Source organism: Gobio gobio (assembly GCF_949357685.1).
Source record: "Gobio gobio genome assembly, chromosome: 21".
Taxonomy (NCBI): Eukaryota; Metazoa; Chordata; class Actinopteri; order Cypriniformes; family Gobionidae; genus Gobio; species Gobio gobio.
This window is the reverse complement of record NC_137117.1, coordinates 12,676,106-12,748,194: the sequence shown is the minus strand read 5'-3', so window position 1 is coordinate 12,748,194 and position 72,089 is coordinate 12,676,106. Positions and strand designations below refer to the sequence as shown.

Sequence of the window (72,089 nt, the reverse complement as noted above, 5' to 3'; positions counted from 1 at the left end):
TCAGCGCTCATTAACCCCGGCGAGAGCAGCCTTTCCTCGGCCAGTCCTTCTGACGTTTGCCGCTGGCTCGGATGTCTCTGTAGTGGTTAAACATGAGATAGAATTCGTCTTGTGTAGATCTAACGGCCGATCTTTGGTGTCATGAATCTATCATTTGTTGTCAGCCAAATCGTTTTGACTGAGGGCAAAGAGAAGTTTCATAACTTTATTTTTTAGGATATTTAAATATACATGCAGTGAAGATAATGTAGGAGTTGCCTGGACCACATTTGTGTGGCTATTAATGTTTAATATATATATTTTTTATGAAAATGTTAAGAGGCAGAGTGGTGTTTTATGACATATTTCTCCTGGAGCGCCTTGAACGCTTGTCTATTTCGCTTCAAACACTCGATTTATACGCGTCCAATTCGCTGTGGACACGCGAATTGATTCAAAAGCGTCCAACTAGACGCGTGTTCAAGCGTCCAACTAGACGCGGTAGACAGGATTTTGATGCTCTATTCGCGTTCGGTGTGAATGCAGCATAAAGGTACAGTTATACGTTTTGTTCCCCAAGGAAAAAAATTGTACCTCCACTGAACCTTGCATTCTGATAGTGTATGGTCCTAACCTTACCAGTGCCCCAATTCGTCCACACGATATACTGTTTCACAATTGAGTTTTTTCCATTTTTTTTCCTTTATTCGCTTGTTAACCCTCCTGTGCAGCCCCATCATTAGAAGCACTTGTGTCACCTAATTTGATCCACACTGACGTGGATGTCAGCCCTGGAAGTGAGGGGAGGAAGGGTATAGGTAGTTACTGGGCACAGGGTTACTGGCACAGGGCTTTGTGAGTGTTTAGCTCTAACACAGAATGATGGAGTTCAGCGGATTAGAGCTCTCTAGAATACTAGCAGAGCTGATTACCTGGCCCGCCCGTCAGCCAAGATGTCATAATACACGACTCCACCCCCTAAGAAACCAAACCCATCCCGTGCTAATGAGACATAAGAAACCTTGAGTCAGACTAACCTAACTTAACCTTACTGTGGGCTGCACGATTCGGGGGAAAAACGAATGAAAATTTAAATTTGTGATTTAAAAACCCAGGTTTGCTGTGCTTGTTTGTAGGGCTGTGATTATATATCAATACAATATAATGATAGGCTATAATAATAGCAATAATGATAAATATTATTAGTATTACTGAATAAAAATATTAAACTAAATAAGAAATATTACTATTGTAATATTTTGCTGCAAAACAAACCAAAAATATTTAAGTGTTTTTTGTATTTAAGAAAAAAATAAATACTTAATTATTGTTCCAACCAATTTGGTCATATACAGTATCAATAAGATTAATAATAATAGGTTGATGTTTTAACACCATGCCAGCTTCATTGGAAATTTAAAAAAAAACTTAAAAAATGCACATAAAAAACATATATAAAGTTTTATTCAATAATTTCCAAACAGAACCCAAATCAAATATTACTATTGTACTCAAATAAAAATGAGTATTAAAAAAATAACATTAATAATAATTTTATTTTACATAACAACTGTAAACATACAATTCTAATATTTAATATTTTAATAATTTATATTTAATTTTAATTAATTTATATTGAATATGTTCTACTATTTAATTTCTATACGTTAAACCACGTTTGCCCCAAAATTATATAATTTAATAAAAATGTATTATAATTATTACTAAATACAAATATTTAACAAAATAATAAATTACTATTGTACTTTTTCACTGTAAAAACGAGTATAATAATAATAATTTTTATTTTGCAGAAAAACTTTTAGACTTTATAAGTTTACAAAATTTACTTTCATCTTCTCTTTTAAATTCAGGAACAGTTTAAACGCACGCACGCGCGCGGACACACACACACACACACACACACATGTTTGTTTTTGTGAAATGTGAGGACATTCCATAGGCGTAATGGTTTTTATACTGTACAAACCGTATTTTCTATCCCCTTACACTGCCCCTGCCCCTAAACCTAACCCTCACAGGAGACTGTGCAGTTCACTTTCTGTGAAAAAAAACTTGTTCTGTATGATTTATAAGCATTTTGAAAAGTGAGGACATGGGGAACGTCCTCATATTTCACCCTCTTTTTGTAATACCTGTCATACCCATGTCATTATACACATTTATGTCCTGATATTTCACAAAAACATGCCCACACACACACACACACACACACACACACACACGCACACACACACAGTGGAAATATTAAGTCCCAGCACAAATCCTTGCAGCTTGCAGGTGGAAGTGTCAGAATTGTTCAATAAGCCTTTGAGGATACAGACTTGATCCCTAAAGACACTAAAGAGCAGAGGAGGATTGTGGGAGTTTTAAGGGCGTTTTAAATGAGGGGCCGCTGGTGTGGAAGTAAGAAAGGGCACCATACCAGTTTCCACCAGTCTGCCACCAGACACCTTGTGTCGTGCTTCCATGTGGCAAACTCTATAAAAAGAGAAATACATCAACATTACTTGGCAGCCAGTTTGTGTGTGTAAACCCTGCAAAACAACAAAAGCTTAAACCAACTTAGGGCATTTTTATTTTTTGGTTGAAACTACTTTGGTTTTTGATGGTTTGTTCAGTTGTTAGCAAGCCAAACCTGCTGAACACCTGGTCTTTTCTGCCTGTGTGTGTGAGCATTGTATAGTTCACTCTCTCATGGTACAATCATCTGAGGTCAATGCACCTTTGTTTTTGCTGAGCTGTAACCATACACAGAAGAGAAACTCACAGACTTTTCCGAAAAAGACCCTCCAGCCATGACAGTCCTCAAGGCTCAAGGAGCAGGAAACCTTCCCAACAAAAATATCACTCTCTGGGCGAAGGATGCTGGCAGGTCTGCTTGGCTCCAGTTTAACCCTGCAAGTCCGCTTGCCGTTGGAGTCCGTTATGGGAAAAAGGACACGCCATCTGAGCACTGGAGAGAAAGGCGCCAGAAGCCTGTTTCTTCCAGAGATTTTACACACAATGCAGATTTAATTTTACTGTTTGATCTGGCTCGACAAAACTCAGTTTGAGAGCGTCTACCACATACACACAACATTGAGTCCAGAACACAACAATAAATGTGTTACAAGCAGCCATAAACTACTGTTTATGAGGTGGCCTTTACATAAAGTTCTTTTCGGTTCTCTTTTTACCAAGACCACCATTAGAGTAGGTACTTTTTTTGTTTTCTTCAGTGTCTAGATAAAAAAGAATGAAGCGTCAACATAACTGATGGCAAAAAGGCTCTGCTTCCAGTATGTGTAGTCCAAAATTTCATTTTAAAAATCTGGATGAAGTGAGATTTAGAGAAGGCAAGATTATCAGTGAATGTCCAGCTAACAGGGAACGTTTTCAAAACGTTGCCTTACGTTCTGGCAAGGTTCTCTCAAAGGTATGAACAAAACGTTCATCCAGTAACGTTAAAAGAATGTTCGTTCAAAGTTATTTCGTCTGTAGGGGAGAGTGGGGGTAAGATGACCCACCCCTTTTATCTCGGCAACCGTACACTTTTATTGTCACATGACCATATATTTGGGAACCACCCTTCATTTCTGCCAGACTGTGAAAAGGAGAAACACATGGGAGGAGTGGAAAGCACCCATTTACTTAAAAAAAAAAAAAAAAACGTTTTTGGCTTGTCAAAGTAAAATTTTAGCACAGATGTAATGGCTGTTCCATCAGAGCAAATTTGTCCAGGTCTAAAGATATTTATGCAATGTATAAAACCATGCAAAATTTGCATTAAATATTAGCCTGAATGGGTAAACTAGTTTTGTCCAAAATGGCAGCTATGGGGCAAAGTGAGCTAAATGCTGTGGGGTAAATTGAGCCAGCATTTTAACGTACCCCACCATAAGGCACTGTAGTTAAGTTAAATCTCTGAAGTATAAACTGGTAATTGGTACACAACTGGTTGTCATTTAAAAAAAAAATTATAATAATTTGATCGGAACAATGTACATGTACACCAAATCCTTCCCTGATAAGAACCAGTAGGTGGAAAGATATATCATATATATCTTTCCACCTCTAGTCCCTAATGGCCTAACATGTTTGACATTGCAGAAAAACTACCATGTCAAGAACCTTTTGACTAAAATGTTTATTAGTGACATTTATTAATTCATTCTAATTGTGTGTATTTAATTTTACTCAACAAACCTTCTGTTTAGTCTGTTTTTGGGAAGGTTACATCGTTGGTGTTCAACATATTCTTTCAGAAATGCAAACGATTAAAGATATTGAAATTTCAATTTCATCTGCTTGGTTTTATGTTATTTTAAGTTAGAAAATAAATGCAACGATTTGTAAAAGGAAATTGGATTATTACATTTGTTTTTAAAAGAGGTCAATTATCTTTAAATTTTCACATGGGTTTGATTCAGATGGTCAGTTTACACCTGATGGTGCAACTTACCCCTAACGTGAGGTAAATTGAGCCAGAGGAACACTTTTTTTTAAATAAGAAGCCATATTTTTAGAACCCTTTTTTATAGCTGTACTCTGGTCATTTAAGATGTTAGGAAATATCCTGAAATTATGTTTCATTATACTTCTGCCTAATTTTCTTGAGGACCACATGTCTCATCTTACCCCATCTCCCCCTATGTAATTTATTTTGACTCCACTAAAGCATAACAATGTCATAGCATGTTTGCAGATACTTGCTCTTGAAAGATGGGTACTCAGTTTATTCGGACCAGCTCCCCAGAATCACAACCTGTAAGTATGAGTAATTATGGATGTATGTATTTTCTACCGGGTGTTCAAAATATGTAGTCTTGTGTTTTATATTGTGTACGTTTTCAGCTAACCGGCTAACTCATTATTACTGTCTCACTGAAATACTTCTGCTGATCAGCTGAGGGCCAGTATTACCTAAAACTGAGTCTATTAATGCATATTGTCTGTCGTTCTTTCTTACTACTTTGAGTAAATATAACGGATGGAGCAAAATTTGTTTTACAAATGTTTATGTTATTTCAGTCATTCGCGTTAGTGCTCGGCTAATGTATGCGCTGTTATTGATACAGCTCCCACATGTGTGCCGCAATAAATTAAGAAATATACACACACGTTTGTTGATGGACATACTCTTGTTAATGCTGATGGTGAGGAGTTACAGCTGCAACATCTCATAATGTACGCCAAACTGAGTAGCATATCTCTGAGAAAAGTCCTGCTCAAGTCATCCTTCCGATGGAGGTTGAGGTTGAATAACCAGTTCTTCCAATGTTTTACCATCGGCCTTGCACTCGGATTGATATGGTAAAATCGAAGCCATCGTTACTGTCTTTAAAGTGTATAAAGTTCACTTCCAACAAGCGCTGTATGTGATGGACCAATCACGACAGACTGGGCCGCCTGGCCAATCAGAGCAGAGTAGGCTCACGGAAAGGAGGGATTTAGAGAGACTGAGGGTGTACTCACACTAGGCATTCTGAACCATGCCCGGGTGCATTTGACCCCCAAAGTCTGGTTAAGTTGAATAGTGTTCGGTGTGAGTGCTCCGTACTGTGCCGTTTAGTCGGCCCTGGCCCGCTTGGAAGAGGTGGGCCAGAGCGCGGTTTGGTTGGGCTCGGGCACGGTACGCATCAGGGGCGATTCTAGGATTTTCATTTTAGGGGGCTCAGCCCCCAGTGAGGGTATGAAAAAAATGGTAACACTTTAGTTTAGGGTCCAGTTCTCACTATTAACTAATAACTAATTAGTATGCACATTAGGATATTGGCTGTTTATTATTACTTATAAATCAAATATTAATGCCTTATTCTGCATGACCATATTGTACATCCCTTAATCATACAATGTAGGCAGGTTTATAATCACTGAAGTCACAAATGTGAGGTAGTTAGGGGGGTTCGGGGGCTTGCTCCCCCGAGAACATTTAGATTTCCATGGTCTACATATATGTGCATTTTAAGATATTCTGATCGCCAAAAAATTAAATAACATGTCAGTGGGCGGATATCACTGATAAAGTTTTTCCATTTTTAGTCAGTGAAGACAGTAAACATATATTTAACTGATATGTATATGTTTTAAATTAATTTACAATATGCACACATTCTTTACTTTTAATCTTATGCCTAATCTGATGAAAACTGCTTTGTTAATATTTTTGTTTGTTAATTACATTATGAATCACATCATAGGCCTATTTTCAATTTAAAATGGCGAAATTAGACAAAAGTGTATTAATTTGCCTGAATATTTTTGTCATTTGTTTAACATTTTTGACTTAAAGAAGCAGCTGTCAAATATGAAACGTTTAGTTTAGCTACTTGCATATAGCACTTGACGTCGAGTCGTGCTGCTAAAATTCGCCCTCAGCAGCTTCTGTGCATTTTTTTGGGGCATCAAAACGTCCAGCGGTGGGACTGATCACACATTTTTTAGGGGGGCAAGGCAGAAGTTTAGGGAGGGCTGAAGCCACCCTAAAAAGGGCCTAGTGACGCCCAGCAGCCGGAGCACGGAACAGCTGTACGCTACTGTCATCATTAACCCCTAGGAGTCTAAGCTGTTTTGGGGCCCTTTAGAAGTTTTGACATGCTCTTACATTTGTGTGAAAAACGGTCTTTTTGTATTTAATATTCACAGATGCTAACAGAATAAACTGACCTTATTCCTCAACATCTCAAAACGATGTAGCTGAAGTAACGTTACAGCACTTCACTAGATGTGTTTGTATGAGTTGATGTGTGGGGGCGTTGATGCAGGGATTGTCAGTATTTGAATCTCAATAGAACGCGCAATCCGTGGGCGTGGGCGCATTAGCGGATAATGAAGTGGCTCGCGGGTGACTGACATCTATCGCTTTTCAACCAGATTACATAAACACAGAGTATTTGTTTTCGATTTGGCTTAGATTGTTTAAAACCTGACATTTCAGCGTTTCTTTAGACATATGTCTCATGTTTGTGAGACAAGTGTTCACTAAGCTAGAGTTCCTTTTCTGAAGACTATCTGAAGACTATATGAGAGGCTGCAGATCACGCATCATGTTTGTTTTCTTTATTTTACAAAAAGCAAAACATTTTGTTTTTATTGTGACTATACACAAGAAAATAGAATCTTAACAGATTATAATGATGTAGAACACTTGCCTGAATGATAAAAAACGACTGATCTGGGCACTGATAAGAAAAAAAGAGAGCCGATCGCGACTCGAGGGGGTTAAGACAGCAAACACCAAACTATTATTACTTGGATACACTTTTCAATTAATTCAAGTATATTTAAGTTTATAACGGTCCTGGTTCTCACCTTATTGATGAACATGAATTGTAGTTTGCGTGCAAGTAAAGCTCAATGGGACAATCGCACTCGAGCACGGTACAAGGCAACCCTAGTGTGAGTACACCCTGATTCATCCATCGAGTCGTGTGAGAATCATTGAACTCTGTGGTGATTTAGTATTTAGTATTTCCATTTTATTGTCTCCCTTAGGAGAAATTTATCTTAGGCAATCAAGAGAGCAGATAAAGCATACAAACAACAATCAGAAAAACATTAGTTAGAAATACACATGTACACAACACTAAATATTACACTAAAACATTTCATGGTGCCCGTTGCATTACCTACCCCAATTCAATGCAATTTTGATTTGCTTTTTATTTTTATTTTAGATTTGCAATGTACATTATGAGAAAATTCATTTTTTTGACCGTTGATGCATTAGGAAACCTCCAAAACAAAATCAGGGAAACCTCTAAAATAGCATAATAGGGACACTTTAAAAACAATGTGACAGCTACGTGATGTTTTTGTGATGCTGTACAGTTCTGCATTACACTAAACACTTTCATATGCATGTGACATTTTTCTCACCCCAGAGGAACAACTGACCAGGCGCATTATGCATTACGCTTTCACAGCCGATAGACCAAACACCTCTTGACAGCTTATTTTGACAGAAGCAGATTCACAGAAGGATCAGAGGTATGATTTACTGGCCGGAGGGGTCGCATCAGGTTGTTCCATAACACCGCGAGTCCCACTCTCCCTCAGGACGCATTAGACTGATTAGCCTGACGTTTGATAAACTGGGCCACGATCGAAAGATAACTCAATACGCGCCGGATGGGGCTGTTTATTCCATGCTGGATCACTTTACACGATACAAAAAGGTCAACACGCCTCCTCTAGATTATGCAGCCTCGCCTGTCCACACGGCAACGACCTTTACAGCCAGGTCTTACTTTCATGAATACAATGATTCGTTTCTGAGAATGCGTTGCGAAGGCGAGGGCGAAGGTGCGCTGTCTGCCAGACAACATGTGACCGCCACAGACTGGAATACAACATATTCAGATCACTGGAATAGACACTCTTCATTAGCCTAAGAAGGACTGTATTGACATGAATTAAATCAATTATTACTTTCTAGGTTATTTAATTTGAGTTATTTAGTTTATTTGCTAGTATTATTTGTATACTGCATTTGTTTTACTTCATTCTTTTCCATTTCTAATTACTGTACTTGTTTGCTGCATTTGGAATATTACTTATTTTAATACATTTATCATAACTTTCAATGACTTAATTATTACTTACTTCACTTTGTATTATTTAGTTTGTTTGCTAATATTATACTGCATTTTTACTGCTGTTATTTTGCATTTTACTTCATTTTCTCGTTTTAGTTTTCTCCATTTACACCATTTGTTATTTCACTTTTTAAAATGTATTTTTTTTTTAAATTTTTTATTACATTTTTACTTCATTTCTTTTTTTTCTGTTCCATTTCTCGTGCTATTTTTTATTTTTAATATATGTTTTAATAGTACAAGTTTGTTTTGCTGCATTTAGATTTATTGCTTAATCTATTTATGATTATTTTTAATGATAACTTGGTTATTTTGTATTATTTTGTTTATTTGCTATTATTATTATTATTTTTTTGCTGCATTTGGAATATTACTTATTTTAATACATTTATGATTACTTTCAATGACTAAATGATTACTTCACTTTGTATTTTGTTTGTTTGCTAATTTTACTTGTTTACTGCATTTTTACTGTTGTTATTTTGCATTTTAGCTTTTTACATTTGTTATTTCTGTTTCATTTTTTCATGCTAAAATAGTTTTTAATAAATTATTTAATAGTACTTGACTGCTGCATTCTGACTTATGTTTTATTTTTTTTATCAATTTTGTATATTTTGTATTTTTGTAAAAATTTTATAATATATATATATATATATATATATAATAACATTGGTTATTTTAATATATTCCTGGTCTTTTAATGATTCAATGATTATTTTCTTAGTGTATTAGGTTATTTTATTTAGTATTATTTTGTTTGTTTGCTAATATTACTAGCTTTCCATGCATTTGTACTGTTGTTATACTTTACATTTTACTGTTTTTTCAAATTTTACACCAGCTATTGAATTTTGATTTTATTGATTTATTTTTTCAATACATTTAATTTGTAATATTACTGTACTTGTTTGCTGCATTCGGAGTATTGCTCAATTTTATGTTATTTTCATTTCTCATTGTATGCAGTTAAGCTGTATAGGCTTTGGCAATACAAATGCTATTTTCTTTGTCATGCTAATAAAGCAACTGCAACTCAGTTTACAGAGATAAAGAAAGAAGGGAGGGGGGAGAGAGAGAGAGAGTGGATAGAATGTCTCTCGTCCACATCGGCGGGTTTCAGCCTGTGTCTGAGGGTGTGTCCTTTTCTGAGTTCATTTAAGGACTCGAGCAGTTTTGCTGCATGTGTGCACCCTTATTCTGACCCATGTTCAGCGCATTCACTCCCTTACACACACTAATTGTGCTTTTACAACCGCTAAAAACCTCTGGAAAACAAGAGCCCTCAATCCAGCTGAAATAACAATGAGCTGTAAGCCGCAATGTCTTTGTCCAATCAGATTGGGATGCATTCATTCACACTAACATTCACCAACTTTAAGTCTACCACACAGCTTCTACTTGACGGATTTTTAGTCTAAAAGCTGACAGACGTGTTTGTTTCGCCTTCTTTCTCACAGACACACACAGGTTAAACAGAGCATGTGTGATACAAGTGATACATGTTGTCCCGTGTGAGCATCTCTCAGCGTGCCGTGCTTTCCTAACAGTGTGAGAGTGAGACGGATTCACATCTTGACTGAGTTAAGCATCACATGCACACATGGCTTCTTCACAACACACACACTCAATCCAAACCTCATGATTTACACAAACATACAGCTGGGATATTACTGTTATGCAGCACATACACTCAAAAAAATAGCTTGTTGGTCTAACTTAATACAATTATGACACCTATTTCTACACAGTTGACCTGATTTGAACTTAAACTGGGTTAATTACACTGATGAGTACAATTCATCCAAAGTGAATGAGATCACACCGGTTTCATAAGACACATTCTGTGAATGTTTCCTGAAAATAATTCACTCTTGTTGAGCGAACCAGTGCTGTTGCTGTTCAAACTGGTGTCCTTGTGCAGAGTTTCGTGAGTTTACATTTTGATAGCATGTTGTTAGCATGAATTAGCATGTTAACATTTTGGTCTCATGAATTAGCATGTTGCTAGCATGTGACCACCTCAATGTAGGTCTATAATAATAATTAACAATTAATTTGTTACATTTATATAGCGCTTTTCTAGGCACTCAAAGCGCTTTACAGAAGGGGGAATCTCTTCAACCACCATCAATGTGCAGCATCCACCTGGATGATGCGACGGCAGCCATTTTGCGCCAGAACGACCACCAAACACCAGCTGATTGGTGGAGAGGAGACAGAGTGATGAAGCCAATTGTATATATATATATAATATATATATATATATATATATATATATATATATATATATATATATATATATATATATATATATATATATATATATATATATATATATATATATATATATATATATGGGGATGATTAGGAGGCCATGATGGACAGGGGCCGATGGGCAAATTTTGGCCAGGATGCCGGGGTTACACCCCTAATCTTTATCGAAGGACATCCTGGGATTTTTAATGACCACAGAGAGTCATTGTAAGTCTATGGGCTTTTTATGATTTTAAATAAATTTTTAGGAAAACCATGCATACATCGTGTCAGTTTGAAAAGATATAGACACCCGAGTCTGAAGGTCTGAGCCGAGTTTGGTGGTTGTAGCTTTATAGGAGGAGATACTGTTCAGATTTTGTCTCAGAAGAGGAAGAAGCTTAAATAGTAGATCAGTGTGTTGGCCAACATAATAAATGCTGTTCTTCTCTCTATCCATCAAAGAATCCTGAAAAAATATATATTACGGATTCTACAAAAATATGAAGCAGCCCAACTGTGACATTGTTAATAATCAGAAATGTTTCTTGAGCAGCAAATCATCATATTAGAATGATTTCTGAAGGATCACGTGACACTGGAGACTGGAGTAATGATGTTGAAAAGCATCACTATCTACATGCATATATAAAGATAATATTCTAGATAAACTATAGCCTATATTTTTTGGGTGACTAAGAGCAGATCCAGTGTCTGTGACTGTTTACTCGCTCACTCTGCATTTCTTTCCTTCCCTCGTGCCATCCAGGGGTTCTTTCCGTTTCCATGTGTCAGACCAGCAGCCCTTGAGCGTCTGGGACGAGGACACAAACAGAGCAGCTTCTACTTAATGGAGCGCACATACTAAACAAATCAACATTGCTTTCAGGAGACTCATCATCACCTCTGCACTGTATATTCAAAACAGCCCTTCTCTCTTTTTATCTCACACACACACACATGAGCTGAAATGTGAGAATCCTTCGGTTTGTTTGGATGATCTCAGTTGAGCTTTATAAAGTGGAGAGTGGAAAGCCCTCAGCGACACAAAATGAAATCAGTTTGTGAATGAGAACCAGACAGCAGACGAGCGGACCTCAACTCACATTTAGGAAAGACTCTGGTCCACATCTGGATGAAGTTACAAAATATGAACTTTTCGCATGTAATAGTGACTCCAAAATAACCCGCAGGTGTGTTTTTTGTGTATTCAGGTCATTCCGAGGAAATTAGCTTTCCATGACTTATTAATTATATTGAACTTAGTTAAATGATTTGCTTGACTTAACTTTTATGAGTAAAATGCTACATATTTATTCAAATATACAAAACATGGTCAAAAGTTTGGATTTAAAAAAAAAATTTTTTTTGAAAGAAGTCTCCTGATAAAAATACAGTAAAAGTAGTAAAATATTATTATAATTTTTTTAAAAGTTTTGTATTTGAATATATAGTCAAATGTAATTTATTACTGTCATCAAAGCTGAATTTTCAGCATTCTTCCTCCAGTCTTCAGTGTCACATGATCCTTCAGAAATCATTCTAATATGCTGATTTAATGCTCGAGAAACTTTGAAAACAGTTGTGCTGCTTAATTGAAATGTAGCTTTGCATGCAACAGGATTGACACAAAACATCCCTGTGCTGTTTGTGTCCTTCCATTACATAAACACATGTGCAGCCTTTATTCGTGAATTTATGATTCAGAATGCATTTATGTCCCAATGTAAGCGAGCAACAACAGTTGGAGATGACTCAGAAAGCACAGATGCTGAATTTATCTCCTGGAAATGCTCGAGCAAATCTCAACAGAGACATTAAGTGAGAAACAGCTTCATTGACTTTTACTACAATAACAAGTGAATAAATCCGAGAAAGAAAGAAAGAAAGAAAGAAAGAAAGAAAGAAAGAAAGAAAGAAAGAAAGAAAGAAAGAAAGAAAGAAAGAAAGAAAGAAAGAACGAACATTGGAATGTGCAAGATGTAAAAAGAAAGAAATTATGGAAGGAAGTGAAGCAGTACACTATACACTAAGATATTTTTGAAAAAAAGTTTCTCGTTCTCACCATGGCTGCATTTATTTGATCAAAAATACACTGTAAAAAATGATTTTGATTTTAACGGTAAAAGACTGTAAAACTGCTACGGTGAAAAAAACATAAAAAGGAAGAAGCAAGTTTCCGTAAAATATACTGTGAATAACTGTAATAGATCTAACCTTACATCTAAAGTAATTTTACAGTAAAATAATGTTAAATTTACCATTTTTGGAAGTGAAAAAGAACAAGTCCTTGTGTAATTTACAGTGAAAACCCGTAAATTGAGATTCCCAGAATTCCCTGCGTGACACTTCACATTTGATGTAGTTTTTTCTAATCAGTTATGTACATTAGGGTTTTAGGTTACATCTAATGGTTTGTGGACAATACTAATATTGTCCTCCTAAAAGCTTTGATTCATCATGTGACTCTCATCACCACTGTGATTGGTGGTTGTCAGTATAAATCAAAGGTACATAACAGATATTAGTATTTCAATAGATTGGTAATTTAGCATAATTTCAGTTAATGAAATAAAAAATGTGTTGCTGTAAATTTAACTTAAATCTGTAAAACCTAAAATGTTGCTACCGTATTTTTTCCGGCAAATTTCTGCCAGTTTTTAAAATTATACGATTTTGAACTGTAACATATTTGCACACTTCAGACACTTCTAACATATTTTTTATGGTAAAGTTCTGGCAACCACAGCTGCCAGTTTTTTACTGTAAATTTTACTGGGATTTTTTAAGTAAAAACAGTAGTAGTGTGAAATATTATTAGAGTTTTAAATAACCATTTCTATATGATTATATTTTTAAAATGTAATTTATTCCTGTGATCAAAGCTGAGTTTTCAGCATCATTACTCCAGTCTTCAGTGTCACATGACCCTTCTGAAATCATTCTAATATGATGATTTGATGCTCAAGAAACATTTATGATTATTATTAATGTTCAAAACAGTTGTTTTGATGAGTAGAAATGTCAAAGAAATTAACCACATTTTTTTGGAAATAGAAATCTTTTAGTGTTGGGGTACAAGTAGGGCTGCAAAGGGGCTAAACATTTTCGGTTTCCGATGATTTCCAAAAAAATCCTCGAAAGTTTCCAAAAATTCTGGAAAGTTTCTGGAAACTAGCCTATACAAGTAATGCAAGATATGTAATCAGATTACTTTTTTCAAGTAACTGGTAAAGTAACAAGATACTTTGTTTTCCCATCTATTGACTGACAGCTCTCCTGTCCGCATTTTGAGAGAAACCGTGAGTAAGTGCAGAGGCGTTGTGTGTGAACATGATGGTTATTGTAGATCTAGACTTAATGTGCAATTATTAATCTCACTTGCAAAAAATGCAAAGTCAGAATATTGCGCCAACCTGCAATAATTAAATATGTTAAATAACAGGAATATACTTTATGTATTTAATCTCACTTTATTAAACAATGTCTTTGCTGCTGACCTTCGATGATCCCCTTCAACCATACTAATAAGCAAAAAAAGATTTTTAGCATTAAACATCATATTTGTGCTTCATTTTTGTTTTGTTTTTTATTGCTGAAGCATCCGAAATCAAATACTTCCCTACTATATAGTAGGCGAAAAAAGTCTGAATTCACAGTACTCATAAAAGAGTCGGAAAAAAAGTACCCGGATGACCTACTACTTCCCGGAGATTCTGAAGTGTGCATACGATGGACACTTTACTATCCCATGAGGCCACGGGAGAGGATTTGTGAGCGGCGGTGAAGTGACGCAATTGACGCTGGTAAGTCACATGATCATGACGAATATGTCCAGATTACATTCATACTACACACACTCATAGTATATAAAACATACTTTTTTAGCGGTTGTGAAGTAATTACTATACCTACAACCTAAAATTGGTACCTACTCATGATATTATGTGATTTCGGAGCCAGAGGGCCCTATAATACACCGGCACAATGCGACACCAGGCGCGACGCAAGTGTTTTCTGCTAGTTTCAGCCTGACACAGTTCTCATTTTCACGTACAGCACCACGTTGTTTAAATAGCAAATGCACTCACGGCCATCTGTTCGCCCATGGGCTGCTGGTCTGAAAACCAGGTGTGTTCAGGAGCATTGTTGGTGTGTTTTTTATTTTGAGGAACTGAAAACGACTGCGCCATTGACCAACAAAAACCTGGTCTAAAGTCAATAGCGCAGATTTTTGTGTGTTATTTAAAGGGCGCGTTAGTAATTTGTGTCTCTAGGGGGATTCACAATACGTGTACACTCTGCTTATTACACACACAGACGCCCAGCAGCACACAAACATTTTAAATATGAAAAATAAAGGATTCCTCTCTGGAGAAGCGTTCAGTCTTTCCGCTCGCAAATTCCGCCATGTAAAAGCGAATCCCCCATGGCACAAACGCAACTGGCTTTTAAAGGGAATGGGAGATGAGATTCTGATTGGTTTATTGCACATTACACCCAAAACACACCCATGACTCATTAAGAGACGAGGTACAACCCTTTTTGGACCATGCGTCTGGCGCGCCGATCGTTTTTTCCGTTGTTAAACTAGCAAAAGTGGACTCAGACACGCATATCCTCAGATCGTTAAAATAGGGCCTAGAGTGTTAAACTTTCTTCTATTCTTCTGTGATTCAGAATGGCAGCACAGCTGAAAGGATTGTTTGAGCTGCGCCCTCTCCTGTTCAGGCGTGAATTTGCATTTCCTTCAACCCAGAGCCCAGCCCAGCCCAGGTGAGAAAAAGTAATATAAAGTATTTTACTTTCCATGAGTTACTTTTTAGGGAGTGACACAATATTGTAACACATTACTTTTAAAAGTAACTTTTTTACTTAAATTTACTGCATCCTTGCTGAATAAAAGTATTCATTCCTTTCAAAAAAGACCCCAAACTTTTGAACTATTGCAACTGCAAAAAAGAAAAGAGGAAGTGAGTGAGGAAGAATTGTATTGTGGAAGAAAGGTCAAATCTACTATGCAGGAAAGAAAGCAACCCTGTAGAGTGTGTTGTCCAGTACAGTGTTGTGATGCTGTTGTTCGGTTGTCAGTGTGACACACAGGTGAGGTGATGTGTTAGATTACTTTGAACTCCTTCATCACCTCCTGCTGTTCCTCTGAAACACTGCACATCTGCTCCTGCTGCGAGTGATCATGGACAAACCGCTGTTAACAGAACACCTGTGAGCCACAGACAAACACAGAGGTGAGCCGTCATGCAATTAGCCCTGAACGTCTACACACACACACACACACACACACACGTGGATGTCATTCCACACGACTTTATTACAGATGAACATTAACACACACAAACTTACATTACATCAAATTTCCACAATGTTCCAATGAAACATCCTCTTTCTTGACCCATTATTTGAAATAAAATGGGGTTATAAATATAAAACAACTTTCTAGACTCCCCTAGCTGAAGTGAACAACATGATGAGGTCAGGTGACAACAAACATGACCCTGCTGAAAAAAATACTAAGAACAGCCTAAGCTGGTTGGCTGTTCTTAGCTGGTTTAAGCTGGTCTCAGTGGCCAAAACCCCTCTAAAACCAGCTATGACCAGGCTGGAAGACCAGCTAAGACCATACTAATTCACATATTATTTTAAAAATACATTATTGCCTCAGCTCTTTCTCATTTGAAGTCTTTGTACAGTAATGATACCCTACATAAGTTTGTGTAAAAACACTTTTTAGATTACCATGTGGTTACAGCTTATATATTTTTGATATCATTATGATCAGACAATTTATTTTTCATTTATTTTTATGCAGATCTGTTTTATTTCTATTTATTAAACAAGAATAAGAAAACAGAAAAAAAAATGTTTTATAGGGTTTGCTGCCACCTTGTGTTTACATTGTGTCCTCACATTTGGGATAGAAATATTTTCAGCAACAGGTTATGGATTTAGGGATTTCATTGAGAAGGTCTGTCAGTGGAAAAATTGCATTATATTATACACTATAGCATTAATAAACTTCACAGCATGCCAATGTATAATGTAGCATACACAATACGATATAGAACTAAATTAGAATAATAATATAATATCATTCAAATTATTAAATCAACGAAATAAATGATTTATAAAAATTGAATACAAAATAGCCTACTAAATCATCGTTAAAATACGTAACAGTAGGCATAACATTAGTAAACATCACTGCATGCCAATATAATGTAGAACTAGAATTATAACTATTAGATATTATTCAAATTAGACAAATTGTGTATAATGATCAAACCTGGATGTAGGGCTATTTTATTCAAACTTGGCAGTAATTTACACTATAAGGACGTTTTAAAAAAAAAACTATATTTGAAATATTTCAGTTGGGTCCCAAATAGATCATATTTATGTCAAGACAATGGCTGCTGATGCATCGATTAACACCCCCCAGATAAGACAAAGCTTTAACGCCTAAACAAAGGAGTTATCCGAGCGCACCGGTATGAGCCCCACATGGCGCGACTGCGCATGCTCAGTGCCGGACAGTCCGGTGTCCAGTCAGTGTCTGCTTACACTGATCAGATGCGTTTGCCTCATATGCTCCGGTCCCGTTAGTTACATTCTGTTTGCCTTCGCGTTATTATTGCCAAATCTGCGGGGTTGATGTGTTTAAACGCACACCGTAGATTTAAATCCAGACATTTATTCACTCTCATATTCCACCTGGGCGGCACTGCACCTGATGTCGGCATAGGCACGCGCTCGCAAGGTAAGACTGTGTGTGTGTCAAGTGCGTCTAGGTGCATTTTCTGCATCACCATTTGTTTGCAAACTAGATCTACGTAGGTTACTCTTGGATATTTGCATGCAGTTAAATTTGCATGCGTTTACTGCAAAATGTCGGATCCAGTTAAATCGCTTTAATGGAGATTAGAACCATTCAGTGGTTCGTTCAGTGGCCTTTAAGCTTAATATCATGGACGAACATTTGAAAGTTCCACAAATAGCTTTTTTATTTTGTAGTTCTTGTGAAAACCATAATGCATCGAAGCTTTAAAGAACCCATGAATCACTGAGGAACCTAATGAAACATGAAGAACTTCTTTTCCCTAGCCATTTCTGACTTTCATTGGTGTAACCTAGTGCACTCAGGGTAAGAATGATTCACAAGTAATGTTATAAATTGACAAATAAATCTGACTTTAAGGTATGTTTAGGTTATTTGACAATACAGGGTGAATCTAAGATACTGCTAAATACATTATTCTGTGCATGTTATTCTGCTCACGTTTGTTTCATATCATATAATATGCTCACTTTGTTTGCTCATATCAGTCATAATTATCAGACTGTTGGCTACAGTGGACTGCTGCAACTTATGGTTTCCTTCGTTTCTGGAAAAGTTCTTGCCTTCAAAGCATCTGGTGCTGATAACCTTCATGGTGATCATCCCTTTGAGTGCTGCGGCCTCAGATGTGGGTCGATGGGCATTTGTACTTACACTTTAAGCTCGTAGATCCAAAGGAATTAAAGCCTGACAAATGCCGGTGAAACATGCTGACACACGAGCACGGAGGCTTTTGTCTTCAACAGGGACGTACGGGAACTTTGCACTGCCCGGTGACGTGTTTATTTGAACAGAGCTTCATCTCTTCCGTTTTATAGTGCAAAATCATCATTGCCAAGTGGCCTCAAAACATATTTGGAGACTTAATCCACACTTAAAGGGATAGTTCGCCAAAAAATGAATATTCTGTCTAGTCACTCGCATGTCGTTCCAAACCTGTAAGACTTTCGTTCGTCTTTGGAACACAAATTAAGATATTTTTAATGAAATTGAGAGATTTCTGTCCCTCCGTTGACAGCTACACAACTACCACTTTGACGCTTCAAAAACTTCCTAAAGAGTTTCTGAAACTAATCCATATGAATTGAGTGATTTAGTCCAAATTTTCTGAAGAGACATGATCATTTATATTTATATGATGAACAGATTGAATTTAGGCTTTTATTCACACATTGATGAACGACCATAAACAGAAGCTGAACCGAACCTGCTTGACGCGCAAGAACAAACCTCTTGCAGAAGCTCAAATGTGCTGCGTATGCATAACACACAAGAATTAACCTCACTGGTTCTTGTGGAAGCTCAAACATGCTGCGTCACACGATCATTTTTATTATAACCTTTATTTTACCACGAAAAGAAGCACATTGAGATTAAGAATCTCTTTTACAAGAGCGTCCTGGCCAAGACTGACAGCAACACTGTTCACATGGATTTAACAGAAAACATCCATCCATACATCCATGCATATTTACACACAAAAGTTACATCAAACTTTGTCAAAACAGCCTACAGCCCGATGTTTCTGTCTTCAAATCATTTAAAATCCCTTTAAAAATGTCCAATGAAACCAGCTCCCTAAGTTTCAATTTAAATGGCAAATTAATCCAAGCAAAGGGAGCAGCAAATTTAAATGCCTTTTTCCCTAATTCAGTACGCACCACTGGAACCGACAATATGAAGAATCCCTGGGGCCAAACACTATAAATGAGGAGAATGAATCTCATTGGTTTTTGTGGAAGCTCAAATGTGTTGGGTAAAACAAGAATGAACCTCATTGGTTCTTGCGGAAGCTCAAAGGTGATGCGTAACACAAGAGAATTAACTTAATTGGTTCTTGCAAAAGCTCAAACGTGCTGCGTAACACAAGAATGAACCTCATTGGTTTCTGCTGAAGCTCAAACATGATGCGTAACACGAGAATGAACCTCATTGGTTCTTGCAGAAGCTCAAAAGTGCTGCGTAACACTAGAATGAACCTCATTGGTTCTTTCAGAAGCTCAAACGTGCTGCGTAACACGAGAATGAACCTCATTGGTTCTTGCTGAAGCTGAAACATGATGCGTAACACTAGAATGAACCTCATTGGTTCTTGCAGAAGCTCAAACGTGCTGCGTAACACGAGAATGAACCTCATTGGTTCTTGCTGAAGCTGAAACATGATGCGTAACACTAGAATGAACCTCATTGGTTCTTGCAGAAGCTCAAACGTGATGCATAACACAACAATGAGCCTCATTGGTTCTTGCTGAAGCTCAAACATGATGCGTAACACAAGAATGAGCCTCATTGGTTCTTGCGGAAGCTCAAACGTGATGCGTAACACGAGAATGAACCTCATTGGTTCTTGCTGAAGCTCAAACGTGATGCGTAACACGAGAATGAACCTCATTGGTTCCTGCTGAAGCTCAAACGTGAAGCTTAACACGAGAATGAACCTCATTGGTTCTTGTAGAAGCTCAAACATGCTGCGTAACACGAGAATGAACCTCATTGGTTCTTGCGGAAGCTCAAACGTGCTGCGTAACACGAGAATGAACCTCATTGGTTCTTGCGGAAGCTCAAAGGTGATGCGTAACACGAGAATGAACCTCATTGATTCTTGCGGAAGCTCAAACGTGCTGCGTAACACGAGAATGAACCTCATTGGTTCTTGCAGAAGCTCAAACATGCTGCGTAACACGAGAATGAACCTCATTGGTTCTTGCGGAAGCTCAAACGTGCTGCGTAACACGAGAATGAACCTCATTGGTTCTTGCGGAAGCTCAAAGGTGATGCGTAACACGAGAATGAACCTCATTGGTTCTTGCGGAAGCTCAAACGTGCTGCGTAACACAAGAACTAACCTCATTGGTTCTTGCTGAACGTGCTGAGTAACACAAGAATGAACCTCATTGGTTCTTGCTGAAGCTCAAACGTGATGCGTAACACGAGAATGAGCCTCATTGGTTCTTGTGGAAGCTCAAATGTGATGCATAATATACGAGAATGAACCTCATTGTTTCCTGCTGAAGCTCAAACGTGATGCGTAAATCAAAAATGAGCCTCATTGGTTCTTGCTGAAGCTCAAAGGTGATGCGTAACACAAGATAATTAACTTAATTGGTTCTTGCAAAAGCTCAAGTGTGATGCGTAACACGAGAATGAGCCTCATTGGTTCTTGTGGAAGCTCAAATGTGATGCATAATATACGAGAATGAACCTCATTGTTTCCTGCTGAAGCTCAAACGTGATGCGTAAATCAAAAATGAGCCTCATTGGTTCTTGCTGAAGCTCAAAGGTGATGCGTAACACAAGATAATTAACTTAATTGGTTCTTGCAAAAGCTCAAGTGTGATGCGTAACACAAGAATGAGCCTCATTGGTTCTTGTGGAAGCTCAAATGTGATGCATAATATGCGAGAATGAACCTCATTGGTTCTTGCTGAAGCTCAAACGTGATGCGTAACACGAGAATGAACCTCATTGGTTCTTGCGGAAGCTCAAAGGTGATGCGTAACACGATAATGAACCTCATTGGTTCTAGCTGAAGCTCAAACGTGCTGCGTAACAAGAATGAACCTCATTGGTTCTTGCTGAAGCTCAAACGTGCTGCGTAACAAGAATGAACCTCATTGGTTCTTGCTGAAGCTCAAACGTTCTGCGTAACACAAGAATGAACCTCATTGGTTCTTGCTGAAGCTCAAACGTGCTGCGTAACACAAGAATGAACCTCATTGGTTCTTGCTGAAGCTCAAACGTGCTGCGTAACACAAGAATGAACCTCATTGGTTCTTGCTGAAGCTCAAACGTGCTGCGTAACACAAGAATGAGCCTCATTGGTTCTTGTGGAAGCTCAAATGTGATGCATAATATTCAAGAATGAACCTCATTGTTTCCTGCTGAAGCTCAAACGTGATGCGTAAATCAAAAATGAGCCTCATTGGTTCTTGCTGAAGCTCAAAGGTGATGCGTAACACAAGATAATTAACTTAATTGGTTCTTGCAAAAGCTCAAGTGTGATGCGTAACACGAGAATGAGCCTCATTGGTTCTTGTGGAAGGAAGCTCAAATGTGATGCATAATATGCGAGAATGAACCTCATTGGTTCCCGCTGAAGCTCAAACGTGATGCTTAACACAAGAATGAGCCTCATTGGTTCTTGCGGAAGCTCAAAGGGGATGTGTAACACGATAATGAACCTCATTGGTTCTTGTTTAAGCTCAAACGTTCTGCGTAACACAAGAATGAACCTCATTGGTTCTTGCTGAAGCTCAAACGTTCTGCGTAACACAAGAATGAACCTCATTGTTTCTTGCTGAAGCTCAAACGTTCTGCGTAACAAAAGAATGAACCTCATTGGTTCTTGCTGAAGCTCAAACGTTCTGCGTAACACAAGAATGAACCTCATTGGTTCTTGCTGAAGCTCAAACATGATGCGTAACACGAGAATGAACCTCATTGGTTCTTGCTGAAGCTCAAACGTGCTGCATATCGCATGAGAAAACTAAGTATTGAACATTTCCACTTTTGCTGTCCGAGGGGGGAAATTGTTTAATTAGCATTATAGCAGGGCATGTTGTCTCACTGTATATGGGGTTAGTTAATCATATTCACTCAATTTTAGTTTGGAGGATAGAATCACAAGCAATATCCTAATTTAAGAGTTAAACTATAAACCATGATAAAAAAACCCCACTGACAAAACACACATTTGTGTAACTAGACTTTTGTCTCTAATAGTTACTGAGATAAAGACCCTGTGACAACTAGCCCCGGTTTTCCCTATACTAAAAATTAAGACTTAGTATTGTGCGGCTTTGAGTTTGTTTGTGGCTAGTGGAGCATGTTCAAAAATAATGTGATGAGCTACATTTGTGGATACTTTACTAGTACACCTGTGCGAATCTGAGGAGAACTGACGTCATACATCCACTGAAAATAGTCAAAACACCGGCTGATTTGAAGACATTGCGCAACAAAAATGAAAACAAAATTAATTGGAAAGATCCTGCAGCATTTCAGAATTGGTGATTTTATATTTTCTGTGAAATGCAATGACATTCAGACATTAAAGCTGCACTATGGATTTTTGGATATTTTACTGCAAAAATGTTACATAGTGCACCTTTAAGTGTGAATTGAGGAACACTATATATGCATACGACAATGCATACTGTATACGTGCAGGAATATGTATTGTTTCTTTTCATTTGTGCGACTATTTTTTAACCTGATATACTGTAATCACAAGTATTTTTGGTACAGCTTATTCTCTTACTGTTTTGCTAGCAAATATTGCTCTCATGTTGTATTTTATTTGGGACTAGTACCGTATACAGCTGTCCTGTTTTCCTTCAGTCTGTCTCTGTGTAAAACGATAGGGCTGCTTAATAATGTACGGGCATCAGCAGGGCTGTGGACGGGCTGATTATGTAATGACACTGGTGGACTGAGACCCAAATGAACTCTGCTTACAACCCTCTACAATGCCAGTAAATCACTCGCATATGCGGGTAAATCTTCACCCTGGGCGACTAAATAATATCTATCATTAGCCATTGGCTGAACACTCGGAGAAACAGAGTTTCGCTCTCTGTCAAGCAATCTAGTTCAGTTCAGCTCTGTGTGTGCAACTCTAGTGTGAAGGCGCACAGCTTTGCTGAGAGCGCTGTTTCTCACACACTCACGCAAAGAGAGAGAATCTTAAATACCACCCAGAATCGATACGCTACATGTAAACAATATAGAATAACGATAACGATAACAGAAGATATGCTGGTTTCTCCGGTAGTGGCCGGGACTAATGCGCAAACGGCAATCTCATTGGCTGGCGCTTATCTATTACCGTCTTTTACCGTATTATCTATATCTATAAAAAAATCAGTTCGAGTGAACGCAGACAACGTGATTAATATTCAAGAACCCAGCAGCTCATAATTTCTTAGTGTGTTGTTGTTATTAATAGTAGAATTAGCAGTAGTAGTATTACCTTTTAATAATATTTTTTTTTTACAGAAACACTGAATGAGCACCACCACCAGTCCTAAGTTCAGTTAAAATGACAAATATGCATCCATACATGATTACATGATTATAAGTTTTAGTTCTAATTCCTAATGTTCTGTCTTTAAATAGTGCTTGATAATCATAATAACATAATATAATGCTTGATTGGGTGGAATCATATATATGTATAAGTGCTGTCAAACGATTGCGATTAATCACCTATAACAAAGTTCATGTTTTTATAATATATGTATGTGTACTGTCTATAATTATTATATATAAATGCACACACATTCGTTTATATATATATATATATATATATATATATATATATATATATATATATATATATATATATATATATATATATATATATACTTGCATGTATATACTGTATATATATTTGTATAATTTATTATATTAATATTTTATATATAAATATAACACATTTTTGTATTTTAAAAAGTGTGTATTTAAATATACATAATAATTACACAGTAATATTACAGTACACGCACATATATGATGTAAACACAAACTTTTATTTTGGATGCGATTTAAATAGTTTAAATCGATTAATTGCAATTAATCGCTTGACAGCACTAATAATTATATATAAAATAGTAGCTAAATCAGTCTGGGGATTTATATTTCTATTGCCAAGGTGTGTAGAGGGTTGGTTTACCTGGCACTCAGGTGTGGAATACGATTGTTGTGACTTGATGAGTTAAAGACAGCCTTGAAAAAGAGTAACACCCACTTCTCTGTGATACACATACACATCTGTCACTATGTTGCCTTTCAATCTGGAATGTTTTTTAGCATGCTATTACCAGGGTTATTAAAGTTAACTGAAACTAAAACCATAAAAAAACTTTTCTTAAAACCTTTATACACTCACCTAAAGGATTATTAGGAACACCTGTTCAATTTCGCATTAATGCAATTATCTAATCAACCAATCACATGGCAGTTGCTTCAATGCATTTAGGGGTGTGGTCCTGGTCAAGACAATCTCCTGAACTCCAAACTGAATGTCAGAATGGGAAAGAAAGGTGATTTAAGCAATTTTTAGCGTGGCATGGTTGTTGGTGCCAGACGGGCCGGTCTGAGTATTTCACAATCTGCTCAGTTACTGGGATTTTCACGCACAACCATTTCTAGGGTTTACAAAAAATGGTGTGAAAAGGGAAAAGCATCCATTATGCGGCAGTCCTGTGGGCGAAAATGCCTTGTTGATGCTAGAGGTCAGAGGAGAATGGGCCGACTGATTCAAGCTGATAGAAGAGCAACTTTGACTGAAATAACCACTCGTTACAACCGAGGTATGCAGCAAAGCATTTGTGAAGCCACAACACGCACAACCTTGAGGCGGATGGGCTACAACAGTAGAAGACCCCACCGGGTACCACTCATCTCCACTACAAATAGGAAAAAGAGGCTACAATTTGCACAAGCTCACCAAAATTGGACAGTTGAAGACTGGAAAAATGTTGCCTGGTCTGATGAGTCTCGATTTCTGTTGAGACATTCAGATGGTGGCCTAAACAGAATGAGAACATGGATCCATCATGCCTTGTTACCACTGTGCAGGCTGGTGGTGGTGTAATGGTGTGGGGGATGTTTTCTTGGCACACTTTAGGCCCCTTAGTGCCAATTGGGCATTGTTTAAATGCCACGCCCTACCTGAGCATTGTTTCTGACCATGTCCATCCCTTTATGACCACCATGTACCCATCCTCTGATGGCTACTTCCAGCAGGATAATGCTCCATGTCACAAAGCTCGAATCATTTCAAATTGGTTTCTTGAACATGACAATGAGCTCACTGTACTAAAATGGCCCCCACAGTCACCAGATCTCAACCCAATAGAGCATCTTTGGGATGTGGTGGAACGGGAGCTTCGTGCCCTGGATGTGCATCCCACAAATCTCCATCAACTGCAAGATGCTATCCTATCAATATGGGCCAACATTTCTAAAGAATGCTTTCAGCACCTTGTTGAATCAATGCCACGTAGAATTAAGGCAGTTCTGAAGGCGAAAGGGGGTCAAACACAGTATTAGTATGGTGTTCCTAATAATCCTTTAGGTGAGTGTATGTATATATATATTTATATTTGCATGTATATACTGTATATATATTTGTATAATTTATTATATTAATATTTTATATATAAATATAACACATTTTTGTATTTTAAAAAGTGTGTATTTAAATATACATAATAATTACACATTAATATTACAGTAATACACAGAACACACACAAATATGATGTAAACACAAACTTTTATATTGGATGCGATTAAAATCTTTAAATTGATTAATCGCAATTAATCATTTGACAGCACTAATAATTATATATAAAATAGTAGCTATATCAGTCTGGCGAGTAAACAATTTTTTTTATTTCTATTGCCAAGGTGTGTAGAGGGTTGGTTTACCTGGCACTCAGGTGTGGAATACGATTGTTGTGACTTGATGAGTTAAAGACAGCCTTGAAAAAGAGTAACACCCACTTCTCTGTGATACACATACACATCTGTCACTATGTTGCCTTTCAATCTGGAATGTTTTTTAGCATGCTATTACCAGGGTTATTAAAGTTAACTGAAACTAAAACCATAAAAAAACTTTCCTTAAAACCTTTATATATAATGCACTTTAAAAAAAATTTTAATGCATGTATTATGCCTTGTAATGCACTTTATATAATTGAATAATTGTAACCACAGTCATAATACATTATTATGTTACACCATTAGAAAGTATAATGTATTCAGATCATAACAAGAAATCTGCAAATATTATAATGCATTTTAACTTTGGTTAAAATTATTTATGAAAAGATAAAATGCGTACATTATGCATTATACATTAAGGCTTTAAGTAAGGTGTCAGCAAAATAATGTTTGTTGCTTGAAGTTGAAATAAAATAAACTATACAAAATATTGCCAAAGCAATATTCCTCATTTCCATTCAGTTTAACTTGATGTACTGAAATAACAAAAGAAAGAAAAATGAAATAAAAATTAATAAACTATATAGACATATTTAAAAAAACTTGTGAAAATTACAGAAATACGCAACAAAATTGACTGAAAAGGTAATCCAAAATATTAAATAAACTATATTAGCATCTCATCATACATTTTAGATCAGTTATTGTGTAACAGAATCTTATTTATGTGGCTCAATGTGATCAGCAATCGAAATCCAACATTTAGTCTTGTGAAATGATCTTTGTACGACTCGCTGTCCTGAAGGAATTCAATTCATATTGTGCAAGGAAAATCACTTTTAAACCGCTTCCATTCTGTTTGTTCCCTCACAGGATAATCATCTTAGAACTAGAGCCATGGAGACGGTCATTCACTTTATGAATGACTCCGTAGAGTTTTATAAATGGAGCCTTACCATAGCAGGTGAGAATATTCTGAAATGCATATTCCTATATAGCATTATATAAGAGTATTACAAACTAGCAAACGGAATATCCTGAATTGAACTGTGTTTTATGTGTTTAAATCTCAGACAAGCGCGTGGAGAAATGGCCGATGATGTCATCGCCGCTCCCCACCCTGGGGATCAGCGTTCTCTACCTGCTCTTCCTCTGGGCCGGACCCCTTTACATGCAGAACCGCGAGCCTTTTCAGCTCCGAAAAACCCTCATTGTGTACAACTTCAGCATGGTGCTGCTTAACTTCTACATCTGCAAAGAGGTCTGTTGAGCTCCATGTCAATCCATTTGAATCTAGTGGGACCAATCAGGCACTAGGAAATACTAGTGATGCGACAGTATTTTTCAAAGGGTAATAATATCCTGAATACAGTAGTACTGCAATATGTATATATTAAATAAGTATTCGGAAGTTTGCATTATGCATTAATCAAGCATTCTGTTTGTTTCTTGCAAAAATAAGAAGGTTTGCTTTTCATATGCATTCTGAGGGGAAGGCAACTTTACTTTGCACATCAATACAAATCATTTTCTTCATCAAAAGATATTTAAACATCCTTAAAACAAGATAAATATATAGAATTACGTTTAATTTTCTTGATATTGATATTGATATCAATTGATTGATGATATTGGCAATAATTGTTTTAAAGATACACCTCACTACATTCATGCTTAAAAAATGAAGAATTTCACACATATGTAATATATACAGAATATAAAATAGATTTAAAGTGGTGGCCAAAAGGGATGTTCGGAGAGGACATTTGTTATGAATTACCCTACAAGTTTGAATAAACCATCAACACATGAGGAACATGTTTTATATATTTTAAATATGAGGGAAGAACAAAACACTAAACATGGTTAAGGTATCTATCTGACAAAATTATTTGGCAAAAAAGGAAAACTACAGCTACAGGTTATATTTGATTATGCAAAAAAATGCATAGAAAAACAAAGCTCACAAGAGAAAGCTACAACATAATCAGTTATTAATATATATATATATATATATATATATTGGATCTCTCTTGCTTTTGCATGCGTTCATAATTTGTGAACTGGCCAAAAAGTTTGTACAATAATTTAATTGTGTTATCATCATAATTGACTCCGAGCTCAACTATGCAATATACTTACAAAATCATTAACAAGTTTTAATAGTATTTGAATAAAGGGTAAATATGTAAATTTTCCAATGCTAGACAAAACTTTTGGCCACTACTGTGTGTGTGTATATATATATATATATATATATATATATATATATATATACATACATACACATAATTATATACATAACTATATATATATATATACACACATAATTATATATATTAATATACAGTATGCAACAATCCTGAGGATATTCATATTATGCAGTATAATTTTAGTTTAGTGTTCACTGTGTGAACCCAACAATAGTGCAATATTGTACAGACAGACCACAGACAGGTCAGACGTTTTGGCTCTAGATCACTGGCTCAATAATAAATTGTGACATATGTGACTTCTTACACAGACAATATTTTGCTTATTTCGTAAGTTTTCTGCAACAAACAAAAAATAAGCTATGAAAGGACACAGAAATGCACAGTCTGTATTTGACAATCACAGTCTGTATTAGACTTCATACAGACTTCACCTTTAACTTAATTGATAATGAATAATGTCAATGTTTTTCTCTCTAGCTGCTCTTGGGCTCCAGAGCGGCCGGATACAGCTACCTCTGCCAGCCCGTGAACTACTCCAACGATGTTAATGAAGTCAGGGTAAGAAATACACTGTCATCCCTTACTAAATACGCACATGCCATAGACTGCTATCGACTGTATATAAAGCTGGTTATAATGACTATACACACTAACCCAATCAAACTCCAGATTGAAGCCATGATCTTGTAGGCCTTGAGCATTCAGAGGGTAATTCTGTAAGGAAAAGGGAGAAAGTTGAGGAGAGGCTTAACTGTAATCAGGAGGCCGGAATGCTGAATCCCAGGATACCGCTTTCACTGACGTCGGTTAGAGTTTCCTCATGCTGTTATCTTGGCATACATCGTCACCCTCATTGGCAAGCTTGTTTTCCCTGGTGACGTGAGGACAGATGAGGTCAGGAGTCTCCCCACCTGTAGGCCACACCTCCAATTTCATGGCTCTTGCTAACAGTGTACCTAAAGAGCAAATTAATTGAGATTAATCATTGGATACCTTTATCTAAAGTGACTTTAAGACACTCATGAGATGAACAGTCCCACTGGAGGAAGCAATCAAGGTTGTGTGTCTTGATCAAAGCTTCAATCGTTATGGTAGTTCATGGATCACCTCTTACAATCAGTTGATCACCAGTCCAATACGATATGAATGATAGATAGAACGATATATATATATATAGACAGACAGACAGACAGACGGATGGATGGATTTTCCTCAAATCCTACAAACAATACTCCATAATGACAACGTGCAAGAAGTTTGATTGAAGTTTGTTTCCACCGATCATCCTTGAGATGTTTCTACAACTTGATTGGAGTCCACCTGTGGTAAACCACTCTGATATAGCTCCAGCGTTTCTCTGTGGAGAGAGAGGAACCTTCCAGAAGAGCAACCATCTCTGCAGCACTCCACCAACCAGGCCTGTATGGTAGAGTGGCCAGACGGAAGCCACTCCTCAGTAAAAGGCACATGACAGCCCACCTGAAGTTTGCCAAAAGGCACCTGAAGGACTCTCAGACCATGAGAAACTAAATTCTCTGGTCTGATGAAACAAAGATTGAACTCTATGGCTTGAATGGAAAGCTTCATGTCTGGAGGAAACCAGGCACCGCTCATCACCTGGGCAATCCCATCCCTACAGTGAAGCATGTTGGTGGCAGCATCATGCTGTGGGGGTGTTTTTCAGCGGCAGAAAATAGGAAACTAGACAGGATTGAGGGAAAGATGAATGCAGCAATGTACAGAGACATCCTTGATTAAAACCTGCTCCAGAGCGCTCTGGACTTCAGACTGGGACAAAGGTTAATCTTCCAACAGGACAACGACCCTAAGCACACAGCCAAGATAACAAAGGAGTGGATACAGGACAACTCTGTGAATGTCCTTGAGTGGCCCAGCCAGAGCCCAGACTTGAACCCGATTGAACATCTCTGGAGAGATCTGTGCACCGACGCTCCCCATCCAACCTGATGGAGCTTGAGAGGTCCAGCAAAAAAGAATGGGAGAAACTGCCCAAAAATAGATGTGCCAAGCTTGTATTACCATACACAAAAAGACTTGTGGCTGTAATTGGTGCCAAAGGTGCTTCAACAAAGTATTGAGCAAACGCTGTGAATACTTATGTACATGTGATTATATTTTTGTATAAATTTGCAAAGATTTAAAACAAACTTCTTTCACGTTGTCATTATGGGGTATTGTTTGTAGAATTTTGAGGAAAAAAAATTATTTAATCCATTTTGGAATAAGGCTGTGAATACTTTCCGAATGCAATCGACTGTGAAATCGAAATGTGACGACCTCAACCAACCTGAAAAATACTCTTATACCGAGAACACGGTTCAAGCTTCAGTTAAAATCAGCCTTTATTATATTGTTGACTCTTGTTTGAATGTATGCTGGAGTATGTTCACTTGTTACCCAACAGATTTAGCAAAAACATGTTGTTGTTCCTTGTTCCTGCAGATAGCGTCGGCTCTGTGGTGGTACTACATCTCTAAGGGAGTGGAGTTTCTGGACACAGTGTTCTTCATCATGAGGAAGAAGTTTAACCAGGTCAGCTTCCTGCACGTCTATCACCACTGCACAATGTTCATCCTGTGGTGGATCGGCATCAAGTGGGTTCCTGGCGGACAGTGTGAGTACACACACACGCACACTCACTCTTGTACACAGGGCTTGACATTAACACCCGCCAACCCGCCATTTGCGGGTGGATTTCAGCTGTGGCATGTAACACTCCCACTAGCCTTTTTGGCTGGTTGAATTTTATTGTAGTCTTCTCAAAAGGCATCTGTTATAATCGAGTTGCGCATTATAACCAATCACGCGATTCTGTTGAGCTTATGAATATCAGAGGCGTTCAGATTAGTCATCGATGAAACGGCGGAGTTTTGTTCAGAGCGCACTCACTCACTGAAATCTGCACTCTCATCATAAGCAACAAAGCAGAGATGTGTGTGCGATGTACGTAGGAGATTCATTCATCATACAGTGATTGACTGTTTTTGTTCAATTTCAGCAGCGAAAATAATTTCAAACAAAGATCACAGCAGAACCACAGCACATCTGATGTGACTGGCATAAAGTTGGCTTGACGTTGAACGTTCGATATTTGCAAATTTAGGGACTGTCTGTAAAGTTACATACACGTTGGTATACATGTTTCTAACTTCAAGAGCATTTGAAGAGAATGACTTACAGTCATAAAACGATTTTCAATATTTAATAATATAAACTGTCAAATCATCCAAAATGTGGATATGTATTTTTCAGTAGGCTACTGTATGGGCTCATACACAAAATATGCTAGATGTAATATATGTCATAGCTGATAGAACACTGATGGGAGGCAACTGTTTTTTTTTTCAGACAAGCAACTGTTAGTGTTTCTCTGTCTAGATTAAGGAGCTTTACACACAACCTTATCAGAGCTAAACAGGCCTCTTTGATGACCTGTTAAGGTTAGGTCATGTTATACATCTCATGTAGACTTGATTTGGGTGTGGTCATTTACATATAGCCTACAACATATTTCCCAACAACCAAATTTTGGCCAGTTAAAACTTTGAAAAAACCACTAGCCACAGTGGCTGGTTAGCAAAAAAGTTAATGTCAAGCCCTGCTTGTACATCTATCTTTGTGATCTATCTCTAGCTCCTTACCCTTACCTACCCTTAACCTAATTATAACCTTATCCCTAAAACCAAGTCTTAGCCCTCAAACAGGCCTTTAAAGGGATCTCAGTAAGTGAGGACCGGTCAAAATGTCCTCCTTTTACTCTCTTTGTCCTCTCTCCGGTGATCTAAAACGCAAACCGGGCCTCACAAAGTTAGTTGTACGTATACACACACACACACACACACACACACACACACACAGACACACACAGAGGTACATCTATCTTTATGAAGACATTCATTGACACAATGCAATCTCTAGCTCCTTACCATAACCCATACCCATCTCAACGAAGTGCCTACCCCTCAACCTACCCTTATCACTAAACCCATATAACCCTTTAACCTTATCCCTAAATCCAGTCTTAGCCCTCAAACAGGCCTTTAAAGGGAACGCAGTAAGTGAGGACCGGCCAAAATGTCCTCCTTTTACTCTCTTTGTCCTCACTCCGGTGGTCTAAAAGGCAAACTGAGTTGTACAAGTACACATATATTTGTGAACATTTATTTGCATATATGATATTATTTTGAAAGGTGCTAAAAAAAGTATGTACGTTCCTCACGCATATAAAGATGGCATTTACTTGTAAAAGTAAGTTGTAGACCAAGAAGGTGGATCATCTGAAATAACTGTTTATATAATTGTATAATTATATAATTGTTATATAATGTTTAAATAATTTGCATGAGAACCATTTACAGAAACTTCTTGGCTTTTTAAGTGTGCGTTTTGAGAAAAGGATGAGGGGGTTTTAGGAAAAGGGAGGAAAGGTTATGAAAGCTTAGGGGGTGTGGAAGGGGTCAAAGTGTACAGACGAGGACAGATGGTCTGAGGCTAATAAGGAGGAAAGGATAATGATCTGAGGACTGCATTTTAGATGACTGGATGTTGTAATCTTGTGTCTCAACAAATGCTGATGACACTTCCAGAACATTTCATATTCAGCGCTTGATGTTAACTTAAGCAATATAAAAGTGTGCGGCTCCTCATACATCTTGAAGCAATTGACCACATTCATGAAATTCGATCAGAATGGATTTCCACATGAATATGACTTTAAGAAAATAAATTTTGCTTGTGATCCATGAAAGAGTCCCATTGTGCCAAGAAATACTCTATGATCTTACTGTATCATAATGCCGAAACTTAATCAATATTTTGTTGGACCAACATCTTTTTTGATGTTATATCTAACTAAATCTCCTTCCTTCTTCACAGCTTTCTTTGGCGCTACAATTAACTCAGGCATTCATGTGCTGATGTACGGCTACTACGGCTTGGCAGCGTTCGGCCCAAAGATCCAGAAGTACCTGTGGTGGAAGAAATACCTCACTATTATTCAGATGGTAAATAAACACTCCACATCCCTCAGAACTCCTCAAATTGCAATATCATAGATTGGCTGAAATACAACTGTGCATGGAAAATAAATGACCTATTAGCATAGACCCCCGCCCTCAGTGAGCTGTACACAGTCCGCCATGTTTATATCCTCGCCAGAGCATTTAACAGCAACAAATGTGTTCTTATTAAAGCTACTAAAGTTATTCAGTCGGACTTATGCCGTATCCTCTGCGCCACCGGTTTTCATTTATACTTCTGCGTTGTTGTCCGCGTCAATGTGCAATTACACATGCAGACTGCTTGTAGACAGTCTCCACAGGCATGTTGATGGTGTAACCTACAGTATCAAGACAAAAGCCGAAGAAGAAGCGGCTTGTTGTGTACATGGTCGGAGTAGCAGCAGCAGTGATGCCGGCAAATAGATAGCGACTGTTCTTGCAGCTTGAGTTGTTGTCTCTAATACAAATTAAGCATCTCTAGTTGATTAGTAGAGTTAAATAAGAGGTGATCTGGCGCTGGAATGCGTTTTAGAAATCATGCAGAGTGCTCGTGGCCGCTGTTTTCAGTATCGGTGGCTCGTGCACAGACAAGTACTTCAATCGATTGCTGTTGCGGAGATTTTATTCGTTCCATTGAAATCACAAAACGAAATGCACCCAAATGTGTTCCTGTTCTTGATATACAATCACTGATTAACATCTTTGGCTTTAATGAGAAAATAAATAAATAAACTACACAATGGTGGATTAGAACCCAGAACCACTGGCACCTTTAACAAAAATTCTACCTCTAGACTATCAAGAGTTCACACACACTCACAGCGGATCTATGTATTTATTCACTAACATAAAGAATCTCTGGATAAAGCAGATGTAAGGATGAAACTATCATCCCATTTTTGGAAACACACACACTCCTATCGCAGATTTTTGTTTAGTTTTATTTATTGACCTGAGGGTGGGGTTCTGGCAGACCAATCACGGCACTTGCGGTCCACGTAGAATTGACGCGTTGTTACATTTTTACATGTTACACTCGACGCAGAAGTATAAATTGGGCTTAAAGGAACACACCGACTTTTTGGGACTTTAGCTTATTCACTGTATCCCCAGAGTTAGATAAGTCCATACATACATACATTCTCCTCTCTGTGCGTGCCATAACTCTGTCTGACGCACCCACCGCTAGCCTAGCTTAGCACAAAGACTGGAGGTAAATGGCTCCAGCTAGCCTACTGCTCAATAAGTGACAAAATAACGCCAACATTTTCCTATTTACATGTTGTGATGTGTATAGTTACATCGTGTACTAAGACTGACGGAAAATGAAAAGTTGCGATTTTCTAGACCGATATGGCTAGGAACTATACTCTCATTCCTGCGTTATAGTGCCCAATAACGCCAAATGTTGTTGTTATTTTGTCACTTATTGAGCAGTAGGCTAGCTGGAGCCATTTACCTCCAGTCTTTGTGCTACGCTAGGCTAGCAGTCAGACAGAGTTATGGCACGCACGGAGATGAGAATGGTATGTATGGACTTCTCTGATTCTGGGGGATACTGTGAATAAGCCTAAAAAGTCGGCGTGTTCCTTTAACAGCATATATAGCAGTAGGTACTGTATATTACGCTGCTTTCACTTTAATACACGGATCTATATACATGATTTCTTTCCCTGCTGTTTACGTTCACAGAGGTAACCGACTGTGTTTATGAGAACTTAGTGTGTTTTGATATAATCTTGTGTGTATTTGATAGTTTAAGCGCAATAAGACGTGAAAGAGAACTTAGTTTAAAGGGGCTATATGCGTTTTTCTGAAATTTAAACTCGCGACTGACACCTTTGGCCAAAAAACAGAACTGCTCTTATTTTCTGCTCGCTCTCGCAGCGGTGGTGACGTCACATCCGCAGACAGCGCGGGAAAAAACGACCCGCCAGAAAATAGGAAAAATAGGATACAGGCTTATAGGTGCACCCACTGTGAGCGGACAAGGTGTCAGTATGCTCATCAGGAGATGTTTGAGTTACGTTTATTTTGGAGAAAAAGTTGCATATAGCCCCTTTAATACTCACCGGACACACCACCTGACATTCGGCTTTCTGTGCACGAGCTTCGGGCGTGTGCGCTCACAAAACCATATATCTGAAGTTTAGACTGATATGGCTTTAAAACGCATTTAGATATTAAACTTTCATTATGTTGAAGAACTGCAATGTAACGTGAGCGTGACCGCGACAGAGATGATAATCAAAACCAAACAGATGTTTTAGTTTTTGTCAGAGTAGCCGAGGCATGAGCTATACAGGCTCCGCCTTGTTCTGGATAGGGGGACGGGGAGCAGCAGCTCATTTGCATTTAAAGATACATGCACAAAGCATGTTTTTCCTTCCACTCAAAAATGGGCATTTACAACACGGTGTAATAAATGATCTGTGAGGTATTTTGAGCTGAAACTTCACAGACACATGTGTCTGTGGACATCTGAAACTTATACTACAGTAGATCTTGTAAAAAGGGGCATAATAGGTAATAAGTGGTAAAATGCCATCAACCAAACAGAACATCTCTTGGTGAGTACAAATTGTCGAAGCTCTTCTAGGCTACTTGAAGCAAGCGAAGAAGCCTTCACAGCTGCAGATTTCTGTTACACACCCATTTGCTTTGTTTTTAGATCCAGTTCCACGTCACCATTGGCCATGCAGCACACTCTCTCTACACGGACTGCCCGTTCCCGGCCTGGATGCAGTGGGCTCTGATCGGCTACGCCGTCACGTTCATCATCCTGTTCGCCAATTTCTACTACCAGACCTACCGCCGCCAGCCACGCATCAAGTCGGCCAAATCTGCCGTTAATGGCGTCTCCACAGCAACTAATGGCACCAGTAAGGCACCGGAGATCACGGAAAATGGAAAGAAACAAAAGAAAGGAAAAGGAAAACATGACTGAAAAGACACACGGAAACAATGGGTCTCATGGGGTTCAAAAACGCCCATGTAATCTCAACCACAACAGACTGTTTGGTAATTGTAAAAACGAAATTGGTCTTTTTTTGGTTAACTTGGCTGACTGTATTTCAAACTAGGGACACAACCAATTCTGTGCGACTTTCTCAATCATCTCCTGATGTTTAGGCGACTTTGTATAATCTAATATGTCCCTTGTGGTACGCCGAATCTGAACAGCACACTACTTTGAGATATTTATTTATTATCTTGGGCGAGAATAGTCCGTTTTAAACTTGTTTTTCTTCCACAGAATGACAGATAAATATGCTTTCTCACTTAGCTAGTTTTTATTGATGAAAGATTCTTACATAAATGGCTCATCTGGATGCTTCACATGTCCTTTTTCTGGTCTCAATGGCAACCAGTTTTTTTTTTTGATGCTCTTGAATCCTGAAACAACAAATAATATGGAGTCATTCAAGATGCAAGACTGAATCACTTCCATAACACATGCGGATAATCCTGCAAATTCAAATTTTCTATTTTTTATAGCTATAATTATTGTCTGTTTGAATCTTTATTTGTAGTGAAACAGTGATGTTTAAGGACTCTGGTGACCGTTATAACAAATAGGGGATTTTTAAAGTGGCAATACAATTCTACCAAAGAAAATAACTTTATATTTGGTGGGTTTATACTTTTGCATTAGATATGTTTCATTTAATTTTCCTGTACTAAACGAGTTTCTGAGAGTGCATGCAGTAATGGTGGTATCATGGCTTTATACTCAGGTAGTTTGACATGTTTTTGTTCACATGTAAATCTAGACACATATACTGCACACACACACTTGTGTCCTTAATATCTATTCAGGTATGTGTACTCCTGCTCTATTGCTCTATTGCAAAAGTCATATTGCATTACCGCTACACTAATTTAGCTTTTTGTTCCTTTTATGAAAAAAAGAAAATCCCTATTAATAAAATCCCACAATTCTAAAAGCGGGTAGACAACTCTCAAAACGTGCTATTTATGCTGTATATTTTCTGTATGAATGAATACTTTTAAGTTTACACAGGAAGTACACAGGCTGTGTTTGTGATCTGCACATTGTGATTTTGATAGTAAGACATGTTTTGTTGATCCTGGAACAACATTCCTGTCTGAAAATATAGTCCTAACCCTACCCATAACCTATCCCTAAAATCAGAGGGAAATGATGGAGAATAACACTGATGTAGAAGCACCTAATCCTTGTTGTAAGCCTAAACTTGACATAAACCATAAACTTGTCCCTCAAAACTGATTGTTTGATTGTAATGTTGTTCCAGGATCAGCAAAGATGTTGATCCAGGATCATGTTGTACTTCGCGTAAATCATGTTTACAGTGTACAGCTTCAATGTTCCTCTTATAATAAACAATTATACCAATTGATACAGAACTGAATGAAATAAACAGGATGTCAACCTCATTTTCTGTCTTGTCTCACTCTCTCTTCTCATGTACAGTGGGGAGAACAAGTATTTGATACACTGCCGATTTTGCAGGTTTGCCCACTTACAAAGCATGTAGAGGTCTGTAATTTTTATCATAGGTACGATAGTGACGGAATCTAAAACAAAAATCCAGAAAATCACATTGTGTGATTTTTAAGTAATTCATTTGCATTTTATTGCATGACATAAGTATTTGATACATCAGAAAAGCAGAACTTAATATTTGGTACAGAAACCTTTGTTTGCAATTACAGAGATCATACGTTTCCTGTAGTTCTTGACCGGGTTTGCACACAGATTTTGGCCCACTCCTCCATACAGACCTTCTCCAGATCCTTCAGGTTTCAGGGCTGTCGCTGGGCAATACAGACTTTCAGCTCCCTCCAAAGATGTTCTATTGGGTTCAGGTCTGGAGACTGGCTAGGCCACTCCAGGACCTTGAGATGCTTCTTAGATTCACTCCTTAGTTGCCCTGGCTGTGTGTTTCGGGTCGTTGTAATGCTGGAAGACCCAGCCACGACCCATCTTCAATGTTCTTACTGAGGGAAGGAGGTTGTTGGCCAAGATCTCGCGATACATGGCCCCATCCATCCTCCCCTCAATACAGAGCAGTCGTCCTGTACCCTTTGCAGAAAAGCATCCCCAAAGAATGATGTTTCCACCTCCATGCTTCACGGTTGGGATGGTGTTCTTGGGGTTGTACTCATCCTCCCTCTCTAGACCAAAAAGCTCTATATTTGTCTCATAAGACCACATGACCTTCTCCCATTCCTCCTCTGGATCATCCAGATGTTCACTGGCAAACTTCAGACAGGCCTGGACATGCGCTGGCTTGAGCAGGGGGACCTTACGTGCGCTGCAGGATTTTAATCCATGACAGTGTAATGTGTTCTCTTCAGGTCATTGACCAGGTCCTGCCGTGTAGTTCTGGGCTGATCCCTCACCTTCCTCATGATCATTGATGCCCCACGAGGTGAGATCTTGCATGTTGCCCCAGACTGAGGGAGTTTGACCGTCATCTTGAACTTCTTCCCTTTTCTAATAATTGCGCCAACAGTTGTTGCCTTCTCACCAAGCTGCTTGCCTGTTGTCCTGTAGCCCATCCCAGCCTTGTGCAGGTCTACAATTTTATCCCTGATGTCCTTACACAGCTCTCTGGTCTTGGCCATTGTGGAGAGGTTGGAGTCTGTTTGATTGAGTGTGTGGACAGGTGTCTTTTATACAGGTAACGAGTTAAAACGTGCAGTTAATACAGGTAATAAGTGGAGAACAGTAGGGCTTCTTAAAGAAAAACTAATAGGTCTGTGAGAGCCGGAATTCTCACTGGATGGTAGGTGATCAAATACTTATGTCATGCAATAAAATGCAAATTTTGTTTTAGATTCCGTCACTCACAGTTGAAGAGTATCTATGATAAAAATTGCAGACCTCTACATGCTTTGTAAGTGGGAAAACCTGCAAAATCAGCAGTGTATCAAATACTTGTTCTCCCCACTGTATGTATGTTGGCCTACTACTCAATTACCTACAAATTACTCATATTTTGCTAATTGAAGCATTGCTATTTACACCATGGATGATAACTATAACGATGACTATACAGTTTTAATAGCTACTATAAAGATAAAGACACAGAGGAACGTTGGAGCCACTTTGAGACAGTTTAACATTGACAGCCAGTCCTACTTTAACAAGCTAGCATATTTGCAGTGGACACTAAAGGGAAAGTTCACCCAAAAAATTAAAATTCTGTCATTAATTACTCGCCCTCATGTCGCTCCCTCATGTCGCTTCGTTCATCTTCGGAAAACCCAAATTAAGATCTTTTTGATGAAATCTGAGAGCTTTCTGTCCCTCTATTGACAGCTACGCAACTAACACATTGGCGCTTCAAGAAGTTCATAATGAGATCGTAAAACTAATCCATATGAATTGCACGGTTTAATCCAAATGATCTAAAGAGACACAATCGCTTTATATGATGAACAGATTGAATTCAAACTTTTATTCACATATAAACATTCATAAACTCACACATTAGTTGTGGTAAACGGAAACTCAAGCATGTTCGCTTGACGAACAAGAACCAATGAGGTTAATTCTCGTGTTACGCATCACGTTTGAGCTTCCGCAAGAACCAATGAGGTTCATTCTCGTGTTATGCATCATGTTTGAGATTCCGCATGAACCAATGAGGTTCATTCTCGTGTTACGCATCACGTTTGAGCTTCAGCAAGAACCAATGAGGTTCATTCTCGTGTTACGCATCACGTTTGAGCTTCAGCAAGAACCAATGAGGTTCATTCTCGTGTTACGCATCACGTTTGAGCTTCTGCAAGAACCAATGAGGTTCGTTCTCGTGTTACGCATCACGTTTGAGCTTCAGCAAGAACCAATGAGGTTAGTTCTCGTGTTACGCATCACATTTGAGCTTCTGCAAGAACCAATGAGGTTCATTCTCGTGTTACGCATCACGTTTGAGCTTCTGCAAGAACCAATGAGGTTCATTCTCATGTTACGCATCACATTTGAGCTTCCGCAAGAACCAATGAGGTTCATTCTCATGTTACGCATCATGTTTGAGCTTCTGCAAGAACCAATGAGGTTCATTCTCGTGTAACGCAGCACATTTGAGCTTCAGCAAGAACCAATGAGGTTCATTCTCGTGTTACGCATCACATTTGAGCTTTTGCAAGAACCAATGAGGTTCATTCTCATGTTACGCATCATGTTTGAGCTTCTTCAAGAACCAATGAGGTTCATTCTCGTGTTACGCATCACATTTGAGCTTCTGCAAGAACCAATGAGGTTCATTCTCATGTTACGCATCACGTTTGAGCTTCAGCAAGAACCAATGAGGTTCATTCTCGTGTTACGCATCACATTTGAGCTTCTGCAAGAACCAATGAGGTTCATTCTCGTGTTACGCATCACATTTGAGCTTCTGCAAGAACCAATGAGGTTCATTCTCGTGTTACGCATCACATTTGAGATTCTGCAAGAACCAATGGGGTTCATTCTCATGTTACGCATCACATTTGAGCTTTTACAAGAACCAATGAGGTTCATTCTCATGTTACGCATCACATTTGAGCTTCTGCAAGAACCAATGAGGTTTGTGAATAAATGCCTAAATTAAATATGTAAATATAAATCATATAAAACAATCAAATCTCTCCAGAACATTTGGATTAAACCACTCGATTCATATGGATTCGTTTTACAATCTCTTTATTAACTTTTTGAGGCATCAAAATAGTTGCATAGACTGTCAATGGAGGGACAGAAAGCTCTCAGATTTCAAAAAGATTTTAATTTGTGTTGCGAAGATCAGAGAAATCTTGCAGTGTGTTAGGAGAAATGTAATGTTCCCTTTTACACGACAGGTCTGGCCCCAGTCACATTTATCTCAGTTGTTCACAGACCCTCTGCCTCCGTCTCTTTCCTTCCTGGACTCCTAATTAAGTATCCTTTCAACTGTGATGGAGCTCCCAGGCCAGAGCTTTGAGGGGTTGGGCAGACAGATCTGGTCTAATCAGGCCGTAAATTGGCTTTCGCTGTAAAAGAGCTTATATCCACGTCAGAGCTTGTAGTGTTATTCAGGTCACTGTGCAGGAAACACACTGGTGGTATCAAACTAAAACTATTAAAGAGACCGGATGAATGCAATAAATATGAAATTTACACATGACAATTGCAATGTTTCACATGCATATATCCACCTGAAAGCTAGAAATGTTCTACATGTAGTGAGCCAGATGAGAAAATAAATGTCCATTATGCAGGAAAACAGAAACAAATGCTACTCTGACTTTAGAAATTGTACTTTTTTTACTTTGAGAGAACTTTTTCTCTTAATTACTTTTCCAAGGGGGGAAAAAAACATACTTTTTATACCTTAAAATGTCATATTTGTATTTCAAAAGACCTTATTAATACATCTTACTTAGTGACCAAGCCAAACTAACCATTTTACCTATTATTTTAAATGATGCAATTTAACATAAACAGCCAACAGAATCCATGTCAATGAAAAATGTACGCTAAATGACCACTGCCATTGTCAAAAAGACTTCTCATGCGTAACAACAACATTGTCTTTAAATAATGCATTTTAAATTGTAACCATTGTTAATTATAGACATGCATTCATGGGGAAATCTCCTTTGTCTGTTTCTGAAACGTTAATACTTAAGTGCAAAATACATTGAGACATTTCAATTTTTACTCCAGATACGGTATTTTTGGATAGAGTACAACCAAACTCAAGTACATAAAGCATAATTTGTACTTTTTACATTTGCTCCAGCATCTTTACATTTTTACTCTCCAAACCCATTCTACAATTTCTCTCTCTCTCTTTCTCTTTCTCTCTCTCTCTCTCTCGTTGTCTGATCAAGGATGTTCGTCAGTAAGAGGATTGCAAATAGGCCAGAGATTTCCACTGGCCCTATTAACAGAAAGTGGTTTCACCTTTCTCTCAACCTGTTCCACTGATAATTTATGTTACCTGGGATAATTGGCTCCTCTTTGTGTCTACACAAAAATCCACCAATCGTGGACGATGTATGTAAGGCAAATTCAACACCTAATGCATTTCTAAATGTTGCGCATCTTCATGTCAACTATTCTGAGTATTAACTTTTGAGACAATGCTGTGAGACATACGATGCAATTGGTGAGCATAAGGATGGATAGATATTGTAATTCAACTTAAAGATATGTAATAGGTTGTTATTGCTATTGTTCATAAGATAATTTGTTCCCAGTCAAGTACACAGACAGACAGATGGTGCTCTCTAGTGTCCACAGGCAGAATTACAGACTGATATCAGTGCAAATGACCTGAGATTCACTTTGTGACTGACAGATATAAACAGTGTAATTAAGAGCATTTCACTAAAGTGATAGTAAAAGTGCATACTGCATATGAGAGAGATTTGGTAAACCAAGTCTATGGGCCCTGAGAAATTGTGAAAACAGAATTAAAAGACATTTTAAACAGCACATGATCTGAAATATTTGATGTGGCTTGTCTCCTGAGGTACATTTCATATTTTCTGCTGTAGTCCGACTACCTGACTAGCACAAACTGCAGACTGACCTTTTGAATCTATTCTTGTATACCAGTGTCGGGGGCATGACGATGCATTTTCACGAGCCAAACTCCAGCATCTTTCCGTCTTCCTCCTCTTTGGGCTTTAAAGGGACAACACAACTGTCGCATAGACCTATAAACAAACCTAAAAGGGAAACAATAACATAATAACAACTAGTTTTAGTTGAAGGTTAAATACTAAAAAAGAATGTATGTTTAGTCACACTTTAGGGTCTAATTCTCACTATTAACTACGAATTTTGCCTCAATAAACTCCTAATTACTGCTTTTTAATAGCTAGTAAGGTAGTTGTTAAGGTATTTGGTAAGATTAAGGGATGTGGTCATGCAGAATAAGGCATTAAATGTGCGTTATAAGTGCTAATAAATAGCCAATATCCTAGTAATATGTATGCTAATAAGCAACTAGTTCATAGTGAGACCCTACACTAAAGTGTTACAATGTGTTTATCTTTATATAAAACAAAGTATTTTGAGAAAAGGCTCTCACACTTCCGTATGTTACGTCACCTCATGAATATTAAACGTCCGTGTCTCGCGTGCCTAAGCAGTGCCTGGTACCCTCGAGCTGAAGCGAACTGTCCCACTCACAACAAATGAGCACCGTTCATAAACAGGTAAGAAAACATCGCGATATTTAATGTTCTTGAAGAATAGGTCAAATTATGACTGCACCAAAGATGTAACCATTATAGTTTATGATTATTTGGACAGGCTATAAACTTACAAAGTTGAGGCTTTGTACGTAAAGGAAGCTTATAGGCTACTGCGATGAATGTCAACACACTTTACTGTCAAATATACATGTAGCTATACATACAAGTTTTAAATTATTGTTCAAGTACATATAATCAACTAGTTCGATCTTTAATTTACATTATTTAAAATTTTTTGAGGTTTGTCCTCCTACACTCAACCTATGTTTTGGTCGCATAAGGACAACCCAAGATGACATTACAAGATTTTTTTTTTTTTTTTTTCATTTTTAAACCTAACGGTTGGTTTGATTGATTGATTTATTTTGTTAAAAAATGTTAAACCCAACGGTTGTTATTATTTTTTTTTTTAACCCAAGGTTGGTTTAATTTTTTTTTTAAAACCCAACCGTTGGTTAATTTTTTTTAACCCCAACGGTCGGTTTTAAAAAAATTAACCCAACTGTTGGTTTATTTTTTTTAACCCTAACGGTGGGTTTATTCTTTTTTAACCCCAACGGTTGGTTGGAAAAAAAAATTAAAAAAATTTAAACCCAATTTTTGGGTTTGTATATATTTGACCCAAACATTTGAAACCCAACATTTTAATTCAATTATATTGCATATAGCCTATCTATAATTTATTTATTAATCAAATTGTACTGTATTATTATTATATTATACAAATGGAGGCCTACTGATGTACACTTGTATTCTGCACTATAACAACTAAAAATTAATTAAATTAAATTAAATTAAATTAAATTAATTTGTTTCCCTCTTAAATGGCATGTTGTTGGAGGTCTGCGATATGAAATGATGAGCTCTGCCGCAAGTGGCGCTGCGGCTTTTTCACCATCAGCGGACAGTACCGAAGGGAGGAGAAGACCGTCTCCCGGACAAAACCCCGTCAAACCGGCTTCAAACCCCAGCAGCAGCCGCTCCTCATCATCCGCTGCGTTGAAGCAAAGAGGAAAAGGCATTAAAGGACGCGAGGGAGAGCAGGCGGCTCAAGAGGGACGTGAAGTTAGGGTGAGAGGGGCGGCAGCTGTTCATGGTGCTGAAACTGAGGCGGTTTGGGAAACCGAGGAGCGGATTGATCGCGCTCCACCACCGGACACGCGCCGCTCGCTGCGTTTACCGTGCGTCAAAAGAGACTCGCCCTCGGCGCAGCCTGACGGCTCCTCTGGCGGTGTTGTGAGCGGGAGAGAGAGGGAAACAGAGGCCGCTGCGGGAGGAGAGTACGTGGGCTGCGGGCCGGCCTTCTGGGGCGGGGGCTGTCTGCAGTCGGAGCTCATCCAGTATCACATCACCAAGCGCTTGAAGAAAAGCGGCAGGATGCAGCGCACAGCATCAGGCGAGACGCAACCGGGACCGGCCGCACAGGCCACGAGCGGCGCCGACGAGTCCGTGACACAGCAGAATGAAGCCCTGCAGGACGAGATCGAGAGATTGGAGGATGAAAACGAAGAGCTCAAGGTTTGTTTGCTATACTTGAGAAAATGTATGACACACTAATCATGTTAAAAAATATAATGAATGAAAATATAGACAATATATGCAGACAGAGAGACAGACAGACAGACAGATAGATAGATAGATAGATAGATAGATAGATAGATAGATAGATAGATAGATAGATAGATAGATAGATAGATAGATAGATAGACTGGCAGAGATAGATAGATAGATAGATAGACAGACAGACAGATACATACATACATATATAGATAGATAGATAGATAGATAGATAGATAGATAGATAGATAGATAGATAGATAGACAGACAGACAGACAGACAGACAGACATGCAGACAGACAGATATATCGATAGATATAGACAGACAGGCAGAGATAGATAGACAGACAGACTGATAGATAGATAGATAGATAGATAGATAGATATAGACAGACAGGCAGAGATAGATAGACAGACAGACAGATAGATAGATAGATAGATAGATAGATAGACAGACAGACAGACAGACAGACAGACAGACAGACAGACAGACAGATATAGACAGACAGGCAGAGATAGATAGACAGACAGACAGATAGATAGATATAGACAGACAGGCAGAGATAGATAGACAGACAGACAGACAGACAGATAGATAGATAGATAGATAGATAGATAGATAGATAGATAGATAGATAGATAGATAGAGACAGGCAGAGATAGATAGAGACAGACAGATAGATAAAGACAGACAGACAGATAGATAGAGACAGACATACAGATACATAGATAGATAGATACAGACAGACAGACAGACAGATAGATAGATAGATAGATAGTTAGATAGATAGATAGATAGATAGATAGATAGATAGATAGATAGATAGATAGATAGATAGATAGATAGATAGATAGATAGATAGATAGATAGATAGATAGATAGATAGATAGATAGAGACAGACACACAGATAAATAGATAGATAGACAGACAGACAGACAGACAGACAGACAGACAGATAGATAGAAAGATAAAGACAGACAGACAGATAGATAGATAGATTGATAGATAGATAGATAGATAGACAGACAGACAGACAGACAGACAGATAGATAGATAGATAGAAAGATTGAGACAGACAGACAGACAGATAGATAGATAGATAGATAGATTGATAGATAGATAGATAGACAGACAGACAGACAGACATATTCAACCATCAGTTTGCCAAGGACTCATTAAATATGTCATTTGTGGAAATAATGTACAGTTTATTAAAATAATTAATTAATAAGCACATTCTGGTTTTCACAGAATGAGATTGAGGAGATGCGGACAGAGATGGAGGAGATGCGCGACACCTTTTATGAGGAGGACACCTGTCAGTTACAAGATATGAGGCGTGAGCTCGAGCGAGCGAATAAGAACTGCCGCATCCTTCAATACAGACTCCGCAAGGCTGAACGCAAACGACTTCGCTATGCACAAACTGGAGAAATCGACGAGGACCTCCTAAGGAGCTTAGAGCAAGATTTGAAGGCGAGTACCGGTGTTTTTATCTTTAAGGGCATGCAGAGAAGGTCTATGATAAATGACCCATCCCCGATGACTTGTTTGCACAATTTTCATCTAATTATTAACTTGTCATTTAGTTGATGCTTCTATCCAAAGCAACCACTAAGCCACACCACCACCATTCTGACAGGTTGCCAAGGATGTGTCTGTGAGACTCCACCATGAGCTGGAGAACGTGGAGGAGAAACGAACAAAGACAGAAGAAGAAAACGAGCGATTGAGACAGAAACTTATTGAGGTGGAAGTCACCAAACAGGCCCTGCAAAATGAGCTGGACAAAGCCAAAGAGGTAGGAAAACAAACACAAGTCACCACAGCACATCTACAGAGGTTTAAATGCATGTCAACTCATATACATTTGTTGTGTCCAGTCTCAGAAACGAAGAGGAAGCAAAGATGCACAAAAGCCTGAGAGGAAGACTCAGACTCCTACAGAGGTAAGGACAAAACACTGCTGTCATGCAGTATTGGGTCACATGAAGACTCAAGTTCGAGCTCGACAAGTTATGCAGCCTTTTGCAAAGATATGAAGTGCATTGTAAACTTTAGAGAAAATGAAAAGCCAGCATACAAACAAAAAAACCTGGTCTCATTGGCAAAATGTACTTAGGCAACGTTTTTGCAAACCCCAAAATACGTACCAAAATTTGCAAAACTGCAGTTTCCAACAGAAATGAACACTAGAGGCAGTAAAACAGCAATCACTTTTTATCGTTTTTTTTTACCGTAGTCCATGATTTGTAAACGATTACATTTTGGAGTTTGCATCACTTGACCAGCTCCATATGTTTGGCTTTTCTGACATACCAAGCTTGCTCAGTAGCTCAGCTGTTACAGATTTGTACTTGCAATGCTGAAAGCTCGGGTACGAATCCCATGAAAGACGAGTCATGATAAAAGAGCTCAAATACGAGTTCAAAACACAAGCTAAAATGACATGGTTACAATTGTATTTTTGTCTCATGTGCTTTTGTTAACTCTATTGGGTAGGTTTAGGGTTTAGTGTAGGTGTGTGTTAAAAAACGAGTAATCTGCAAAATACCGGAAGTGGCGCATCTAAAAAACCTGGTTTGTCTGTCTCTGTCTGTCTGTCTGTCTGTCTGTCTATCTATCTATCTATCTATCTATCTATCTATCTATCTATCTATCTATCTATCTATCTATCTATCTATCTATCTATCTATCTATCTATCTATCTATCTATCTATCTATCTATCTATCTATCTATCTATCTATCTATCTATCTATCTATATCTATCGATCGATCTATCTATGGACTCTGATTCCCGACTCCCACTGTAGGAGTCTATGGAATTAACACCTTGACTCCATTTACTTTATATCAAAACAGGGTAAGAAATAAGACAAAATTGCAGTTGTTACACACTTAAACAACTTGTTATAAGCCTTAAAATCCCCTTATTAAAACACACTTTTAGCGTGATTGTCCAAACTAGTCCAATTTAGCGATGACTTGATGAGTGGCTATCAACATATCTATCTATCTGTTGCCAAAACCTAATTTCACAGAGGGAAAAGACACGAAAAACAGCTGTTGTCGAGTGATAGCGTTAAATGCACATAATAATTGTCTTAAAAGGTGAGTTAAAGATACTAAATACTAAAATACATACAATAATGTACACTTATTGATGTGTTTATTCTTACTGTTAGTTTTTTTTACGATTTATGGCTAGTTTAATGATTATGAACACAAGGTTAACCATGGAAAACCTAATCTATATTTATTTATTGCATTAATGTACTATCAAATAAACTAAAGCTAGCATGGAGGAAGCCTATGTATGATTACAAACTAAAGTCACCATGACTGTTATCCATTTCTAAAGTAAGCTACAGTACATGTAGGGTAAATATGTGTGACAAAGTTTCTGCGACAGCTCTCTGACACGGTGCACTACGTCAGTGTCCTATTTCCTCGCTTCATTTCATTCACTCCTTGCTTATATGGTGTACTCAACTGCCGTGAACTATATAGGGATTAGAAAATCAGTAAAGAAGTGAGCGATTTCAGACACAGCAACAAAGTCGACACGAGAGTCGATTCCTGTGCTGGAGTCAACCCCAAAGGAATCGACTCTTTTGGAGTTGACTCTCCATCTCTAGGCGCATCCCACGGATGAGAATCCAAGAACCGCATTATTAGACCGTTTTCTAAGGCTGCACATTATATTAAAATCATTTAAAAACCATACTGTAGCATAGTGCTATTGTGAATTCACAAAGGCTGCGATTCAATTAAAGGGATAGTTCACCCAAAAATGATCCCATATTTACTCACCCTCAAGCCATCCTAGGTGTATATGACATCCTTCTTTCAGACGAATACAATCAGAGTTATATAAAAAAAAGTCCTGGCTCTTCCAAGCTTTATAATGGCAGTGAATGGTAGCCCAAAATTTGAAGCACAAAAAGTTTATCCATCCATTATAAAAGAACTCCACACGGCTCCAGGGGTTAATAAAGGCCTTCTGAGGCGAATCGATGCATTTGTGTAAGAAAAATATCTATATTTAGTTTTATTTACTCACTTTTTTTGGGCTTCAAATTTTGGGCTGCCATTTTAATACTTGGAAGAGCCAGGACATTTTTTAATATAACTCTGATTGTATTGGTCTGAAAGAAGAATGTCATATACACCTAGGATGACTTGAATCATGGGGTAATTTTCATTTTGGGGTGAACTATCCCTTTAAGGCCTGGGACACACTAGACAATTTTAACCAATCTTAACCGATTTTAAAACTGTGGGAGACCACAGACATAAGGGCAGTTTCAACCGATTTTTAGCATAATAATCCCCCGAATGCACGATTTGTCTGGACAATCAACATCGTCAGCTGGTTCTCCAGCAGTGTGGGGGTTTTTTTACGGGGAGAAAAAAAAAGGAGAAAAAAAGATTATGGGTGATCTTCTTTCTCAATACTCCACTTTCGTGGCAATGTGTGTGGCTCCCAAGTTTCAGCTCCCAGCTATAGAGACACGCAACATCCGGTTGGTGAAGCTTACTCGCTCTCATTAGCTATCGCGGGTATCACGTCAGAGGGAGCCCGATCAAGAGTCAGAAATATGAAACATGATTGATATTTACGATTTGGGATCGTGCGGGCACTGACGCAATTGGGAGCAGTAAAATAATCATAATAACACCACACAATTGAGACAAAAAGTCGTTTGTGACAAGCATCGAATTGGTCACCCCAAATGCTTGGGGGTTCTTTTCGTGCTCAAAATCAAGCTTAAAATCTTTAAGAGCGGCTCCGTTCAGAGTAAATACTGAACTGTTAAAATGTACACGTATGGAGCATGTCTCAAACTCAGCCTCTGCATTTGCTGTGAGTTTGGATTGATTATAAAGTTAATCTGGGAACGCAATGTGCACCATTTCATCAGATTTAGTAAGTAAATAATTTATAAACCTAAGCTGACACAGGAGATATCTTTCTAAATATACAAACTGTTCATCGTGACTTCAAAATAAAAGTTTACCCTAGCTCTGAGTTTGCCTGTTTTGATGTCCACATGTTCTTGTTCAAAAGATTATAGTGGCTGTAGCATTTCTATCATAAAGAAGGGGCCAAATATTAAAGATTAAGTGAATATTTGAATTAAATGTTGTTTGGCCAATCTTAAACAAGGATTTGATGTGCTGTAAAGTGTAACAACACCAGGCCAATGTCCATAAGATGATTGTTTATATTATGTATATTATGTATTTTAACTGTTGTTCTATAAAACTGACTACCTTCTTTTGATACTTTATTTGAACCGAATTTTATTGTCTCATTTTATTGTCACAACAGTCCCTTTTTTTGAAAATAGTCCTTTTCCAACTCCCCTAGAGTTAAACAGTTGAGTTTTACCATTTTTGAATCCATTCAGCCGATCTCCAGGTCTGGCAGTAGCACTTTTAGCATAGCTTAGCATAGATTAATTGAAATTTCGCTAATGTGCCACACCTTAACGCAACACTTCTCTCCACAGGAGGACAATGAGGACCTGAAATGCCAGCTGGCCTTCATTAAAGAAGAGGCTACTTTAATGAGAAAGAAAATGGCCAAGATTGACAAGGAAAAGGACCGTTTGGAACAAGAACTACAGAAGTATCGTTCCTTCTATGGAGATCTGGACAGCCCTCATCCAAAGGGTGAAGCTGGTGGCCCACCCACTACACGGGAATCAGAGCTGAAACTCCGCTTGCGATTGGTGGAAGAGGAGGCCAACATCCTGGGACGTAAAATTGTCGAATTGGAGGTGGAGAACCGTGGCCTGAGGGCAGAGTTGGATGATCTTCGAGGGGAAGACTCGTCCAATGGGGGCTTGTCCGGAGCGGAAGGAGGAATGGGGCGTGAGCAGGGGTCGGAGGTGTCGGAGCTGAGGCAACAACTGCAGTTGGTGGAGGATGAGGCAGAACTTCTGCGGAGGAACCTGGCGGATGTAGAGGAACAGAATAAAAGAGTGACATGTGAGCTGAACAAACTGCGCTTTAAGGAGGGTACAAGGCATGCCTCGGGTAATGCAGCGAGTGCCGCTAATTTAGCAGGAGACAGCTCCAAATCCGAGGCCTTGCAGGAGGAGCTGAAGACAGCGAGGAAGCAGATCAATGAACTGAGTGGGAAAGTGATGCAGCTGCAGTACGAAAACCGTGTGCTGCTTTCCAACATGCAACGGTATGATCTATCAACTCACCTAGCCGTCACGCCACGGGACAGTGACGCAGAGAGCGACTCAGGTCCTGGAACCGGAGGGCGTAGAGGTAGCGATGACGACTCGTCTTCCTCTCGTCTTCCTCCCCATCGCAAACGTGAGGGTCCTGTTGGAGGAGAAAGCGACTCAGAGGAAGTTCGTAACGCTCGGTGCCTCACGCCAACTCGCTCTCTCTATTCTCCTGAATCCGCCCGCCTCCTCTCGCGCTCTATTCGGGACAGGCAACAGATGATTGACATCCGTGCCGAAGCAGAGCGACTGGGACGAACCATTGATCGGCTCATAGCCGACACCAGTACCATCATTGCAGAGGCGCGGGTGTTTGTATCTAACGGGGATCTTTTCGGCCGTATGGAAGAAGATGAGGATGGTGGCCGGATCAGGGAGCACGAGCTACTATACCGCATCAACGCTCAAATGAAGGCCTTCAGGAAGGAGCTGCAGGGGTTTATAGACCGACTTGAAGTCCCAAAACCTGAGGAAAGAGATTCAGAAGAACCATTATCTGTGAGTCTGGCAAAAGTCTGTGTGTCTATGTGAAGCACAATAAGAATGTTTACCACAATGTAAAGGTATAGTTCAGTTCAGCTTTACTCACCCTCATGATTCTCTTTCTTCTGTGGAACAGTGATAAGGGACTGTCAAACTCATAAAAGGAAAAACAGCATCATAAAAGTAGTCTATGCAAATTTTGCACTATATTCTAAGTCTTATAAAACCATATACGGTAATACCTTTGAGTGAGGAACAGATCAAAAGCTTACTTTATTCACTGGAAATCTCATTTGCATCAAGACGCATGACACTAAGTGTAACGGAGGCTGGCTAGTAGTCGCTGTGCTAGTGAACCTCACTCCTCTGATCTCAAGAGACGCTCTAGCGACTGACGCTAGAGGTTGCAGCCTTTAGCCTTCTTGTTAGAGCGTCCGGAGTGCCGCTTGGAGCAGGCGGTTCGAACAGGAGGGGTTACATAAGGCCCTGTTTACACCTGGTATTAAAGGTCCTGTTCTTCGTGATCCCATTTTTCAAACTTTAGTTAGTGAGTAATGTTGCTGTTAGAGCATAAATAATACCTGTAAAATGATAAAGCTCAAAGTTCAATGCCAAGGGAGATATTTTATCAGAAGTTCCCTTTCAAAGCCTACAGCGAATGGCCGGTTTGGACTACATCCCTGTACATCCTGCTTTAATGACGTCAGTAGAACAGTTTGTCGACTAACCTCCGCCCACAAGAATACACAAAAAAGGGGGCGTGGTCTTGTTGCTCTCCCACGTGGAGAAGAGGAAGTGTTGCGTTCGTAGAGTGTTTGTCGCCATGTCGTCCAGACCGGTCGAGACCATAGACAGTAAAAGGTCAAGACGCTGTTATTTTCATCCCGGAGTCAAATCACCTTTGTTTGGCCTTCAGGGACGCTGTACTTTGAGCACATGCATCTCCCCGTTATGGTAAGAGGCGTGACCTTTCCGGGCAACGTTTGCTAAGCTGCTGTCGAATCACAACACGGGAACCGCTGGCACAATCAGAACTCGTTACGTATTTCTGAAGGAAGGACTTCATAGAATAAGGAAATCCTCAAGCCGTTTTTAGGACAGTGAAAACAGCGGTATACAGATAAGTAAATTGTGCGAAAAATACTGTGTTTTTTTACACGCGAAACATGAACACGTTATATTGCACACTGTAAACACAATCAAAGCTTCAAAAAAACAGGAAAAACAGGACCTTTAAGATTCGGTTTGGTCTATCGGATCACAAGTGGGCGACGTTAAAAACAGGTGTAAATGGGGTCTTAAACATTTTGAGCTTGTCCACTTTCGACCACTTTTTTCGACCAGTTTGTTAAGACCACCAGGCGGGATTTAAACTTTTTGACTGTATAAAAATGTCAAAAGCACAAGAAAATTGAGTGACAAAATTAATTTAAAAAAAATCAAAAATGAAAACTGAAAATATAATAATTAATAATAATCTGGTCATCAAACTAAATCTTTTTTAGTTTTGAGCAAAAAAGAGAATCACAGGGTGAGTAAATTAAGACAATTTTTTTTGGGTAGTGAAGATCAAGGAAGCACTATATATTTCAGAGAGTTCATTGCCTGACTGCTTTTAACATTTAGCAAAATAACAAAGTATAGTTTTGTGATTTGCCAAGATTTTGTAAACTATACAAATAGAAAATGTTAATGGCTATAATATCTTAACCTTTCTCTCTTTCTCTCTGATCCTGTCTTTCCACGCACCCTTGTTTTTTAATGCATGTTTGTTAATCCTGTCGGTTATTCACCCAGATGTTTCAGCCCATCATTTTATTCATCCTCATTCTAGTGCTGTTCTCCTCACTCTCTTATGCCACCATTTTTAAACTTGTATTTCTTTTTACCCTCTTTTTTGTCCTGTGATCACCATCCGTCCACTCATTAGCATAGTCTCGCCCTTTGTTTCGTTTGTTTGTCAATGTTGTGTATGTCACCATGGTTGAAGAATCACAGGACAGTCACTTTCCAAGCACAGACAGCACGCTTAAGCACAGAAGTCTGCGAAACCTTAATTTCCAAAAAGCTGGAGGCCGTTTTACCCCAATCACATATATACGGCTGCCATTGGAAGGCGCATCATCAAGACGATTTTTTTTGGGAATAAAGACTGTTATACATCACCAAAAACATTACATGCAATTGTTAAAGTGAAGACATCAATACCCTTGAGGCACTGGAAACTACATTGGAAATAACTGGAAAGACATTTCTTTCATTGAGGCTATGTGGCACATTGACACTTGCTTTGCCACCAAAGACTTGCAACGAAATATGCAACTGCAGTTTACCATTAAGAGGCACACAACCACATTGGCATTGACACATAGAAGCATGCAAAGGTGAGTAAGAACACGATACCCAACCGTATGGTGAGAGAGGGCATGCATACACATGTAAGGATAGGAATATATACTGCCTGGCCAAAAAAAAAAAGTCGCTGTTTGTAAATCTATGAGTGGATCATGATTATTATGTTTCTAGCATGTTTTATGTTTGGCAACAGTTCTGCAAACCCTAATTGATGAAGTGTGTAGCTCTCAATTTCTTAAACCAGTGTTTCCCCACATTTTTCAGTCACGGCACCCTTTGAAAATGTTCAAAAATTTGTGGCACCCAACATTGGTGTTGTCATGATACTGGAATTTAAATTCGATAACATAGCTTGAAAAGTATTAATATTCTATGGAAGCTTAGCCTGACAAGCTAGACCTAAGATGTTGGGTCTGGGAACACACCATTGGCAGGGCTCAAGCTGAGGGGCGGGATAAGCCGTTGTCTTTCAAATTCCCTCTCCACGCAATAGGATAGCGCTACAACCAACCAGAGCACTATCAGTGGTGCGACAACAATCACAAGCGGGTTGTGGCTGAGCCCCATGCGTTCCCACCAGCAAAGCTAGTTGATAGATTAAACTTTTGCCATATCTGGTCGGCAAAACTCTGAACACATCTTCCTTTTTTAAGGATGACTTCAGTGCCGATCTTTGTTAGCAGGGAATTCACACGGAACCGCCGCAACTCTGCCGTCATTATGTTAAGCCCGCCCACCGACTATATACACGATGTGATTGGCCTGACTAGAGTTTGGTTTTTCAAGCTCGTAAACCAACGGAGAGTTGCTAGACGACCCAGGCTGCAAATTATACTTGCTGCCGCTAGGGTGCGTCTAGATTTCTAGGCTAATGGAAGCTTGTTTCCGCCACAGAATAAAAAATAAAAAAGGTAATTGTGAATTTTTGAGAAAAAAAGTCAGAATTGTAAGATGTAAACTCTCAATTGTGAGATAAAAAGTAGCAAATATGTTTTATCTTGCGGAAACAAGCTTCCATAATATTTAATAACATTTTCGATACCATGGGGAAGAACCGCCGTATATAGGCTACTATCAAATATTTTTAATATTATCCATTTTTTTTGTCAATCCATTGAGTCTGGATAATCAATACTTTCTTTTGAAGAGATCACTTTATATGATGACAGATTTTAATTTAGGCTTTTATTCATAGAGACATTGCTCAATTACCATTATAACTATCTCACCTATGTTTTTTACAAGGTGGCAAGGTATCTTGATTTCAGACAAATTATAAAATAAGAACAAATTTAAAAAAATACTAACGATAGCACAAATAAATAAAATGGAATAAAGATACAAATGAAATAAATAGATTTAGGTTTTTCAGGCAGGGCTAACAGTAATAGGGCTATTCAAGTAAGAAATACTAAAGAAACTGAATAAATTAATTAAATGTAAAATAATCTTGGATCATTTTCATTGTAAAAATTAAATACAGATTTAAGCAACAGCAACAAGCCATGAAAAATAAATCAATTTGCCACTCGCAAGCTGTCTGAGAGGCAACGTTGTCGGTGTGCACATTGGACGTGAGCACGAGAATGAAAATTATGCGCAATCCCATGGCGAAATTCAAAACCAACCTTTCTTATGATTTGCATTTTTATTATGAATGTGTGTGTTATTTGCTGTTATTTGAGACATCAGAGATTGATGGTATATAATAAAAACTTTATTTACAGTTTTTATCAGTTTAACCCTCTGGTGCTCCTCGTTTAGGGGTTGCATTGGTTGTCTTCCCGGTCATAAGTGACCGGACACCGAAAAATTAAACTTCCTCCACCCCAGTAAAACCAATGCAATTTATTTTTCTTCAATAATATATTTTCTTTTTAATGTTGTATTTTGAGATAATTTGATGGTATTTTTTTATATTTATGCAATAATTATGGTCTATTTTTGCCATTGAAAATTATAAAAAATTATTATTATTTTTTTAAATTATTATTATTGCAGTATTTCAGGTTAAAAAAGGGACTAGGAAGGCATATTAGCGCCCTCTTTTGGAATTATTTAAGGAATCATGCAACCATGGGTGTGATCACTAGAGGTCTCTATGGAGAGGCTTGAGAATTCCCTAGTTCTCTTTTGAACACATTTAATGATTTTTTTTTGTTGTTGATGGATTTGAATATATATTTAAAAAATCTCAAAGACTATTTATTATAAAATTTTAAATATTTTTTTGTTGTTGTTAGAAATATAGATTTTTTTCTGTGAATTTGTGTTTTTGCAGATTTCCCATTCATTTCCTATGGTGGTCATTTTTGACCGAAGAGCACAAGTGGGAGTATTTTTTTTACCACCACTTAGCATGCTCGAATCATGCCCTCAATTTGTTTGTGTGTTTACATACCTAATGCTAGAAAAATCACAAAGTTTCATATCATTCCGATGAAGCTTTTTAAAATTTCAAAACAGAAAATTTTCCGGTCAGAAATGACCGAAGAGCACCAGAGGGTTAAAAATGTTTGAAGGATTTTTTACACGGCACCCCTGCACTCACCAAAAGGCACCCCGGTTGGAAAACACTGTCTTAAACAACCATGTAGGAAGACACATCATGGCCATATTCCAGGATGACAATGTCAAGATTCATCAGCTCAAACTGTGGAAGAGGGATTGGGAGGGAGCATGAAGAATCCTTTTCACACATGAATTGGCACGTCTGAGTCCAGACCTTAAATTCATTGAAAGTCTTTGGGATGTGCCGGAGGAGACTTTACAGAGTGCTGGACTCTTGCATTGTCAATGCAAGATCTTGACCAAAAATGGATGCACCTTTTGATGGAAAATAACACCACAATATTTAACATGCTAGAAACATAATAATCAGTGTAAAAATGATCCAATCCATTTCAATCCAAACAGAGATTTTTTTTGGCCTGGCAGTGTATAAAAGTAGGAATCATCCGTTTGCACATGTAATTTGCATGACAAGAACAACAGTTTTGCATAGATAGATAAATAGAAAAAATTAGGTTGCACAAGAACGTGAAGAAATTGCACGAATGTTACACAAAACGTTTCATGTGATATGCTAAAGAACAGCTGTGGCTTGGGTGGGGTGGGGGGGAAGTTCTTATGTACATGATAGCAGCCTGCAAAAAGCACCTTCTGCTGCGCTCTCTGTTGCACAGAAAGGATCAGTCTCCTGCTGAACGTGCTCCTCATTCCAGCAAGCATGTTATGGAGGCGTTGCTCATGGTGATCAACAGTTTGGACACCAGAGCTTGCTTTCTTTATGAGTTTATTTAGCTTGTTGGCATCTCCCGTTTTAATCTCTGTTGAAGGATCCGAATCTTCTCAAGTCTTTAGCAGTAGTTCCTTAGTATTTAAAGGGATAGTTCATCCAGAAAATGAAATTATGTGATTAATTACTCATCTTCATGTTGTTTCAAACCCGTAAGACTTGCAGTTGAGCTTCTATTTATTCTGTTTACGCTGATCAATGTTTATATTTGAATAAAAGCCTAAATTCAGTCTGTTCATCATATAAAGCGATTGTGTCTCTTCAGAAAATCTGGACTAAACCAGTCAATTTTTATGGATTCGTTTTACAAGAAGTTGATAGTTGCATAGCTGTCAATGGAGGGTCAATTCATTTGTGTTTCGAAGATGAATGTAAGTCTTACAGATTTGGAACGACATGAGTAATTAATGACAGAATTTTCATTTTTGGGTGAACTAACCCTTTACATAATTGCTTAAAACAAAAAACTATGGAAGCATTGGGTTCACAATTTAGTTTGGACCACAAATACATTTGTTTTGGTTTGGTTTAGATGGGCCTTGGTTATTAACAAGACAATCAAACTTCTAGAGTGAGTCTCTTTGGAAATTGCCAATGTCATTGCTTCTCATTTTCCTGCCGGCTGAAAGTAACATTTAACGAAAAACAGTCAAACACACATCTCAGATTTTGCCAGTTCTACTGCGTCTCCATTCTCAGAGGCTTTTGCTTTGTTGTTTTCCTTTTCTGCATTATTGTGCCCGGAAAGTATTTGAGTCAGCGGCCAATATTAGGGCTGAACTGTCGGCTGACCGTTTATTGCGCAACAGCCACATGTGTCAAATAAATACAAGCGTGAGGCGCCCATTAAGAACCGCGGACAGCACACTTAGTATCCGTTAATTCTGTCCGTGGTATCTTAAAAATAAAATGGACAGAGTGTTTTGATAGTCACAAATAGCCCAGTTGCCTGTTAGGATTAGTAGAAGTCGAAACAACTGGAATAGGAGTCACAAGACTGCAATCTGCCAAGTCCTAAAAGCAGACTAGCAACAGTATCACAGAGGTGGGGTAGAACTGGGCATTTTAAAATAGCCATGTAAACACTCTCCCTCTGCCTTTGTAATTTTAACCTAGAATGTCGGTGACGACAGTCTCTTGCATGGAGACCACGATGCTGGAATAAATCTGACATTATGACATCGGATACCTGGTGGGTCTGACGTCGCAGGGGTAAATACTTAGAGTCACTATAAAACCCTGGGGCCCCCTCAGGACCACAGTTGTTTACCCCTGAGCTCCGGACAGAGGAAACATTTAAGATCCAATACGCAGGACTTTTACGTCACGCCGTGTGGCATGAGCCTCCGGTCTTTTGCGCTGTTATCGAGTTCGAGTGCTGGAGCTGTCAAAGAGGAGGTGGTACTGAAACAAGAGTGATCTTGATTTAAACAACGTACTCATATTCTGGAGCGTCAGTTCATCACAAGCTCGTGAGAGGGAATTACTGGAGGAACCAATAATTTTCAACTGGTAAGGATTTGGAAAGCTTGCAGATAAGAACGGAACAGAAACCTCCTCTTTGAAACCTTTTAAAGTATGAAATTATTACTACTTATAACTTATTTGAAGCTTTACTGTGATCTTTAACATGGGCTGACGAAGTTACACAGCATTAAAAACCTTGCAGCCACACGTAAAAGTATTCACATTTGTGCATATACTTCCTTAGAGAATACTAACAAAAAATATGTACGTAATATGTAAATATTTTTGGAACTGTCTGTAAATACAGAAGTATTAGTAGTGTTACTATCGTGATCAGTTACATTTACGTTTAATAAGCATGCATGCATGTTGTAATGTACACAGATACACACCGACTCTCTATGTCTTTTTAGTTTTATGACACATAATTGCAAAGGGTATTAATATCCCTCTATGCCTACGTCATACGGTGGTACATTCTGGCAATTTCATGAGCTAAACTGGGTGTCATGTTCCTTGATGGAATTCCATCCAAAATACCTGCCGTAAATCAAAGCTGCGTTACAGAAAAACTCAGTGACGTTACCACGGAAAGGATGCAACTATTCTAAGCCCAAGCGGGTAAAAGGTTCTGCTCTTGTTTGAAACTTTGACCTCATCCCTAGCCCGAAAGAAGTGGTGTAACCTCATAGGTTGTAGGCTCCTATTTTGCAAGGGGCAACCAATTACCCTTTACTATTGTGCCCTTGATCAAGAACGATCAGGTTACTCCAAGGAGACTGTCCATGTTATAAAACTGACTTCAGAATCCCGAAGTCCCTTTAGGTAACTTGAGAATGTCTAATGAAGTTGGTGTGTAAAGAACGTGCTGACAATTTTGACAGTTAAGGGCTGGTTTGAAGGACAGGGAATGCATATAGAAATGAGTCAAAGTTTTGAAGCAGGTGTCCAGAGCAAATAGCTCTGGGTTTTGTTTCCTTCTACAAGTCTACTTGAATGCAATACAATCAGGAAGACTTCACTAATGTTTAGATTCACAACACCTTTGAACTGCAAAGCAAGCCACAGTTGACCCAGTAGTCATTTATTTACTTGAGAAATGTAACTACTCTGCTTACTCAAAAGTACTCTAAATAATGAATAGGCTGTTTTCTCAATGATGAATGCATTTTTTTTGTCTTCATAGAGGTATTGGTGGACTTGCCAATGTGGTCACTCCAGTGACCTTTCAGGAATTGCAGCATAAGATTCTGAGCACAGACAAACACTCGCAAAAGAATGGCCGCATTGGAATTGCACTGTGGGCCGGAGCCTAGAAATTGTGTGTGGGGTGGAGAGAGAGCTGACCTGCTTGATAGTTTTGACTCTGAGATGCAGGAATGGGAAGATCAACTACAGGACATGCAGAGGAAGATTGAAGAGGTGAGACAAACTTTCAACTGCAGTGATGCCAAGTCAGTGTGACAGAATCCATTTCCATATCTAGAGAGAGAGAGAGAAATCGATACTCATTCCAATCTTTATTTAAGCTGTAAACATAAAAAATATTATGCTCTGATTTGACTTTAAACAGTGCCAAAAGATCCAGTAGCACTGCAGTCCTGCATTTACTAGGGACCATGAAGTTGTTGATGTTGTTATAGTGGCCACTTACTTGGATTGTGATTGGCTAAAAGGACCTTGACACCCTGTTGCCAAAGTTGGCCGTATCTCTTGGATATAATAATAGGTGCTTCACCCTCCATCTGAAACTATGACTTTGACAGATGCTAACAAGCTTATTAAACCCAAAGGGTAATGGGTAACAGGCAACCCCAAAGCATTCACACACACACACACACACACACACACACTCTCTCTCTCTCACACCAAAACACAAAACTAGTGTCTCTCTCACTGACCCCTTTCTGAAGAAACATCATGCTGTATTTTAAGCAAAGATTGCATAACTAGTCCATGCAGTTAATTATATACCAGTTGTATTCATTGACTTGGGCATTTGAAACATTGCTTTCATGTAGATGGGCAAAAAGATGCTTTGCAACTGCTGAGTTTGTCTCTAATATTATGATTTTATTTCAGTTGTACAATGAGGTCAAAGCACGAAGAGAAGCCAGCGAAAGCAGCACAAACAATGTCACAAACAGCAAAAGCCTGGACATTACTTTGCTTCCTGTCAATTCTCAGTATGGCCACCAGGCGAATGGTTATCATGAACCCCATGGTCACCCCAACAACAACCTCCCAATTCGTCAATGCCATGAAGCAAGAGCAGATCATTCAGTTATGCAAAGCCTTGGGTTTCACCACCCCACTGATTACTATAATGGCTCCAACAATTACACACTTAATTCCCTGAGCAGCGGCAGCCATTATCCTGCCAGTTGTCATGATCTTGAAAGGCAAGATGCCACCCTAGACATCCTCAATGGATATCTCCAGCAGGGCCCGCATTTTGGAAAGAACTTAGGGAATCTTGGAACTCCAAATGCAGTGAGTACCTCTTTCACGATTTATCATTCTCTCCTTCAACTTGACTCTTAAACCCCAAGGATATTGTACATTTGATATCCTTCTTATATCCCAAATCTCCCTCCTTTTGCTATCAGAACCCCAAGGTATATCCAGTTACACCCAGTCATCAAGATAGCATGAAGACTAGCCGGGTGACAAACAGGTAAAGCCTTTCCTATCTCAATTTATCAGTCATTCCTATTGTTTGTCCTATCATCATGCATGTTTCTTGTTGGTTGATGGTTATTGACCAATTCTTAATGTTTGCCCAATTCCCCTTTGAGACTACTGATTTGTCTTTTCACTTCAGGACTGCCTCATGTGTAGTTCTGGATGAGTCTGAGGAAGCTGAGAACAACAAGAAATCAAGTTGGGATGACTCCCAAGCTCGCCACGTTAGCTGGAAAGACCCGGTTTCATCAAACGAGCTCCCCCCTAAAAATTCAGCTTCCAAACTGGCAATCAGACAGAGAGATGCTTCTCCTGTAACCCCTCGTTCCACTTACCATGAGTCATCACAACAGCCTGACAGGAAGTGCCTCTTGCTTGACAGGAAATCTGGCAGCCCATCAGTGTTGCGTAAGTTTGGTGCCATGTTGCAGGAAAACGAGGGGAAAACCCTAATAGAGGATGGGCTTGTGACCACCGTTGTCTCCACTGAACCTCCGAGACAAACCAGCACTCCCATTTGCCAGAGCAAGTTTGACGCCAAGCGGGCATCCACACGTGCGCCCGTCCAGAAATGTCTTACAGACTGTGACGTACTGGTAGCAGAACTGGAGTCCAGCCAGGAGCCATGGGCAGCTGGTCCTTCTAGACACCTCCTGAATGGAGACAGAGACAGTGGGAGGGGTGGTAGTACTCTTGAACAGTATGGCTTGACCTACAACTTAAGTCCGTCACAGTCTCACCTTAAATCGAAGTATCACAAGGCGCCTCCAGGGCCTAAAGCCCACAAAGCAGGCTTCCAGGGTGAGGATCTATTCTCTGACTACCAGATGGTGGAGAGGATTCTGGCAGCAGGATCTAAAAACTTCAGTAAGATTCACACAGGGCTTGGCGGTGATACGATGAGACAGGGAAATGACAACTTGGAGCAACTTCTAGAAATGATGGAAATAGAGAACAACAGAAGTCAGAGGGCCACATTCACCCAGCAACTGGACACCAAGCAGGTGAAGAGGGTATACAAATGTGAACTGCACACACACTAAATTACAATGCAATATTCATCCTGGTCTGAGTGGTGGCCAGTGTTCCTCATTCCTGGGTCTGGAGAGCCACTTTATTGCAAAGTTTAGTTCCAACTCTGCTCTAACACAATTGGTTTTCAGGTAAACCCAAACACCTTGATTAGTTACTTCAGTTGTGTTTAATTAAAGTTGAAAGTGAACTCTGCAGGAAAGTGGTTCTCCAGGAACAAGAATGAGGAACTCATCCCATACTACTCAATCCCATTCTACCCTCTCTCTCCCCTACACTTCTTTCTTTTTTGTTTCCTCTAACCTGCCAAAAACATAACATATTGGTACATAAAATGTAAGAGTATTGATCAATTATGCACAAAGATATTTACATTAAAATTTGTTCCCCTCTAGGTCAACCACGAGTCATCTCCTGCCCCCAGCAGTAGCAATTTTTCCCGTCCTGCTAGACCAGCCAATCAACGCCGTCCATCCAGGTGGGCAAAGCATACCACCTCAAACAAAATCACCCACACATCCTGCCCACCAAGCCCTGGCCTGAAAGCCAAACAGTTCTTGAATTCATATTCCCGGCACACAGAAACTGTGATCATGTGACCAGGATAGAACAACCTTGAATGGACACTTGAAAGGACATTTTTACCAAAAGGAATAGACAAACCTTTGACCTTTTTAAGAACACAATCTACTTTTTTGTACATAACCACCACCACCACTTCAAAGTAGCTTATTGCAGCCCGCTAGGATGGCCTATGATATTTTCATTAAATAACTTCAAAAGGAAACTTTTTTCATTCAACTCTGCGCTGTTCGAAGTGCTTTGGAAAGTAACTTGAGTGGAAATTCTCTGACCTGGTGAACTTCTGTGCCTATGAACCTTTCATTGCCTTTTCCTCTTAATTTCTCATTCTCATTGCATTTTGTATTCTTTTTTTCTATTTTTTTCTTAGTGCTTTGTGTACGGTGCAGTTCTTTTGGTGCCATGTAGGGCATTTTTTTGTAACCATATAAGCATGTATGCCACAAGCATAACACATTTAAGCATACATGGCAACGAGTAATTGAGCCTTATCTATTATGCATTATCTGTAAAGGCGTGCGCAAATGTTTTGATGTTCTGTCAAAGTCCATTTCAGTACTGCATTAGTGCTTCATAATATTGACATGCAGAGGTCACAATGGGCTCATAATCTTTTTATAAGCCTTATTTGACTGCGCCTGACGTGGGCTGTAACTACGCGGTGCATGGCACCTTTCTGCAGGAACATGTCTGCATTCTCCAGCCTTGTAAAAAAAAAATCCTTTAAGTTCAACATCTGTGAAATGTAAATTATATCTTTTGACCATATTATGATGAAGAAATGCTTTGGAATGTTTATTTAATGTTGTGATATGATCCTTACAAAAACGTGATGCTTTTTGTGTTTTTTTTTTTCTTTCTCTGTATAATAAACGCAAGTGCTTTGGCGAGTTAGTGAAACTCTTGAACTCTAGACTCTGTACTCTTCATTGTTTTGGTTTTTGGTGGCGATTGCTAATGTTAGCACTGATATTTATTTTACGATTAGTGTGCTGTTACTTTCCCTTGTGATCTGGCTAGCTGATTTTCACCCGGGCAGGCAACAAATCCATAACTTATGAAGCAACCCGAGTCATCTAGGGACTAAGAAGTCAAAGACACTTGGGAGTGGGTTCTTTTGACTTTTAGCCAGTAAGCGACCACATAGCAATGTGTTAACATCCACTCTGAACACCTTATTAACCCCATCGCAACCACCCGTAATATCCTGCTAGCATCTCACAACTTTTCCAAGGGTCATCTTGAGAAATCTAAAAATCTAGTGAAGTTTCCTGAGAATGTGACGGGGGGGGTAAAACAGTTTTCTTCTTACATCACTCAATTTCCTAAAAAGCAAAAGTACAGTACAAGATGTTTCATGCCAACGTAGTAAAAGGCCCCCTCTTTAATTAGCTCCTTGTTAAGTAGTATTAACATTGCTCTTATCCTACATTGCTAAAAGCTATCAGGAAGCATCCTGTTCCTCATTCAGGGTCCTAATGTAGCCTAATCTTACTGAGCTTTGCTCTCTCTTTCAGCCCTGCTCTCCCGGTAACTCGAGCCGCTGCTGAAATGTTGCACCTGTGCCTGAAATAGGAAGCGTGACGTTGTTTTGGTGCCAGAAATCTTAGACGTGTCAGTGGAGGGCTGAGGGGGACGTGTGATGTCCAGGGGGCATCTCTCTCCGTCTCACTCTGAATCTGTAAATGAGTAATAAAGGCTTCCCTTCACCATAACACCGCCAGCATCTTAATGAGGTCTTTAGATATTGATAGATGTTCACAACTTACATGTGAGGTCTTCATAGCACGCCACATGAAATTATTCTTGTAGGACAGGAGTAACCTGGGGTTAAATTCATTGCACATTTCTTGCTGGGTTCAAACCAGCATCCTTCTGGTTGCCAGCCCTGAGCCGTAACCCCTTAACCACCCGCTCTGCATTCTTGAAAACCTGGGGTTTGTGTGAGTGGTGCTTATCCAAACAAAACTCTGCCGGGATGCATGTCAAGTGGTTGCAAAGGTGTTTCTTCAGTTGCTAGGGCATTGCTGAGTAGTTACGGGGCGGCAGTGGCTCAGTGGTTCATGTAGGTTGCCTACTAACCGGAAGGTTGGTGGTTCAATCCCCGGTTCCACCTGACCAAGTGTCAAGGTGTTCATGAGCAAGACACCTTACCCCAGCTGCTCCCAGCGAGCTGGATAGCGCCTTGCATGGCTGACACCACCATCGGTGTATGAATGGGTGAATATGAGGCAAGATGTTAAGTGCTTTGAATGGCCATGGGTCTGTTGAAAGCACTATATAAATGCAGTCCATTTACCATTTACTTGCAGACCAAAATGCCAAGTCTTTATGATATTCTGAGGTAAGCTGTAAACTGAAGCATGTCGATGTCTTAGCAAATAACTACAGGAATGATAAAATCAAAGGGTTAAACGGGCAGCTGGGCATTCTCCATGACGTCACAAAGACGTCTCTGTGGAACTGCTGAATTACCGATGTCTAATCCTGGACAGCAGAACACAGACAACTTGGTTATATAAAGCTATCCAAGTGAACGCTGATCTCAGATCATCTCAGCCAGTGCCACCGGCTGTTGTAGATGTGTATGGGGGACCGCTTGAATGTGTAAGAGTTGCCCAGTAACACATCTGACAACCAGTAAGGAGCCCCTCAGATGTCTCGCCATGTGTCTCCTGCTGCAGTACATTACATAAAAAGAGAAAGAGAGATATTAGAGATAAGTATTATACAACTGCAAGTAAATGAACAGACAAAATAGTGGCACAAAATGTACAAAAAATGCACAAGTTAGCAAACTCGAATGCTTCTAACTTTTAATTAAGTTTGATTTCACATCCTGAAAAGCAAATCATAATACAAGTACATTGTGCATTCTCATTTCTGTCACAACTGCTTTCTCTATTGTTATGATGGAGCAATAGTTTGAAGAGAATTTAACAACTCCTCAAATCCACTTATAAGGTAAGTTAAACCAAAAATGAAAATGATCCAATAGTTTCCTCACCCACAAGCCATCCCAGGTGTATATGGCTTCTTTCAGCCAAACACAATCAGAGTCATATAAATATCTTGGCTCTTCCAAGCTTTATAATGGGAGTGAATGGTACCTTGTTTTTTGAAGCTTAAAAAAGTGCATACATCCATCATAAAAGTACTCCATACGGCTCCAGGGGGTTAATAAAGGCCTTCTGAAGTTTTATAAGGAAAACATCCATATTTATAACTTTATAAACTACAATCACTGGCTTCCGGTAACGGCTGAATGCAAGTTGAGTTCTGGCGGAAGAGTGACCTCTGACCTGATGCATGAAGTATTGACGAACGTATTAACGAAAGCACAGAGGATAGAGCAAAACAAAACACCAGTCACGAATTAGAAGTCTAAAACTAAAATTTTTAAAGAGAAATGTGGGAGGAGCTTGAGTTTGTTGCCCAGCCCTATTTGTTTGAACCGCGAGAGGTGTCTACTCTCACCTGAGTTTATGCTACTCCAACATCATGCGAGGGGTCAGAGGTCATCTACTCTCACCTGAGTTAACGCTACTCCTACATCATGCGAGGGGTCAGAGGTCATCTACTCTCACCTGAGTTTATGCTACTCCAACATCATGCGAGGGGTCAGAGGTCATCTACTCTCACCTGAGTTAACGCTACTCCTACATCATGCGAGGGGTCAGAGGTCATCTACTCTCACCTGAGCTTACGCTACTCCTACATCCTACGTCATGTGTCAGGTCAGAGGTCATCTACTCTCACCTGAGCTTATGCTACTCCTACATCCTATGTCATGCGTTGGGTCAGAGGTCATCTACTCTCACCTGAGCTTACACTACTCCTACGTCGGGTCAGAGGTCATCTACTCTCAACTGAGCTTACGCTACTCATACATCCTATGTCATATGTCAGGTCAGAGGTCATCTACTCTCACCTGAGCTTACACTACTCCTACATCCTACGTCGGGTCAGAGGTCATCTACTCTCAACTGAGCTTACGCTACTCATACATCCTATGTCATGTGTCAGGTCAGAGGTCATCTACTCTCAACTGAGTTTACGCTACTCCTACATCCTACGCCATGCGTCGGGTCAGAGGTCATCTACTCTCACCTGAGCTTACACTACTCCTACATCCTACGTCGGGTCAGAGGTCATCTACTCTCACCTGAGCTTACGCTACTCCTACATCCTACGTCATGCGTCGGGTCAGAGGTCATCTACACTCACCAGAGCTTACGCTACTCCGACATCCTACGTCATGCATCGGGTCAGAGGTCATCTACTCTCACCTGAGCTTACTGTACTCCTACATCCTACGTCATGCGTCAGGTCAGAGGTCATCTACTCTCAACTGAGCTTACGCTACTCCTACATCCTACGTCATGCGTCGGGTCAGAGCTCATCTACTCTCACCTGAGCTTACGCTACTCCTACATCCTACGCCATGCGTCGGGTCAGAGGTCATCTACTCTCACCTGAGCTTACGCTACTCCTACATCCTACGTCATGCATCGGGTCAGAGGTCATCTACTCTCACCTGAGCTTACGGTACTCCTACATCCTACGCCATGCGTCGGGTCAGAGGTCATCTACTCTCACCTGAGCTTACACTACTCCTACATCAGGTCAGAGGTCATCTACTCTCACCTGAGCTTACGCTACTCCTACATCCTACGTCATGCGTCGGGTCAGAGGTCATCTACTCTCACCTGAGCTTACGCTACTCCTACATCCTACGTCATGCGTCGGGTCAGAGGTCATCTACACTCACCTGAGCTTATGCTACTCCTACGTCATGCATCGGGTCAGAGGTCATCTACTCTCACCTGAGTTTACACTACTCCTACATCCTACGTCGGGTCAGAGGTCATCTACTCTCACCTGAGCTTACGCTACTCCTACATCCTACGTCGGGTCAGAGGTAATCTACTCTCACCTGAGCTTACGCTACTCCTACATCCTACGTCATGCGTCGGGTCAGAGGTCATCTACACTCACCTGTAGCTTATGCTACTCCTACATCATGCATCGGGTCAGAGGTCATCTACTCTCACCTGAGTTTACGGTACTCCTACATCCTACGCCATGTGTCGGGTCAGAGGTCATCTACTCTCACCTGAGCTTATGCTACTCCTACATCCTACGCCATGCGTCAGGTCAGAGGTCATCTACACTCACCTGAGCTTATGCTACTCCTACGTCATGCATCGGGTCAGAGGTCATCTACTCTCACCTGAGCTTACGGTACTCCTACATCCTACTCCATGCGTTGGGTCAGAGGTCATCTACTCTCACCTGAGCTTACACTACTCCTACATCCTACGTCAGGTCAGAGGTCATCTACTCTCACCTGAGCTTACGCTACTCCTACATCCTACGTCATGCGTCGGGTCAGAGGTCATCTACTCTCACCTGAGCTTACGCTTCTCCTACATCCTACGTCATGCATCGGGTCAGAGGTCATCTACACTCACCTGAGCTTATGCTACTCCTACGTCATGCATCGGGTCAGAGGTCATCTACTCTCACCTGAGTTTACACTACTCCTACATCCTACGTCGGGTCAGAGGTCATCTACTCTCACCTGAGCTTACGCTACTCCTACATCCTAAGTCGGGTCAGAGATCATCTACTCTCACCTGAGCTTATGCTACTCCTACATCCTACGTCATGTGTCGGGTCAGAGGTCATCTACACTCACCTGAGCTTACGCTACTCCTACATCCTACGTCATGTGTCGGGTCAGAGGTCATCTACTCTCACCCGAGTTTACGCTGCTACTCCTACATTCTACGTCATGTGTCGGGTAAGAGGTCATCTACTCTCATCTGAGCTTACGCTACTCCTACATCCTACGTCATGTGTTGGGTCAGAGGTCATCTACTCTCACCTGAGCTTATGCTACTCCTACATCCTACGTCATGCGTTGGGTCAGAGGTCATCTACTCTCACCTGAGCTTATGCTACTCCTACATCCTACGTCATGTGTCGGGTCAGAGGTCATCTACTCTCACCCGAGTTTACGCTGCTACTCCTACATTCTACGTCATGTGTCGGGTAAGAGGTCATCTACTCTCATCTGAGCTTACGCTACTCCTACATCCTACGTCATGTGTTGGGTCAGAGGTCATCTACTCTCACCTGAGCTTATGCTACTCCTACATCCTACGTCATGCGTTGGGTCAGAGGTCATCTACTCTCACCTGAGCTTATGCTACTCCTACATCCTACGTCATGTGTTGGGTCAGAGGTCATCTACTCTCATCTGAGCTTACGCTACTCCTACATCCTACGTCATGTGTTGGGTCAGAGGTCATCTACTCTCACCTGAGCTTATGCTACTCCTACATCCTACGTCATGCGTTGGGTCAGAGGTCATCTACTCTCACCTGAGCTTACACTACTCCTACATCCTACGTCGGGTCAGAGGTCATCTACTCTCAACTGAGCTTACGCTACTCATACATCCTATGTCATGTGTCAGGTCAGAGGTCATCTACTCTCACCTGAGCTTACACTACTCCTACATCCTACGTCGGGTCAGAGGTCATCTACTCTCAACTGAGCTTACGCTACTCATACATCCTATGTCATGTGTCAGGTCAGAGGTCATCTACTCTCAACTGAGTTTACGCTACTCCTACATCCTATGCCATGCGTCGGGTCAGAGGTCATCTACTCTCACCTGAGCTTACACTACTCCTACATCCTACGTCGGGTCAGAGGTCATCTACTCTCACCTGAGCTTACGCTACTCCTACATCCTACGTCATGCGTCGGGTCAGAGGTCATCTACACTCACCAGAGCTTACGCTACTCCGACATCCTACGTCATGCGTCGGGTCAGAGGTCATCTACTCTCACCTGAGCTTACTGTACTCCTACATCCTACGTCATAAGTCAGGTCAGAGGTCATCTACTCTCAACTGAGCTTACGCTACTCCTACATCCTACGTCATGCGTCGGGTCAGAGCTCATCTACTCTCACCTGAGCTTACGCTACTCCTACATCCTACGCCATGCGTCAGGTCAGAGGTCATCTACACTCACCTGAGCTTATGCTACTCCTACGTCATGCATCGGGTCAGAGGTCATCTACTCTCACCTGAGCTTACGGTACTCCTACATCCTACGCCATGCGTCGGGTCAGAGGTCATCTACTCTCACCTGAGCTTACACTACTCCTACATCAGGTCAGAGGTCATCTACTCTCACCTGAGCTTACGCTACTCCTACATCCTACGTCATGCGTCGGGTCAGAGGTCATCTACTCTCACCTGAGCTTACGCTACTCCTACATCCTACGTCATGCGTCGGGTCAGAGGTCATCTACACTCACCTGAGCTTATGCTACTCCTACGTCATGCATCGGGTCAGAGGTCATCTACTCTCACCTGAGTTTACACTACTCCTACATCCTACGTCGGGTCAGAGGTCATCTACTCTCACCTGAGCTTACGCTACTCCTACATCCTACGTCAGGTCAGAGGTCATCTACTCTCACCTGAGCTTACGCTACTCCTACATCCTACGTCATGCGTCGGGTCAGAGGTCATCTACACTCACCTGTAGCTTATGCTACTCCTACATCATGCATCGGGTCAGAGGTCATCTACTCTCACCTGAGTTTACGGTACTCCTACATCCTACGCCATGTGTCGGGTCAGAGGTCATCTACTCTCACCTGAGCTTATGCTACTCTTACATCCTACGCCATGCGTCAGGTCAGAGGTCATCTACACTCACCTGAGCTTATGCTACTCCTACGTCATGCATCGGGTCAGAGGTCATCTACTCTCACCTGAGCTTACGGTACTCCTACATCCTACTCCATGCGTTGGGTCAGAGGTCATCTACTCTCACCTGAGCTTACGCTTCTCCTACATCCTACGTCATGCATCGGGTCAGAGGTCATCTACACTCACCTGAGCTTATGCTACTCCTACGTCATGCATCGGGTCAGAGGTCATCTACTCTCACCTGAGTTTACACTACTCCTACATCCTACGTCGGGTCAGAGGTCATCTACTCTCACCTGAGCTTACGCTACTCCTACATCCTAAGTCGGGTCAGAGATCATCTACTCTCACCTGAGCTTACGCTACTCCTACATCCTACGTCATGCGTCGGGTCAGAGGTCATCTACTCTCACCTGAGCTTACGCTACTCCTACATCCTACGTTATGCGTCGGGTCAGAGGTCATCTACACTCACCTGAGCTTATGCTACTCCTACGTCATGCATCGGGTCAGAGGTCATCTACTCTCACCTGAGTTTACGGTACTCCTACATCCTACGCCATGCGTCGGGTCAGAGGTCATCTACTCTCACCTGAGTTTACACTACTCCTACATCCTACGTCGGGTCAGAGGTCATCTACTTTCACCTGAGCTTATGCTACTCCTACATCCTACGTCATGTGTCGGGTCAGAGGTCATCTACTCTCACCTGAGCTTACGCTACTCCTACATCCTACGTCATGTGTTGGGTCAGAGGTCATCTACTCTCACCTGAGTTTACGCTACTCCTACATCCTACGTCATGTGTCGGGTCAGAGGTCATCTACTCTCACCTGAGCTTACGCTACTCCTACATCCTACATCATGCGTCGGGTCAGAGGTCATCTACTCTCACCTGAGCTTATGCTACTCCTACATCCTACGTCATGTGTCGGGTAAGAGGTCATCTACTCTCACCTGAGCTTACGGTACTCCTACATCCTACGCCATGCGTCGGGTCAGAGGTCATCTACTCTCACCTGAGTTTACACTACTCCTACATC

The 72,089-nt window shown here is 39.6% G+C and overlaps 3 protein-coding genes across 7 annotated transcripts; all 3 read left to right on the top strand.

The window, feature by feature from the left end:
* The first annotated feature begins 17,321 nt into the window (after positions 1-17,321).
* elovl4b (ELOVL fatty acid elongase 4b) lies at positions 17,322-37,797 on the top strand. The gene is made up of 7 exons (XM_079803509.1): positions 17,322-17,610; positions 27,015-27,105; positions 27,215-27,402; positions 28,835-28,915; positions 30,821-30,992; positions 33,254-33,381; positions 36,050-37,797. The coding sequence occupies exons 2-7, from the start codon at positions 27,039-27,041 to the stop codon at positions 36,323-36,325; spliced, it is 912 nt and encodes a 303-aa protein (XP_079659635.1). The 5' UTR covers positions 17,322-17,610; positions 27,015-27,038; the 3' UTR covers positions 36,326-37,797.
* A 5,684-nt stretch (positions 37,798-43,481) lies between these two features.
* mtcl3b (MTCL family member 3b) lies at positions 43,482-54,272 on the top strand (the record flags this gene model as incomplete). Of its 2 annotated transcripts, none has more annotated exons than XM_079802095.1 (7): positions 43,482-43,557; positions 44,438-45,114; positions 46,408-46,632; positions 46,799-46,957; positions 47,040-47,105; positions 50,674-51,903; positions 53,819-54,272. In XM_079802095.1, exons 2-7 carry the CDS (start codon positions 44,452-44,454, stop codon positions 54,035-54,037), a joined length of 2,562 nt encoding a protein of 853 aa, XP_079658221.1. In that variant the 5' UTR covers positions 43,482-43,557; positions 44,438-44,451. The 2 variants fall into 2 exon arrangements, with proteins under 2 accessions (XP_079658221.1, XP_079658222.1); XM_079802096.1 differs by lacking the exon at positions 53,819-54,272 and adding an exon at positions 53,686-53,796 and having other exon boundaries at positions 43,497-43,557.
* Positions 54,018-64,908, top strand: LOC307117308 (uncharacterized protein). Of its 4 annotated transcripts, XM_079802100.1 has the most exons (7): positions 58,928-59,053; positions 60,195-60,430; positions 61,091-61,501; positions 61,618-61,685; positions 61,833-62,697; positions 63,121-63,203; positions 64,825-64,908. In XM_079802100.1, the coding sequence occupies exons 2-7, from the start codon at positions 60,287-60,289 to the stop codon at positions 64,880-64,882; spliced, it is 1,629 nt and encodes a 542-aa protein (XP_079658226.1). In that variant the 5' UTR covers positions 58,928-59,053; positions 60,195-60,286; the 3' UTR covers positions 64,883-64,908. The 4 variants fall into 4 exon arrangements, with proteins under 4 accessions (XP_079658225.1, XP_079658224.1, XP_079658223.1 ...); XM_079802099.1 differs by lacking the exons at positions 58,928-59,053; positions 64,825-64,908 and adding an exon at positions 54,018-54,272 and having other exon boundaries at positions 63,121-64,219; XM_079802098.1 differs by lacking the exon at positions 64,825-64,908 and having other exon boundaries at positions 58,745-59,053; positions 63,121-64,219.
* Positions 64,909-72,089: the final 7,181 nt, after the last annotated feature.

Excerpts from the sequence above, each read along its gene's own strand:
- elovl4b (XM_079803509.1), top strand. The coding sequence starts at position 27,039 with ATGGAGACGGTCATTCACTTTATGAATGACTCCGTAGAGTTTTATAAA. Across the intron at positions 28,916-30,820 it reads ACGATGTTAATGAAGTCAGG|ATAGCGTCGGCTCTGTGGTG; the intron begins GTAAGAAATACA and ends TTGTTCCTGCAG. Across the intron at positions 33,382-36,049 it reads ACCTCACTATTATTCAGATG|ATCCAGTTCCACGTCACCAT; the intron begins GTAAATAAACAC and ends CTTTGTTTTTAG.
- LOC307117308 (XM_079802097.1), top strand. The coding sequence starts at position 60,287 with ATGGCCGCATTGGAATTGCACTGTGGGCCGGAGCCTAGAAATTGTGTG. Across the intron at positions 60,431-61,090 it reads TGCAGAGGAAGATTGAAGAG|TTGTACAATGAGGTCAAAGC; the intron begins GTGAGACAAACT and ends ATTTTATTTCAG. Across the intron at positions 62,707-63,120 it reads ACACCAAGCAGGTGAAGAGG|GTCAACCACGAGTCATCTCC; the intron begins GTATACAAATGT and ends GTTCCCCTCTAG.